The 72,089-nt window shown below is 45.3% G+C and overlaps 2 protein-coding genes across 2 annotated transcripts in view; one reads left to right on the forward strand and one right to left on the reverse strand.

Moving 5' to 3' along the window:
* Window positions 1–6,544: 6,544 nt before the first annotated feature.
* LOC146196253 (uncharacterized) lies at window positions 6,545–25,264 on the reverse strand. The gene is made up of 3 exons (XM_084596959.1): window positions 25,121–25,264; window positions 20,197–20,441; window positions 6,545–7,197 (listed from the first exon to the last, which is right to left on the reverse strand). The coding sequence occupies exons 1-3, from the start codon at window positions 25,262–25,264 to the stop codon at window positions 6,825–6,827; spliced, it is 762 nt and encodes a 253-aa protein (XP_084453085.1). The 3' UTR covers window positions 6,545–6,824.
* Window positions 25,265–71,494: 46,230 nt separating this feature from the next.
* The window catches only part of LOC146196254 (uncharacterized), a 138,686-nt gene continuing 138,091 nt past the window's right edge, over window positions 71,495–72,089 (forward strand). The window contains exon 1 of the mRNA XM_084596354.1: window positions 71,495–71,586. Coding sequence (XP_084452480.1) covers window positions 71,567–71,586 — 20 coding nt within the window. The 5' untranslated portion in view covers window positions 71,495–71,566. The remainder of the gene's footprint in view (window positions 71,587–72,089) is intronic.

A 72,089-nucleotide genomic window follows, 5' to 3' on the forward strand; every position in this document is an offset into this window, starting at 1 on the left:
CTTCTACATTTTGCGTGTCCGCCGGCGTGCTCTTATTTGAGGTGGACAGCAGGAGCATCCTTGATCGTCGATGTATTCGGTGCCAAGAAACTAACTTAAAGATATGTTTGCGTTGCTCAAAAAACTGACGAGATGCCTATTGTTCGTGCGCGTCTTCTAATTTTAATAACAGGCTTTCCGCGGGCCCTTTAAATGCATTTTGTAGGTTTGGTTTCTTGCGAAAGGGAACGCGCAGTGACTGTTTGGTTTCTCAGAGGACACTGCAACTTGCCACTAACGAAACAAAGTTCAAATTCCTATCGTACACAACCCTCCAACTGGACCAGCAGATGGATGCTAAATGGAAAACGAAGCGGTATAACACTACCCAAACGCTGCGCAAAAAAGCAGTCGCATGAAATGTTTGATACGAAATGACGTGTATTCTATATCTGGTACATTACTGAGCACGGCAACGGCAACTCCGACCCATTTCTTGGTCAAACAACACCTATACGGTTCCTTTAAAATGTTCAGGTCGTATTCCATACTTCGCCTCCGTCAATTATTGAATAGCGCAATAATAAGCAACGGAAGAGGCCCACTCCGCCTCACGCGCCAGGCCGCCCCTACCAAAAATAAAAATAAGAATCAAGTTCTCAGCATTGCCCTTCGATCATCACTCCCTCAACCCTTTACCTCTCCTCGGTCAGAAGGACCTGCTACGTCAGCATCACTTTTTGGAGAGCTCAGCGGCTGAGGAAAGCCTTTTATCTCACACAGAAAAGCAAGCTTCAAGAAAGGAGTTTGAGCTGACAGCGGAGTGCTTATTATTACGCGCTTCTTTTGCAGTCAGCGTTCGCTCGCCTTTTTCAGCCTTCTCTTTGGTCTCTCGCAGAAAGCGAAAATCTCTTTTCCCTTCCTATGCCGGGAAACGTCCCGATTTCCAGCTTCGCGAGTTAGAACTCGCATCTGAAGGGGCTCCTCCATGCTCCAAATCCTCGTCCAGTCATGAAGCCGTTAAATAAGGCCATGTGTCAAAATGTGGTGCAGAACACATGTAGCATCCATGTATGCATGCTCTTGTGACAATGGCTACTTGTATCCTGTCTACCTGTAAAATTCATTCATAGATAAATTTTGCAGGCATGGTTAGTATGGTCGGTATTGTGGCAATAAGCTTATGGGGATTCCTTTCTTCCCTAGGAATTAGGAAATGATCGCACGGTTTTTACACAGGCCATATTTCCTTGAACTCTGATTGTAGTCATCCAAGAAGAATCTTGGGGTAGCCGCATGATTACTTGTGATAGCGTTGTGTGATTGACTGACAGCTGCAGGCTAAACCAGTCTCAGGTGTGACAGTCCCAAGATGACGCTCGCTTGAACTCCAACTATTGCTAATGAAATGTTTTGTGTAATATAAAAATAATGAGAGTAATTTAGCAAGTCTTTCTTTATTAACCCAAATAGACAATGGGTCAATACTCTCAAACGTATACTTGTAGCTGGGCGTCTTGATGTGTACGCAGGAAAACCAAGGAGCGCAAAAAAGGTAACCGAATGTAGAAAGGAAAAACGATAGCGCTCGTTCTGTTCCCTTTCTCCGCTCGGGCCCCTTTTTTGCTGCCCGCGATAGTTCTCTGTAAAGTTGATATTTCTGAATATAAAATATTTAAACTACTAAATAAACAATGAACACAACAGACAAAGCAGGAGCAATTCCTGCCTACTAGCATCTGGTCGGTAAATGGTCATATAGACATTTGGCAGATTCCTACCAATGCTTCTAGTATTATGGCAGACCTGGCTGGTAAATCTCATCTTTTGTTTTTCATTCATAGTGATTTCGTAGCGGAAAATGCACTTCTGTAGGTGCCTAGAGGTCCTGTTCGCCGCCCCAAATAGTTATTGGCGTGAAAACCCATACATGCTAACCCTGTGACTAACGACTAATGCCTTCATGGAGGGACTTCTGTCATGTCATTGTCCAATGCTTGTCAGCGTGAAAGATTAATCATGAATAACCTAATCAAGTTATTTCATTAAGTTTGGCTGGGCCGCGAGAGCTGCAAGGGAAAAGAACGTTTCGACAAAATTAAATGTTTGGCGAAAATTTTTCATGTAAGTAGGTTATTCGTTATTCAAGGCAGAGCTTCAAGTTTTGAACGTCAACGGCTTCGCTGGCGAAGCCTCTCACTTCGAGGGTAAAAGGCATAAAAAAAATCGCGGTTTAGGGACATAACATCCACTCTGTATGTGAGAAATATTTGTTTATATTCCTAATAACGATGAGAAATTATCGGCTTTTCAGTGTACAGAGGCCTCCCCAAAGAACACCTTTGGTGTTTGTGAGACTTCACTTCTTGTGAGAGTTGCCATATTTATCTAAATGTAATGTCATTGCTGTAAGAAAAACTTGAAGATTGCTTCATGGTCCTGCTATTCTGAGCTGAGGAGCTTCTCACTTATGGCATATTTGTTAAAACAAGATGTTGAAATGATGTTCGATGAACGTATTTCCCAGCAACAAACGCTACACTGGAAACATAAAAGTGAGGAAGAAGCGAGGAACAAATTGACAAGTTAAGTCTAAGAAAGATAAACGAAGAAGCTTCCGAGTAATTTTTACCCTAGATTCACCTGCCGGCTGCTCTCAAGTTTGTGGCAGATGCGCAGTTTCGGGTCATTTCTTGTACTCAGTAAGTACAAAAATATCGCCTTTAAACAGACTGCAATTTTAGAATTGAGAACCTCTCCCCTATTACGTTTTTAGTTTACTTCAAATAAAAACACTGCTTATGCGCTTGAAAACGGTGCAATGGTAGTTTTCCTTGGTATTTTTATAATATTGTAACGATTCTTTTTACTTGCTCTCCTCTAATAAAAACTGATTCCATCATAGTCTCTTATTAACCTGTTGCGTGTTATCTTAGAGCTTTGCGTTGTTTAGTGGTCAGAAATGTACAACAGAGCGCTTTAAAGGTGTAAGTATAGTACTGAGCACAGTTATTTTCCGTTTCGTAATGGTTAGCGATGTCAAACCACACCTACATTTGATTTTCTTTTGGCTAAACACTTTTTGTTAATGCTCTGCTCTCCCAGCCTATGTTTCAGAAAACACCTAGATCTAAACTAGTGTTCGTAAGAGACTTGCTTCATTAGTTAGGTTTCTATAGGATTGCTTTTTCCTTACCTGAAGCAGTAGACGCCGCACCTACGCCACTTCCAGAGCAGCCAGCCCCTTTCGAACTTTGTATACACTGTGTCTTTTAGATGTATCTATTTTGGACAATATTCTCGCTCAATGTGCATGCTCTGTCCCCCCTTTGCCTCTACTTGAGCATCCTACAAATCCGCACTGGCGCCAAAATAACAGGAACCGCCATCTGTCACGCGATGCCGCGAGCATGAAGTTGGGCCACCGCGCGCCTTAGGACTCACACATTCTGCTGGCACCGCGAAAAGAGCGTGCACGCCGATCGGGCCTGGCGCCAAGTGCGTTTGCACACCCAGCACGCCACCACGCGCATCAGTTGGCACGCTCGTTCTCGTGCCGTGCAGCGTATCGCTGCCGCGCAGCGATGGCCTCTCGGCACCAGCGTCACGTCGCAGAAAACGCAGTTCGGCGCAAAGTCCGCGTGTGAACGGAGTAGTGTGTATTCAGGCCACGGCATGGAGAGGAAGGGGCAGGAAAAAAATGGCTGATGATTACGCCATCTTAAATGCCAATCAGCCAGCGAAAAACTTTTATTTTTATTATTACCTTGGCTAATCTTATCAAATCCGATCTTTCAACGTCGCAGAAAACGCAGTTCGGCGCAAAGTCCGCGTGTGAACGGAATAGTGTGTATTCAGGCCACGGCATGGGGAGGAAGGGGCAAGAAAAAAATGGCTGATGATTACGCCATCTTAAATGCCAATCAGCCAGCAAAAAATTTTTATTTTTATTATTACCTTGGCTAATCTTATCAAGTCCGATCTTTCAACGTCGCAGAAAACGCAGTTCGGCGCAAAGTCCGCGTGTGAACGGAGTAGTGTGTATTCAGGCCACGGCATGGAGAGGAAGGGGCAAGAAAAAAATGGCTGATGATTACGCCATCTTAAATGCCAATCAGCCAGCGAAAAACTTTTATTTTTATTATTACCTTGGCTAATCTTATCAAATCCGATCTTTCAACGTCGCAGAAAACGCAGTTCGGCGCAGTCCGCGTGTGAACGGAGTAGTGTGTATTCAGGCCACGGCATGGAGAGGAAGGGGCAAGAAAAAAATGGCTGATGATTACGCCATCTTAAATGCCAATCAGCCAGCGAAATGCTTTTCTTTTATTATTACCTTAGCTAATCTCATCAAATCCGATCTTTCAAACTACTGAAGTTGGTTATTGAACTTAAGAAATCTCATCAATTTTCACACGAAGGCAACTTAATTTTACAGCTATGCTGACGTGTTTATATTGCACTTCAATCTCTATATCAGCGGCGTCGTTTCCTCCTCTAAGAATCTTGTTAAAAAACCTTATGACACTAACATCATTTCAGATAAGATCACTTTTAACACGATGTTTGGACTGAAAGTGAAATCTTGCCCAAGACCTGATGATATTCCAAATGACTGCGCTTAAAAAAAGCAATCCCCTCTTATAGTACTCGCTTACCGTCCTATCTTCTTGATATACCCGACCAGTACAACGCTTGAACATTGCCTGAGCCCTAAAATCATTGTTTTGTTTTTTTTTTAATCAGCACAATATTCTATCTTCGTTCCAGCATGGATTCAGAAAGAATTTATCGACCAGTACTGGACGACAGTTGTTCATAGACGCCATATTTTTGTGTTTCAGTACAACTTTTGACCGTATTCAACATGATTAAATATTTTTCAAATTAAAGCAACTCGAACTTCTCATTTCCCTGGCTGCCGGCATTTTCACCTATTTCATCTATCGCTCTTACTACTTATTCAACTGTCTTCCAGATATGTGTAGGGTATACCCTACTGGGCATCGCCTAGTTAACCTCCCTGCCCTTTCTGTTATTTTGTATCTCTCTCTCTCTCTCTATTTCGCTACCCTCCCCTCCTCCTACATTTTTGACCATACACTTCCACATTCCCCTGGTCCGTCACTGCCCACTTCACTCTCCAGGTGCCAAAACTAGTACCGTTCACATTGCTTCCAATATCTAGGGTGCCCTATAGCTTCGCCTTTGTCTGCAGTACAAAATAGCGTTAGCGGTTCCTTCACGATTCCAACGCAGCCATTTATTAGACTCCTCGAGACGTTTGTGTTCCGGATTACCAAAGCGGATTGCGGGAGATCGAGCAAAATATTGGGCCCCAGGTTGGCCAGTGCCCACTGCAATAGGGCGACCCCCTGGGCAGCCAACCTATAGCTGCCCACCGGTTACGCAGATACCCACGCCTCTCGTGCCAAGAACGGACGTCGACGAGGCGCGCTGTAAAATATCCTCGCATTCAGCAGCAGTTGCTTGGTAAACAAGAATGAAGCGGGCTAGCTTCGTAAAAACTATTTGCGTCTTCGTAAAGTCATACCAGATCACACAAGGCCACACAGGCAATCGAGAAAGAAGGGGGAAGGGGGGGGGGGGGGAAGAGGGTACGACATTGCAGCCATATTTGCAGCTGTTTAAAATCACTTTCCAGATTAGTTTCCAAAAAACAAGCTGTATGTTTAGTTTGGATGGGCTATGCGGATATGTACGGCGTCAAAAATTGTCATTCTAGTAATGGCTTAAATTTCAACAACGAACTTTTCATTCAATGCAGTTAGCATCATGTTTATATAGAAAAATTGTAGGCAGGAGTTTCTAAGACTATTTCATTTAGCGCAGGAAGAGGATGATGTAATACCTCATGTAATACTCCTTAAATGGAGCCTTTCAGGTATCAATAAATAAAAATAAATAAATAAACTTCTATTGGCCGTGTAGGAAATCTTTGGCAGAGGCTTTCGCTCTAGGTATTTCATTAATCACCATGCCTCCTTAGATTCGCAAGATGTAAAAGTTCAATCCAAAACCGTCTATTTACGCATACGAAACCGCGGAATTCGGCTAGCGAATTTCAATGTTCGGTGTTCCAAGGTTCGGATCCCATCATTTGTTATATTTTACAATAATTTATCTCCACGAAGAAATTGATACCTCGAACTGATAAACACTAAACGAAAAATTGTGCTTTACTTGGCTTTAGTAATTGTTGCTGCCTTAGTTTGTATCTCATAAAGAACCTCGTATTTTCTATATTTGTTGTATTCATACAACATTCACCCACGCAGGCTGTTCGCTCGAAACTAAAAAAGTCGAAGCCCTAACTGTAAACACCTTAGCATATGTCCGATGCTCACGGCCCATCGGGGTAGCTCATTTATTAGGGCACTCGACTGCTTACTCAACCTGGGAATCCAAACTGCAACCCAGTCGCGGCTATCACATTTCAGTGGAGGTGCAACGCAAGACGCCCGTGTCCTTTTTATGTCAGCGCACCTTACAGAAACAGAGGGGATTCGGAGGCCTCTGCCACGGCATTCCTTTTAGCCTTATTCGTTTATTAGGGACGTTAAACAGCATGAACCAAACCACTTCTCATTCCGTCCACTGATACTGAGAATGTAGTAAACTATAGAAAGCAATGTCACAACCGATATCTTTATTCTATTAAACAACTATGTTTTCTCAATCCCTTCACAGTCCCTAGTATGCTTGCAAGAGTTCATCGCAACTATCCGGTGAAAATACCCGCTGAGTGCGGGTAACGTAAAACGAACCATCATTGCTAGATTGACAGTCGTCGGCTTAAATCCATAACTGCGAGGATTGGGCCGTCACCGCTTGCGTACGCAGCGTTGCTCGCACTCGTCGGCCGTGCGGAACCTGTTGGCGCCTCGCAGGCACCGGTAAGGCAGCAGTGATTCGGGTCCCACGCGCGCGCACGCCATGCCCCGGCTAAGGCCAGGCGTCGTTGCGGCTGCGAACACCGGGTAGCGCAGCAATTGCGCGCTGCAGTGCTCCGTAGGTTCGGGCATCCGACAGCGAAAAGAGCGCCCTGGTCCCGACTGCTTGGTGGCGCAACGCGAACGGCAGGCGCTTCGTGACCGGAAGGCCGGGGGATCGGGAACCGGGCAGTGGCCCATTGGGTAAAGCCACTCGAAACAGCCAGTGCCATTGAAGAACCAAAGCGGCCGCTTCATGTCGGCCCTGCGACATTTGCAGATATTTCAAAACGCACTTATGAGCAAAAAATATTCGTGGCCAGACATTTTACAGTGAAATTAATTTTGAATTCTTACAAATGCCAATTTTAATGTCTTGAAAACGTGAACCAGAAAAGAACAGCGAAAGTTCAAATGTAAGGGCGAAAGCCAAAGTGATGTAAAGAACTGAAAATATTAAGTATTGTTTTTGAGGAACAGTTATCTTTCATCCTTCAAGTACCACCTTAAAGTTGACAAAATTCACTTGTAACAATTCTAGCATGACACCTGGACACTTAAGTAAGCTATATGTGAGAGCGTTCGTAAGAATAATTATATATAGTTCTCCCATATGGTGCTCATCACATTCTCATATATTAAGGAAATAAGAGTTATTAAACGCATTCCTCTTTTGAAAATATGTAAAGGTTTTAGAAGAATATCTAATTACTCTATGTGTCTTGTACATTATTCCCCATCTTTATTGAAACATTGAGAAAGAAGGCAGTCTATTCGATATTTTACATAACAACAGCGTCGTCAAATGGGAAGGGGCATTGCAGTAAACGAAAGTGTTACTGATGTGGACTGGTGGACTATTCATCCAGCTAAAAAACTACTATCTCATATAGCAAGAACGTTGTTCACTCTGACTTCCATCTATATGCACATGGATCACAATCTGGAAACATAGTGGAAGCAGCATTTGTAGTCTTCGACAAACGTTAGGTTCTTATCAACGCAGCAAAATTTACACTTCCATCTTATAACAATAGCCTATAACAGAAGCAACAGCAGTTAAGGAAACAATAAACTATATTAATGATCGCAATCAGGAAAAACACTATCAGATATTAACAGACAGTTTATTGACATTATATGGATTTTTTAATCCTCGTGACTGTTATTGTTTCATCCAAAATATTACAAACGAACGGTTAATTCAGGTACCGCTTACAGAATCTCTCTTACCTACATCAAGGCCCATCACGGAATAATAGGAACCGAAACTCGAATGAATCAGCCAATAAAGCAAAGATCTCGCGGCCTATTTATATAACACCCAACAATGCAAAAGTTTTTAAGAGATAATTATATAAAGAATGGAAAAAGTGGAATCTAATCTAGCAGCAACAGATATCAGAATAACTGGATTCTAAATATTTCAAAGATACCTAAATTCATCCCAAGAAACTCTCTCTCTTCACAAGCAATTAGTGGTCACAGACTTTTTCCTTTTAAATATTTAGCATGCAAGAAAGGGAAGAATGCATTTGTAAGAAACCCGCAAAAACATTTGATCATTATCTAAAAGAACGTAGTTGTTTGGTTCGGTTTGCAAGTTTTAAAGACTAAAAGAGACTCAGGCTATGGAGACGCCGTAGTGAAGAACTGCGGAAATTTCGACCACCTAGGGTTCCTTAAGATGCACTAACATCGCACAGCACACAGGCGCCTTACTTTTTGCCTTCATCGAAAGCGGCCGCAGAGGCCGGGATTCGATTCCGCACCTTTGGGCGCAGTAGTCGAGTGCCCTAACCACTCCACCATCCCGGCAGGGTGAATGTAACTGTGTTGAACAAATTCTTGCACTTCCACAGCTAACACAAGAAGATTAGAGAAGATATAATGCCGATTTGGTTAAAAATCCTAACTGATATAAAATTATTAAGCACATTGTCCAGACCATGAAGAAAACATTTTTCTGTGACTGGACGAAAAAAAGCACCCGAAAAAAAATTTTAAACGTAAACCAAAGGCGGTTATTACCAGGCTGCCAACATATCACACGCAAGCTAAGTGGACAACACTGATATCTATTCCTATGGACAATGTGGCCCAACGTTCCCTACGGGTTGAGTGTTTTTATTCTCCTCCTCCCATTTGGTTAAGTCTTTGCAGTATTTTATGCACATTTTTCTGTAACCTTCCCAATAGGATGAGCATAAAACAAAAAGCAAACAACAAAGTCAGTTTACTGATTTTACTTGCTGCCGCCAGGATGACCCCTACAATATTATCAAGTGCTTTGGGGTGTCATGAGAAGGGAGAAGAGGAAGCTGGAGTGTGAAGAGGAGGAAGCAGAACCTGCTGTGCCTTGGGAACTCTAAGTGCCTAAACTAAACGTAGTGAGTTACGTAGTGAGTACGCAACAGTTGTGGTGGAGGTGCGGGGTAGTCAACACGGATCCCCGTTGTCTCCGACAAAGACGCCGATTCGCTGGCTTACCGCTTTTACGATCGAATATGGCTCAAGACGGTGACGCCGGCCGAGCAACACATACGGTGGCAAACTGACAGCACTATCGCGAGCCGTGCACGTTTTCTGCGACATCTGAGGACGACGTCGACAAGTGGTTGACCAACTACGAACGTATGAGCCGGTACAATCGTTGCGATTCGACCGCTAAACTTGCGGAAGTAGTCTTCTTGGAAGGTATGGGGCTAATTTAGTTTGGCAATCACGAGGGCATATGGCAAGATGGGATCGTTTGACAGAAGAAATCAAGAAGTGGTTTGCCGATGAATCCGCCAAAAAGAAACGCGCGGAGCAAACGTTGCTGCAGCGAGCCCAGGTACCGGGCGAGAAGTAGACCACATATATCGAGGACATTGTGAAGTTGTGCACGATTGTAAACCCACGGATGTCCGAGGAATATAAATTGGGGCGCTTATAGAAAGGGATAGCTGAAGACGTATACACGTTCCCTATTAGCAAATATAATTTGAACTCCGCTGCCGACGTCATCAGGCACTGCCGCACTTTATAAAGCGTGAAGCTGTGTCGTATCGCATCTAGATTTAAGCGGCTGGCCAATGTCGCATCCATCGTGAGTGTTGATGTAAGTGCTCCGGAGTCGATGGCTGATCTATTACACCCGATCATTCGAGAAGAACTGCTGCGCAACGAAGATTTTGAGTGTCTGAAGGAACCCCAATATAACAGTTGAGCTCTGCAGGCAGAACTCGCGACTCCTCCGGCTATCTGGACTACGGCTCGAAATACGCCATGCTTTGACGACCGCAGACAATATGCCGACTGAGTCTCTTCCCAGCAGGTGATGGGTCGGAGAACCGCCTACACAGGCGGGGTGGTTCGTCAGCAACGCAGGCCCGACTACAATTGCCAGCCACAACAAGTTCGCGCCCACTTTAACTCTGACCGGTGGCGGCCGCAATATGTGTTACAGCTGTGGCATGATTGGGCACATCTACAAGTACTGTCGTCGACGAGACGTGCTGCCACAAGACCGTCGCCTCTTGCTCAACGCTTCTCATCGGCCTAATACAGGATATTATCCACCGACCAGTGCACCGACTCATGATATCTACCGCCCGGAACAGATACGAAATTCGTCGCCTGCTTCCGACTACAGCTTGACGCCGCCAACCCAAAGAGAGCGACGCTCACCGTCTCCTCGGAGCCGTTTTTCACCGTCGCCGGGGAATCTACTTTACCAATGCATCGGTCTTTATTTATGTTAAAGAACGAACGCGAAGTATTCATTGACGGCACCCACGCTAAGCATTATTTCACACTGGAGCAAAAGTCTCTGTTATGAGTTTCGTATTCAATAATTGTTTGGGACTTAAAGTTATGTTCAGCGTGTATCAAGCTGTGGTATTCCGTGGTGTTGGCGGTTAATCATTGGTGCCTATGGGTGTGCGATTGGGAACCAAACTTTTCGAACCGAATTCTCAGTGTTGCCTCGTTCCACAAATGAAGTAATTCTAGGTATAGACTTTTTGCAACAGCATGGTGCAACGTTAGAGGGCCGGAATGGACAGATCGCACTGAATACTACGTTGACGTGAGCTTTTGTAGAAGCCTCGTCGCCCGATTTGGGAACCTTTTCTATGTCTTAAGATGCAGTTGTACCTGCGATGTCTGGAGAATTCATCCAGGTTATTTAATTTATACATTTGTGCAACCCTTTTGACCCCGTAGTGGAACCTACAACGCTTACCTGTGCAAAGAAGAGTGTCTTGGTGCTCCGTTGCATAGTTCCAGTGACCAGAGACCACACCTTACTGTGGACTGTGAACTGAAATATTCAGACGAGCCAGCCGTGTTACCTCGTGGCATAAAACAGTCTCATTACGAAGAAAGTGTATCTGATTTCGTGGCGGCACTAAGGGAATGTGTTCTTGAAGGTAAAACACACCCTTTTTCAGAGCCTCGAATCCAGGCAATGATAAACACATCTTATGGAAAACTGAGCGCCGAATTTTGACTGACCTGTTTTCGAAGAATTTTTCCGTTTTCGACTTCACTAGGGACCATCCTCCACCGATTCCAACTTCTCGCATTCTTCATTCGCTTGATACTGGAACCTCTCACCCGAGCAGACACAAGCCCTACGGTGTGTCGCCGAGCGAAGGTCAGCTTATTGACGAACACGTTCACAACATGCTCCAACATAGCGTGATCCAGGAATCAAGTCATTGGGCAGCTCCAATTATCCTCGTTAAAAAGAAAGAGCACATGGCAGTTCCTTGTGGACTATCTTCGGCTTAAGGCCGTAACGAAAAAAGGTGTGCATGAGCTTCCACGTATTGACGATGCCGTCGAATGTCTTCACTCAGCGTCATACTTCCCCGCGGTAAACTTGAGATCGGGGAACTGGCTAATACGGACGAAACCGAGCGACAAAGAAAAGACCGCATTTTTGACACCCAACGGTCTTAATGAGTTCAACGCAATGCCCTTCCGATTGTGCAATGTGCCTGCCACGTTTGAATAATTCATGAACACCATTCTGAGCGAACTTAAGAGAAAAATCTGTTTGTGCTATATGGACGACTTTATGATCTTCGGACTCTTCAGGAGCACAATAGCCGCCTCGCCATTCTTCTTGAGAGCATTTAGAGAGCGGGCTTCGTCCTCAACTATATTAAATGCAACTTTGGCGACTGCCAGAAAATTGCCTTTGATCACTTTCTTCATCAGGATAGTATTCGGCCGAATACTCGGAATATTGAGGCTGCAACCACCTTTTTTACAGCATCGAAATTGGAGTAGGAGCGTAGGAACTTTTTAACACTATTTTCCTACTTTCGGTGTTTTGTGCCCAAATTCGCTGACACTGCATGTCCCCTCTTGTGTCTTTTGCACAAAGATGCCCCGTTCATTTGGACTGCTGTCTCTGCTTTCCATGTCATTCAAAGCTAACTAAAATGAGCACTACTAACCTGTGTCCCAGGAACGCATTACAGAAAAGCAGCTTTCATATCATGCAAGATAGCTTTATGCAAGAAGAGGAACGTTTCATAGAATCAAGGTTCTCTATGCACGTAATTCAAGGGATCTCTGAAAAACTGCTGAAGGCAGTAAGGACGAAGCAAATGAAGCCGGCAGATAAAAGGGAAATTAAAGATTGAAGCATGCCTTACGTGCACGCGCTTTCACACGACATACAAAAGGTCGCCAATCATCAAGATGTTCAAGTGATTTTTTCCACCCCACATAAACTGGCTAGTTTGTGCAGGAGAATTAGAAATAAGAATTCACAGTGCAGTTTCAGCCAGAAGACAGTTTATTTCATGTGCTACGCCAGTTGTATAATGCGTTCCATTATCAAGCAGAAAAATCTATGTTGGACAGAAGGGTCGATGTTTAAATGCCTGACTTCGTGAGCATGAAAGATCGTACTTTATTCTTTGCAGCCCGACAAACACACTCTTATGGTCCGTAAATGCATGACTCTTGGTTTGCACGTCACTTACGCATACACGCCCGGCGCAAAGACGCTGGCGCGGTTGCGGGCACAGAGACTGACGCGACGGCGGGCGCGCGCCGCTTCATCCCTGGCATGACGTCACATATCACGTGATGCAGCGATGGTGGCGCCGCCGCCGCGTCGCGCGCGACGGCGCGATATGAGGCCCCATCTGCAGCCGGTGTGACGTCATCACGTGGCGTCACATCATGTGATCTCACTTCAAGGTCAATGGTGGCCACCGCCGGGAGGCGACCGGCGGCGTGATATGAGGCCCCATCTGATTGATTAAAACTTTAATTTCCACCGATTTAGGAGGCCCCCTACTCCCCGCTCCTGGCACGCAGGCCTGAGGAACGGGGACTGGAACCTCCGCGACTAAGGACTGGCGAATATACATTGGTTATTCGCGGCCTCAGCCGCCAGGCGGACGGCTTTCTGCTGGTCAGCGGGGACGTCGCTTCGCAGCAGGGTTACCCAGGCTTCTCTACTTTTAATGTTGTCCCTAGCGCCCGGAGACTTAGGGCATTCCCAAAGTATATGGTCGAGGGTCCCCCTCGCTTCGCAGGCTTTACATTTATCGTTTTTTCTCTCATCTGGGTGTGAAAAAACCAGACAGGGTTCGGGAAATTTCCGGCTTGTAATCGCCGCCAGGTTAGGCCTCTTTATTATTTAAGCTAGGATCCGGTGGCGGCATCAGACGTCTTCCTAATCTATAATTTTCGATTATTTCTTTATAGGTTTGTTCGTCTATCGCCTGGCAGTCGGGCGGCTCCGCGTTTGCCCGGAAGTAGAGATCTCGGGCTAAATCATGGGCCGCCTCGTTGCCAGGGACGGAACTGTGTGCTGGGACCCAAATTAGGGTGATTTTGCGATCGATTTTAGTTGCAGCTTTTAGAATTCGGGCGGCTTCTTGCGAGACCCTGCCTTTTCCGATATTCCAGAGAGCAGTTTTACTGTCGCTAAAGATCAATCTAGCCTTCGTTCCGACGCAAGCGAGCGCTATTGCGACCTCTTCAGCCGTGTCTAAGTTTCTGCTTCGGATGGTGGCGGAGACGACTAGTGCGTCGCTACCATCAACTACCGCGGCGACTGCCGCCCCTGATGGCCGCTTGCAGCGTCTACGTTGGCAACTTCTTTTACTCTGAATTCTTTTGCACTTTTAACCAGTGCTTCTGCTCTCTTCTCCCGTCTCTCCTTGTGGTATTCCGGGCGCATGTTGCGGGGGAGAGGACGGGCAATGATGTTCTCGCGACATTGTGGTGGTAGGGCAACCTTGTCGGCTGTGCCCCTATCTATTTTTCGACCCACCCATTCTAAGATGGTTCGACCCGTGCTCGACCTACTTAATCTTTCATGTTGGACGATTCTCACCGCTTCAGCAAGTTCCGTCCAACTATTATGCACTCCCATTTTTATCAGGCGTTCCGTAGAAAAGGAGATTGGTAGACCCAGCGCCCTCTTGACGCAACGCCTGATGAGTGCGTCTATCTTATCTTTTTCATTGGTCCTGATGTTGAGGAACGGTGTGGCATAGCATATTCGACTTATTATGTACGCCTGCATCAGTCTCAAGAGGCTTCTCTCTTTGAGGCCTCTGCCTTTGAATGCAATCCTCCTAAATATTCCTGTTACTTGCGTCGCGTCGGTAGTAAGTTTTTTTTATCGTTCCGTCGTTATACCCGTCCTCTTGAATAAAAAGTCCGAGGATTCTGATTTGCTGGACTCTTGGTACGGTTTTGCCGTCGACCTTAATTTCTACGTTAAAGTCGCCCTTGCACCTAATTGATTTTGGATTATATATGAAAAGTTCGGATTTTTGCGGAGAGCACGAAAGACCCCTTTCGGCCGCGTAGGACACAATGGTGTCCGCCGCCGCCTGTAGGCGTTCCACTATGCTGCCATCGTTGTCATTGTTCATTCAGAGATTAACGTCGTCCGCGTAAATGCTGAACTTCAGGTCTTTTTAAGCCCCGTCTGCAGCCGGTGTGACGTCATCACGTGACGTCATGTCACGTGACCCCACTTCAGGGTCAATGGTGGCCACCGCCGGGCGTCGCGCGAAGGCCCGAAACCTACTTTAATATGCTTCGCATAATAAACGAAAAAATAAGAAATTACTATTACAGGATACGAACAGATGTTTTAATCACTTATTGCTGAGGTAAGTAGTGTCAATCCATTGCGCCACGGAAGCAACGGTTACGGCCCGCTTTAAACCAGCTATTATTTCTTCTTACAATATTTCCGCTATCTATCGCCAGGTGATGCTGCTCAGACGACACTACCGTTGAGGGAACGGAATCACGCTGCGGCGGGGACTAGCCAGCCACCGAATCTTTATCTGTTGTAGGCCGTCATTGCACCCGCCACCGCTTCGGTGGTGGTGAGCGACGGCGGTTGCGGCGCGCGTCGTTCTCTCCCTCTTCCTTTTTTTTCTCTATATTCTCTTCTGTCCGCACGAGGCAGCGGCGGTGGCTCAGCTACAAAACCAATAGCAGGCCCGTGCATTTTCTTTTCCTTCTTCCTACAGCCACAACAACAACAGCACAAAGAACGGGAGTCTCCCCTGATGGGACTGGGACAGGTGCGTCGCCGCCACTTGCGGCGGGGGCTTGCCTGTCACCGAATTTTTATCTCTTTTCAGTCATTGCACCCACGACAGCTGTTGTTGCGGCGCGCGTCCTTCTCTCCCTCTTCCTTTTCTTTCGTCTCTATTTTCTCTTCTGTCTGCCCCGCCGGGGTGGTGCAGTGGTAAGACGCCCGACTACTGTGCCGGAGTTCCCGGGTTCGAACCCGACCTCGGCGGCTGCGTTTCGATGGAGGCGAAACGAAGAGGCATCGTGTGCTGTGCGATGTCAGCGCACGTTAAAGATCCCCAGGTGGTCGAAATTACTCCGTAGCCCTCCACTACGGCTCCTCTTTCTCTCTTTCCACTTTCACTCCTACCTTCCTCCCTTCCTTACGGCGCAGTTGCGGTGTCCACAGAAAACAAGTGAGACAGTTACTGCGCCTTTCCCTTCCTACAAATAAGTCAGTCAGTCTCTTCTGTCTGCACAAGGGTCGCACCGCCGGGGTGGTGCAGTGGTAAGACGCCCGACTACTGTGCCGGAGTACCCGGGTTCGAACCCGACCTCGGCGGCTGCGTTTCGATGGAGGCGAAACGAAGATGCGTCCGTGTGCTGTGCGATGTCAGCGCACGTTAAAGATCCCCAGGTGGTCGAAGTTACTCCGTAGCCCTCCACTACGGCCCCTCTTTCTCTCTTTCCACTTTCACTCCCATCTTCCTCCCTTCCCTTACGGCGCGGTTGCGGTGTCCGCAGAAAACAAGTGAGACAGTTACCGCGCCTTTCCCTTCCTATAAATAAAATCAGTTTTAAAAAAAATCAGCGGAGGTAGCTCAGCTACAGAGCCAGTAGCAGGCCCGTGCATTTTCGTTTCCTTCTTCCTACAGCCACAACAACAACAACAATATTACTTTTCAGAACACACATCTCCATAGCCTGAACAAGATGTACATGAAGTCATTGTCTAATGTGAACGTCTAATGTCTAATAAAACTTTTTCTAAACACATGAAGTCATATAGGCTAGATTAATGTCTTGAATTATTGTAAAATTTAATACTGTGGCTATTTAAAAAGGGCAAACATGTATAAAATAATTAATGATGTGCATAAATATTGACTGGGGAGAACTTGAACTAGGGCTTCCCATCAATTACCTACGTTGGACCCCTATGAGAATAATGTGGCAAGCCCACGTGCGGCTTGCGGTATAGAACCCGCATCGGTTCTATGTCATTATCTGAGGGACTAACAGAAATAAAAAATAAATGTTCATTCAGAGCGGCTGCCCGAATATGTCCAAAGTAGGACCATCGGGGGGAGTTAGCGGGATGTGCCGTTTTGGCAATGTGGGAAAAATGTGGGCAGCCCCGAAAGGGCTGCCTGCATCGGTCCCTAGTGGGGCCCATCGGGGCTTTGTCGACAGCCCCCCTTCAGGCCTACGTCAGCTCCTTTTGCAGCACCCACATTGAGCCCACCGGGGCTGTCCTGCATTGCCTACATCGGACCCACCGGAGCCCCACCTTCATAGCCCCCTTTGTGCTACCTGGGATATTATCGAACAGAATTTTTACGACGAAAGCGCTTCCTGGCTCGTGGGTGGCGTAGACGGAAGTGTCTGCAAGAAATTGTCGCAAGAAATGGCACTTGAACAAAAAAAGGAAAAGCCTGTCTCCAGGAGGAATCGAACCACTTCGACCTCCTCAGAACGGAAACCACTACCCTAGGCCAGGCTCATTAGAAACAAAACTTAATTGCCTTGTCTAGCGTAAGGATGATAGTAGCAATGACAATGACGATGCAGTTAGTGATCATGATAATTAGGATAGTGACGACAATAATGAAGCGGCAATTAGTGACAACTATAATAATGGTAGCAGCAATGACAATAACGGTGAATTTAGTTGATATTGATTATCGTAGCGATAATAACGAATTTGATGATGGTACCGGTGATAATGACAATGCAGTTAGTACGAACAGCCCTGTAAAGTGACTTTCACCATTTCAGCTCCTAAGCAGACTTAAACGCACTCCTTTAATTTTTCAAAGACTGTTGCACGGAGAAGAGAGAGGAGTGCTAGACAAAGCAGTTGTGTCCCGCAATGTTTACACGAAAAATGAGTGGGGGAGGGGTGTCCAACTTATGCTGCAATATTTACAGCCGTCCATGCAAAAGGCTTGCTTTTGATAAAAAACGCAGATTTCTTTCTTAAATCCACCGACAAAGATGGCAACCGCGACAGAAGCAGTGCCTGGCTCTGCACGCCACTTGTACGTGCAGCTACGCGACAATCACATTACCCACAGCGCATTTTGGCATTACAGTGAAGGGAGGGAAGGAGGGAGGAATTACAGTATGTACTGCTCTACAGGAAAACAATTAGCTGTCGAGGAAATGATTTATTTCCCGGTGGGCTACATTCACTGATGCAGGCAACGGCCAATGCCAAAATACATGAAATAAGCCTCAGGAAAAATAGAGGAAATATTCTATGAAGTGAAAGGGATGTAATCAGAATGCACATATAGAAATTGACTTTATTTTAACGGAGTAAACGTCAAGCTTTGAAATGTTTTCAGTAGACTCTTGCTGTGGAAACTTTGTGAATTGTTTACTTATCTTCTTCTGTAAAATGCAACAATTGAGTGCGAAAATTTGCAACTCAATATTGTCATCGTGAAGTGATTCATGCATTTACCTTCCCTGCTATAAAGTACTTGCGCGGGGTGGCAAAATATATCAAAATGAAACATTATAACCCCTTTTGCCTAAACTTTGTCTTACTCTGCCATTACTGGTTAGCCTATAAACTAGCCGCTTTCCAGAAGCAGACGTCGCATCTCGCAGTTTCGAAAACGAACGTCTCTCACCATAGCCTCATCTCTCAATGAAAACTTCCGGCCTTCCCACAGCTTCGAAACTGCCCCCTCTACAGTTGCACTTACGGAAATTAATTTCTGGATGTCTGGGGGTCGAATTACTCCGCAGCCCTCCACTACGGCTCTTTCTCTCTATCCACTTTCACTCCCATCTTCCTCCCTTCCCTTACGGCGGGGTTTAGGTGTCCACAGAAAAGAAGTGTTACAGATACTGCGCCATTCCCTTCCTGTGAACCACGTAATATTATCTGGATGCCGGGCACGTACGTTAAAAATCCCCAGGTGGTCGAAATTACTCCGCAGCCTTCCACTACGGCTCCTCTTTCTCTCTATCCACTTTCACTCCCATCTTCCTCCCTTCCCTTACGGCGGAGTTTAGGTGTCCACAGAAAACAAGTGTTACAGATACTGCGCCATTCCCTTCCTGTGAACCACGTAATATTATCTGGATGCCGGGCACGTACGTTAAAAATCCCCAGGTGGTCGAAATTACTCCGCAGCCCTCCACTACGGCTCCTCTTTCTCTCTATCCACTTTCACTCCCATCTTCCTCCCTTCCCTTACGGCGGAGTTTAGGTGTCCACAGAAAACAAGTGTTACTGCGCCGTTCCCTTCCTGTGAACCACGTACTATTATCTGGATGCCTGGCACGTACGTTAAAGATCCCCAGGTGGTCGAAATTACTCCGCAGCCCTCCACTACGACTCCTCTTTCTCTCTTTCCACTTTAACTCCCACCTTCCTCCCTTCCCTTACGGCGCGGTTGCGGTGTCCACAGAAAACAAGTGGCACGCCTTTCCCTTCCTATTAATCAATCACTGGATGCCTGGCAGATGGCACATTTGCACCAGGGAGCAGTGCTTTAATGTTTCTCCAGACATATCGCTGTGTTCAGCGAGATATAATTTGTAAATATGTTTTGGAGGAATTTTTTTGCCGAACACTTGCTCAACCGACCTTGATTCATAGGTTTTTCACTTAACCAGGAGCTGGTGGCGATGCTTTTATCTTTTTATAGTTACTCGAACTACGTGCCTACCACTTGTACCAAAATGAAAACGCTTTACGCCGCCAACTAAGAACGCGCATTCATTTCGGGGATTTCTTCATATTTAAGGACTTCTCCCAGATGCCTCCTCTGCACTTGAACTCAGAAATCCTTACGTACACTCAGCCTTCATAACACAAACAAAGCACGAACACATGAGGGTCCAGCTGCTACCTGCTCAAACTTTAACATATTTCAAAGATGACCGCACAACACTCACAGTGTACCGATTAAAGCATTTCTCTTTGTTCTCATTTTACTTACTCATATTGCATCTATGGTGGCAAAGCGGTTTCCATGTGATAACACTAGTCCGTGGTCGTGGGATCGAATTACTGCAGCGGCGGCTATGTTTCGATGAAGGTGAAATGCAAATACGCCAGTATGCATTTCGAATCCAGCGTACTTTAAATACCATCAAGGGATTGAAATCCCCGAGCGCCCGACTGCGGCGTGCGGCAAAAGCGCATGCCTGGCCTGTGGACGTTAAACTACAGAATGTAATCGCTGACCTATTGCGACGAAACATATCGTACTTTATTTTGAGATGAGGTTAAGTTGGACCTACTGCCTGCAGTTCAGTGATATCAGCGAAATTTCGGATTGGTGATAGACAAGACCTTAATTGGCAGTCCAGAGTATCAGATCTAAACGTGGTTCGAGGTAAGAAGCTTCATTTCTACTCTATTCATTTCTAAAGGCTGCGTTGCAGTGCAGAGTGATTGCAGCCAAACGGTTTGTCCAAACCAAAAAAAGCTTAGGCCTCTTGTTCCGCAGTGCACACGAACCTTCCGCATGACCCAAACAGTGGCCTCTGGCTGCAGCCCCGAGCTTGCGCGGTGACGTTCTTCGGCAGACAGGCCCTGCGGCACGCGACAGTAGAGGCGAAGCGGTTGGCACCCTTGGCACAAACGTGCGCACTGTCGTCGGTTGCCGCCGTGCACAGGCCCTCGCTGCGCTTGTAGTAGAAGAACGAGCGACGAGGCCGCGCGCAGTACGTGTACCACACGGCACCGCAGGGGTCCCCGTGAAGCTGCACAGGAAATGCGAGCGGCCATCCTTTATGCAGGAAGTATGAACAAATATGAAATATAACCTAAGGCTGACCAAATCATAGGCAGCTGAAATTACGAGCAGGCAAGCTTGAGTGGTCTGCTTCTCTGAGTTATAATCACTATAGAAACATGCCCTCAATGGCTCTCCGCGTTTACTATGGCCAAGCTAGTAATAGTAAGCTCTGTGACAGTTTTCAGGTTGTTGCCATAGCATTTATTGAGTAAACCTTCACTCAAGTATAAAAGCGGCCTGATTTAAAAAAAAACGCAGTTTCAAGAGTGCTGCATTCTAGAAGGTCATGCCTTCAACTCCTGTTTGTCCAATATATTTTAATTCAATCTGTTAAAATTAAAATACAAGTTAGGCAGTAAAAAATGCAGGCCAGTCAGAACATAGAGGTTTTCACGATATATAGTAAAGAAAACGTATGTTGCGGCCAATGAAACTATAGAAAATCATCTCAAAGATCGATTTCGTAACGTGTGAACGCTTTTGGGATAAAAACATAAATATTGTTGTCAAATAGGCACCATCCGAGGACTATTTTCAGAATAAACCTTAAATATATTTGAGAATGAGAATAAGAATCCCACTTTTGTTTACCCTCGTCACACGTGATTTCAGTGGAAGAAAGAAACATGTTTCCTGCATTTGTATTTGAACACAACTGAAGCGTCTGACTGTGTTCATATAGTGCTAACGCTAACGAAAATATTAGCTTTTTTTTATTGCTTTAGCGCCGCTTTTTACGGGATCACAATAACCTGGAAGCGAAAAGCGGCTGTAGTCGTGTCACCTTGGTAAAGGCACATTGCGGTCAAAAGTCATATCTCTTTCATAAAAGGCTAAATGTCTATCAGTGGAACCATTTTTGGAGCGGAAGCTCCAGTTCACGCACGGAAAGCACAAGGGCATGTGCTTCCACATCACTGACATTAAAAGCATGCGCCTAACCGCCTGACTCGCTGGCTGGCAGGTGCGCCTGAATAAGTGACTAGTCATTCAAGAACCGGTCGCAGGTACTGGTAGGTGGAATGGGAATCGAAGACGCCAGGCCGATTCTGACCATCCTATAGATGATGGGCGCCGTTTAATAATTCGACATATTAAAAAAATCGCGAAATAAAACGGCAGTGAGTCACCTTGACAAAATTAATTGTAGGTGCCCGCCTAAAGCAGCAAGTGTTGCAGCGATAGCCTCGTAACATCGCATTTTCAGTCCGCGGTTTTTATTTATTTTTTTGTGGGGGTTGGAGAAAGGAATGCGCCTTATACATTTGGGTGGACACCTTCACCTAACCAGGTCAAGGTAATGCTTTCATATTTTAACCTGATACCGTTAAAAACCCCGTGTCGCAGAGAAGCTGCTTTCGGCATTCTGGTGGCAACAAGAAAATCTGAAGAAAGTAAAGAAGCCATAAATGTTCGGAGAAAACACGCGGAGTCGAACATGGTTCCTTCGCACCGCACTGCGAGACGAGCACGCAACCACTGCGTCGCAGAGCCTTTTTTTTTTTCTTTATTGCCTGACTTCGGCACAATACACAAAACCACTTACAGGGCACAATGAGCATTCATTAATACGAAAATCGTCCAGGTGGGTTGTGGCGTCGTCATGCTAAAATTCTCTTAGGGTCACTAATGGCTCCAATCTTCCGAGCCACTCGGGAGCTTCAGGAGCACGTTTCTCAATTTCAATATATCTATTCATGCCTTCCCGAAAATAGATCCATGCTGGCCGTGCGTCAGGATCGCAATGGTATCCTGCCATTCTCGACAGCCAAATACAGTGGAGGGCCATTAGCATAATAAGGTCAAAAGGCACCCCATCCTCATTCTCTACTGGCAAGTACCTAATACCATGCGAATCTCAGAGCCTAATTGCTTCTCTTCGAATACAGGTGGTCCGAACGTATGCATTGCCTTATGACTTTCAGCTAATACTTATAGGTGCATCATTAGAAAGAAACTCATTAGTAATATTTAAGCGAGTAACAAATAACATTTCCGCTTTGCTTACCTGCCAAGCGGCACTCACTTGAAAATTCCTTCGACCGCACAACGCTGCCGTAACAGATGGCGTGAACCACCACCCGATTTGAAGCCTTATATATCCATCCATCGTCTTCAAAGCATTGCAGTTTAAATGCTGCCGCGTTGAACTGCTGCCGCGATGGAGGCGAAACGAAGAGGCGTCCATGTGCTGTGCGATGTCAGCGCACGTTAACGATCCCCAGGTGGTCGAAATTACTCCGTAGCCCTCCACTACTGATCCTCTTCCTCTCTTTCCACTTTCACTCCCATCTTCCTCTCTTCCTTTACGGCGCGATTGTGGTGTCCACAGAAAACAAGTGAGACAGTTACCGCGCCTTCCCGTTCCTATAAATAAATCAGTCTCGTGCAGACAGAAGAGAAAATAGAGAAGAAAGAAAAGGATGAGGGAGAGAAAGACGCGTGCCGCAACAACAGCCGTCGTCCACCACTGAAACGGTGGAGGGTGCAATGACGGCCTACAACAGAAAAACTTTCTTGACAGGCTAGCCCCCGCAGCAAGCGGCGGTGACCTTCCTGTCCCAGCCCCATCAGGGAAGTACAGCTCTTTTAACGTGCGCTGGCTGATTTATTTATAAGAAGGGAAAAGCGCGGTAACTGACTCACTTGTTTTCTATGGACCCCTCAACCGCGCCGTAAGGGAAGGGAGGAAGGTGAGCGAGAAGGGGAAAAGAGAGAAAGAGGAGCACTAGTGGAGGGCTACGGAGTAATTTCGACCATCTGGGGATCTTTAACGTGCGCTGACATCGCACAGCACACGACGCCTCTTTGTTTCGCCTCCATAGAAACGCAGCCGTCGAGGTCGGTTTCGAACCCGGGTACTCCGCAACGCGCGCTGACCTCATCTGTCTCTCTTTGTACTTTCGTGCGCTGATTAACTGATTGATTTATCCTGATTTATTGATTTATTTTGATTGATTTATAGGAAGGGAAAGGTGCGGTAACTGTCTCACTTCTTTTCTGTGGACACCTTAACCGCGCCGCAAGGTAAGAGAGGAAGGTGGGAGTGAAAGTGGAAAGAGAGAAAGAGGAGCCGTAGTGGAGGGGAGTAATTTCGACCACCTGGGGATCTTTAATGTGCGCTGACATCGCACAGCACACGGACGCCTCTTCGTTTCGCCTCCATCGAAACGCAGCCACCGAGTGATTTATTCTTATTCGCACCGTAAGGAAGGGAAGAGACAAAGGAGGAGTGAAAGTACAAAGAGAGACAGATGAGCCGTAATGGAGGGCTACGGAGTAATTTCAACCGCCTGGGGATCTTTGATGTGAACTAATGTGAACTGACACCGACCCGGGAGGTATTGTACTCCCCTGATTGGGCTGGGGCAGGTAGGTCAGCGCCGCTTGCGGCGGGGGCTAGCCTGCCACAGAATGTTTATCTGCTGTAGGCCGTCATTGTACCTGCCACCATTTCGGTGGTGGACGACGGCTGTTGTTGCGGCGCGCGTCTTTCTCTCCCTCTTCCTGTTCTTTATTTTCTTTTCTGTCTGCACAAGGCAGCGGAGGTATGGAGGCGAAACGAAGAGGCGTCGTGGGCTGTGCGATGTCAGAGCACGTTAAAGATCCCCAGGTGGTCGAAATTACTCCGTAGCCCTCCACTACGGCTCCTCTTCCTCTTTCCACTTTCACTCCCATCTTCCTCCCTTCCCTTACGGCGCGGTTGCGGTGTCCACAGAAAAACAAGTGAGACAGTTACCGCGCCTTTCCCTTCCTATAAATAAATCAGTTAATCAGGCAGCGGAGGTGGCTCAGCTACAGAGCTAGTAGCAGGCCCGTGCATTTTCTTTTTCTTTTCCCTACAGCCACAACAAGAACTGAAACCGTAAGGCTGGCCCTGATGGGGCTGGGACAGGTAGGTCACCGCCGCTTGCGGTCCCGGGAGCTAGCCTGCCAGTGAAGTTTTATCTGTTGTAGGCAATCATTGCACCCGCCACCGCTTCGGTGGTGGTGGACGACGGATATAGTTGCGGTGCGCGTCTTTCTTTCACTCTTCTTTTTTCTTTCTTGTCTATTTTCTCTTCTGTCTGCACGAAGCAGCGGAGGTGGCTCAGCTACAGAGTCAGTAGCAGGCCCGTAAATTCTTTTTTCTTACCTCCTACAGACACAACCACAACACCGCTCAGAACGCGGACGTCGCTTCGTTTCGCCTCCATCAAAACGCATCCGCCTGCGGTCGGTTTTGAACCAGGGTACTTCGGCACAGTAGTACGGCATTTTAACCACTGCCGTGGTGGGGCACGACAATTTTCTTCCTGTCCTGAACAGTGCAGCTGGAAATCGCAAACAGGTCTGTCTACCTGGTGTGACCAGAATTTACCGCTCTTCTTTCTTTGGCACTGATCATCTTTATACTCCAGCGATATGCCTCTTTTTCTAAAACGTCAACCAACCATAAAACGTCACTGCATGTCCATTTCACTGCCAATGGTTCGCTTTAAACAGGTGCACCAATCCCCCCCCCCCCCCCCCCAGCTTAAGAAACAAGCTTCTACTGAGACCGTAGCTATACCAGTACCGGTATAAAGCTCTCTGCGCACTTACTGGATTTCGGTGTAATCGTGGTGCATGGCGAATACCCGATGTCTGTGCAGAGGACTCTACGGAGACCACCCTCGTGTGTTCCGCCCGGTTCTCTTCGCTGGGACCGGCCTCGCCCAATAAGGGCCGGCCGTATCTGTAGCAGAGCTCGAGAACAACCGCCGTGACACTGAGCGTGAAGCCCACCGCGAGGATGCAGAGAAACATTCTGAGGCTCCATGGGTCCACATGTACGCCGCGCGACGCTCCGATGTCCACGCTAGTCCGGCGTTCGTGACAGCAGCGCGGCAAAAGAGTGTTGGATAAATGCGATGAGCGGCTGTGCCTTGTGGCTGTTTTTGGCGTTGGAAAGAACGTATCCGATGAGCCGCCTAGCATCACTGGCTCTTCTTCTTCTGTCTTCTTCTTCGCCCTCGTTACAATGGCACATACCCACAGTGAGGGATTGGCCAAAATTCGTTGTAGGGAACATATTATAATTGATAATGTCGATTTGACTGTATGATAGATAACCTAATAATTAGGAGTTAGTATTGCTGAAATAATTTGAAATATTTAGGCGATAGTAATAGAAAACAATGAAAAAGGATTAAAATTGTCAAATAATAAAAATAATAATAAAAAGAAATAAGTACAATTCAGACAGATCAGCGCTAACACACAAATCTTCAAGTAGCAATATTATAATTATGAATAATTATAATCCGGTTATATGGCATGCCCTTTGACGGTTGCACCAAAGGAGAGGAGGACGAGAACTGTAAATGGCAATCCTAGGCGAGCATGAGGTATTTCTAAATAATTTCTTCTCTGAGTAGCATACCTGCCGCAGGAGAGGCTGTTTTGTTCAATTGTTTGCACGTCATCACGTGACACACAAAGATTCGACGGCGTGAATTCAGAGCGACATTAATAAAAACTGAGGGAAGTAACTCTACAACGCATGAGCGTCATGGAGGCCTCACATTGTTTCGAGGTACAACATAGGACATTCCAATGGAAATTTAAATGGTTCAAGTCCGTAGTCGCAAGGAGTGGCTCATGGCTCAAGGAGTTTAACGTTTGAAATCGTTCAAGACGGGATATATTTAGCAAGATAATATTGGGTACAACATCGGCAACCGGCACATTGAGAGCTGAATATGCTAAATAATCCACCATTCTATTAGAAGCGATGCCGCAGTGTCCCGGAACCCACTGAAAACGTACTTCCTGTAAATGTATTGGAAGGAAAAACATCCAGGTTTGTTTCAAAAGACGCATTTTCGGGCTTTCTAATGCTGCTAAGACTGACAAACAGTCAGACAGTATGATTACGTGAGTAACGTTACCGGGAACTTTTTTAAGGGCCAAACCAATTGCAAGCAATTCAGCAGTAAATATTGGTGTGTAATCAGGGATGCGTACAGAAAAACTCCAGTCAAGTGCTTGGGAATAAATTCCTATTGCTCCTTTTTTATTCCGTTGTGAGGCATCTGTGAAAATAGCTACGTGTCGTGGATACTGTAATAGATAATGTTCAAGGTGTCCCTTTATTACCGTGGTAGTCAAGTGTTTTGCATTAGATGGCAACGACCGGTCAAAGCATAGTGCGGAAGTAGCTTGAACATTGTCAACACCTTCTCTCTTTCTTCTTGTCGTTCTCTTTTACTGGGATAGTTACACACAAATGTTCTTCCGCATGTATGGCGTATTAGCAAACAGCACTGCGGATGTTGCGTCATGCATATGGTGAATAAAATTAGAGGCGTTCAACGCCGCTGAACCGGATGTGGAGCGAAAGCTTTCGGTGCGGGCAACTCGCTTTTGTCGTTCGCCTCTGCCAGGGTGGTAAATGCGAGTTGTTTTGATCACCAGCAGTTTCTTCTTCTCTTCTTCCTCTTCTTTTTCTTCTTGGTTCAAGGTCATTCGTGGAGTCGGTTCTACGGCGGAGGTGCGACCAAGCTGAAGAGGCGAAGATGCCTGCGTAGTGCTCCTTTCGCAAAAAAAAACCATTCGAACGCATTCTATTTCAGTATACACGAAAGGCATTCGAATTAACTTGGCATATGGCTATTCGGCCTTCCATTAAGGCTTGTAGAATTAGATGTGGTTGTATGTTACGCAAATATCTTACCTGGGCAACTGATGAAAGTGCGTATCGGCGACATAATCACTAAATACCCTTCTGAAGAGTCCTGTGGTCTACGAAGGCGCTTTCTCAGCGCTCCTCTTGTACTGTGCATTTGCCATCCTAACTGGCATATTTCCACCAGGCCACTTGGAAGTTGGGATAGTGACATAAGCAGACCAGATGGCTTTATCGATCACCAGTTCATCGCTTATCGATTAAGTAAGTTTAATAAGGCTTTGGCTTTCTGTCGCTGATAAAATGTGACACTATCAAGTGAAAGAAGGTTTTGAACGGGAACCTACTTTTACTAAACTGTTTTCCCCAATATGTAAAATTACAGCTACTTTCGTAAACAAGTGAAAACAATGCGTAGTAGCCAACGATTAATGAAGCCAATAATAATAGAAAACATAGTTCATTGACCTTCCATGTTAAACCATTTAGTGCATCTTCATAGAGAAGACAATAACATGTTTTTAACTGCAGGCAACGAAACTGAAATGCACTGTGAGGCAAAATTAGGATTAAAATGTTTCGCAGTAGTTAAAAATAGGCGAAGTTTCCAAGAACGTTATTAAAAACTTGCCATTGCATTTGAATCAAAATACATTCATAGTATATAAAATTTCGGCATAATAACAGAAAAGATTGTAATTTGTGTTTACAAAACGTTTCTCACTCTACACTTTCATTTTCTGCTTCTATGACGTCCATTCGTTGCAAAGTAAAACATAAAATACGCAAAAAAATTTATCCATCTTCACCTGCTTCAGTACTTATTGCCATTATCGATATACTAACATTATGTCACGCCTTCATATGCTTTCACAGTACAATCTCTAAGTAGTGCAATCTCGTAATCACCCATTAGAAGAAAGCGGCGTCCATCGTTTTTTCTATTCATATAATTTGTTCTCGTTTCTGCCTGCTTAATGGACTGTTTCTTTAAAGCTTCAGATGCAGCCGGTTTCTATATTAAACATGAAATGATTTCAACTCCTGTTGTCGACGCCCTTGACGTAGCATCGAGCCACACCAAGAGCGTAAAATCTGAACACCGATTTTCTTTCATACTGGTGTCGATTTTTGTTCATCTGAGCATCAAAACGTGAACATCCTGGCGCCGAAAGAGATTTATCGATACTTCTTCGCTCTGTGAATCTCCCGCTTCATCATCATAACACGTTCGATAAACAGCACCGTGTTTGCCCCCAGACCAGTAATGGTGCGCTGTGAACCGCGGTGGTGGTGCTCTGGGGAGGGTCAACATCGAACACAAATCGCACTTCGCGGGTGCGTACATACAGCGCCACCTCGCTTCGGGCGCGCAAAGCGTGTGGCGCGCGCCTTTGATCGCTGGTACGCGCCTTTCCTTCGAGGCAACAGCAACAGCAACATGTCTTCCGAGGTGACTGCTCTGACCGCGCTATACTGTATACTCCGACTGCCTTTCTTTTCGAAAAACACAATCGACATTATAATTAATGGAAGAAAGCATCACATGGCGATGTCTGAGGAGGAAATAAACGCCGTTATAGCAAGTGAGTATAGTAACAAAGTCCGCGATCGCACCTGCAATAGCCCGCAAAATAATTCTGAAGGTTGGTCTTTGATGATTTACAGATCCGCCAAAGCTGCATGCGTTAGTCGCGTCCAGCAGCGGTGAGACTAACCTTTCTGGGAAGGTCAACGGTGGAGGTTCCAGTGCAGTCCCAGGGCCCTCGGGGATCGCGAGCACAGCCTCGTCTTCTGGCCCTGGCAAGTACTCGACTGTTTTATTGTTTTGTTATGTTTTTTTAGTAGACAAACTGTCCCCAAACGAATTGACTAAAAACCTTTTGAGGACGTCTAAGGTCGCAGAAATTGAGCTCATGAAATACACATCGCAGAAAGCTAGTAACCATGTTCAGTGTGGACTTCTTTTATATGAGTCTTTCATTGTTAGTTTTGTGCAAATACCAGCTTGTGTGAATTATTTGTTGGCGATAAATTGCTTGAAAACATTAATTGAGCTGTATTCTATTTTCTCATCAGCAGATGGCGACAGAACAAATGACCACAGCCCAAAGGTTTCACAGACTCCGAGTGAATGGAGCGATGGAGAAACCACCAGAATTCTCCCGGACAAATACCTTGACTATCTGAGCCAAGTAGGCCCAATGAAGAAATTTAGGAACAAGAAGGCCATGTGGGCTGCAATTGCTCTCGACATTCAAGAAGAGACTGGGTACTCTAAAACTGGAGAACAGTGCCAGAACCGATTTAAGACTGTGAAAAAAAGGCGATCTGAAGGAAAAAAACAAAATTCCATTTCTGGTTCTGAGCCTACAGAAATACCATTTGATGATGAAATGGCTAAAATCAAATCTATAGACGACAGTATTGAATCTGAGCTTTTGCGGGGACCAGGAAGATTAGAATATCGCACAGAAAAACCCAGTCAAACAGCTCCAGCAAAGCGATCAAAACTAAGTATACCAGAAATTATGTTGAAAATTCATGAATATAGAGAAGAGCGTCGAGAACGACGTCACAAAAAAAAACTGGAAAAAACTGGAAAAAAACTGGAAGTGCTGCGACAACTGCTGGGAGGACGAAATGAGCCTGCAGTAGAAGAGCCCTGGAGCCCATAGTGCCAAAATAGAGCTGTGTTCGTTTGTTCCCTCATCTTTTGTGCTTGTCTCTGTGTTCGTGGTTGATAAAACAAAGTGCAATTCAATAAATATTTTGCAACACCTTGTCAGTGTTCATGACTGGTTAATTAATTAATTATACCTCTATTGCTGCTTAAAACAATAGACTAGCAGAAGACACAAGCTCAGGCAGGTACAGGAACTGAATGAATTTTATTGCACGATTACAAATGCACATATCACATAACAATCAAATATATTGGTTACAACAGTGAAAATAGATGCTGTGCAACCTTCTTCCTCTTTTGTTCGCCTAATTGCCGCAACAACCTATCTCTCTTCGAGCAGTTCGTCTCCAGTGTTTGCTCAGAGCAGACCTCCACATTCTTTGTGACCTCACTGTCATCAATTATATCTGTGTCGCCTGCTTCAATACACAGATTGTGCAGCACACAGCATGCGAGTATGAATAACGTTGCTTTCGTTACTGTGTGAAACTCGAGGTATAGAAGTTGTCTAAACCAGCCTTTTAATAACCCAAAAGCATTCTCGACACGGACACGCGTCTGGCTCAACCTGATGTTATAATTTGTCTGTTCAGGGGTAAGATTTCCATAGTCTCTGTACGGAGTTAGCAAATATTCCCTGACGGGGTATGCTGCATCCCCTAGAATATGATATTTCCCTGCAGTGATGCTATGGCAAGCCATCCAAAATAAATGAGCGCCTGAAAGCCTTACCGTCATTTGACTTGCCTGTGTGGCCAAGGAAGACATGAAGAAATCTGCGGTCACTGTCACAGATAGCTTGAACATTGAAAGATTTTTTGTCATGGCGGTTGACATAGGTAGACACTATCTTGTGTTCCGGGTACCTGGTCTCGAAGTAGGTTCCATCTATGCAACCAAGGGCAGCAGGGAAGCCAGAAATCTGAAGCAAGAAAATCGTTCCATAGATCACTTATGCCTGAAGGAAGACTGAAAAAGTATGTCATAATATGAAGAAAAAAAAAATACGCAAATGGGTTTCTTGACATGAGCGTCATATAATATTTATTCGTAAAGCAAACGCTGAACTAAAAAAAAAAGACTAGTTCACAAAAGCAGTGACCAAACAGCAAGGCATTACTTTACCTTCTCAAATTTTTGACTGCAATGTGCCTTTGCCTCCTCCGATAGTGGAAATCTGATAACATCGGTGCTGATGCTATCAAGGAAGCCAGCGACGCTATCAATGATGTGCAGTAACGTGCTATCTGCCATGCTCAAAACAAGTGCAGTGGCTTGGATGCTTGTCTTGTTTCCAGCAAACCTGAACAACAAAAAAAAAAGATCATGTACACAGTTATACATTCGCAGGAAATTCCAACCTCGCAACTCACCAAAGGAATGAAAGAACATGTTCTTCTGCTGTTTTTCTTGCGTATGGTCCCCGACTGCTGCTGTTACCCTAGAAACAGGATTTCTCGTAGTCCGAGATAACTTTGTAGCAGACGGCCTTTCCTATCCGAAAGTGCTTTCGGAACTGAAAAAGAGCATTTCACCCACATCATCTGTTCTATCAGCGAACGTTTTCTGTGTCGCGAGTGTTACGACATGACATGCTTGTCCAGCTAAGTACTTGCACGCCTAAATGGCCACTTGCTATCAACGATCTAATGTTTTCGTCTACAAGCGGCATCAAACACGAGAGGCAAAGAATTAACGAGACGGACACTTACTGTTTAACGCTGTGTGCCTCCTTCATTTTTTTGTCCCTTATCTTTGATGCACTAACACTTAGAAACGTGAATTTTGACGTAACAAGTATTTTCTATGGCGTGTGGGCTACGATACGAATGATTACTTTGCTGCAGACATATGCTTCTCCAGACAAATATTTGCACGCCTAATTGACAAGCAAGAATAAAAATTTAACCCTATTCAGCAACATCGCGTAGGCACTCACATGTACATCATAATGCGTCGAAACATCTGACCAGAGTAATGGGTACGTGTAACAAAGCGTCATAAAAGCAGTTGCCTACCAAGGCGAGCAGTGGGATATGGTAGCTTACCTTGTTTTCATTAAACCGTCTCACTACCCCATCCACAAAGTTCACAACCTTCGGGCTTTCACACTTTTTATTTTCCTTTATTACAGAAATCAATTCTTCATCACTGTCGGACGAACTCGAGAGCAAATCTTCAACGATCGCGGAAAGCAGCGTAGCATTTGGTGCCGACGCCATGTTGACGTCTGCTCTTCGCAGTGCTTGCTGGGATTGCACTCCGTCGCACCGCCGACTCCGCGGGTGCGCGGCGGGGCAACTGAAAAGTGCTCCCAGACGGTGCGCCCCGTTTATCGAAGACATCCAGTGCGCACCGGTGCGGTTTATCGAACGCAAAATCACGCACCCGTGCGCACTGGTGCGTTTATCGAACGTGCTATTAAGGATCGCGCCACGGTGTCAAACACTCGCGCGTGAGACACCGCCTGGCGCCGTTCAAAACGCGTTCAGATATTAGCTATATTAGGCGTCAGCCCAAGGCGTTTCCTTTTTTAGAAAACGTTTGTATACACGCTCATGGAGCACTCGAAAGCGCTGCTTCCCCAACATTCTTGTCAGGATAGCGTGTCTTAGTGACTGCATACGTTCCTGCATCGACCTGGATTTCAATGCCGCCGTCGTCAAAGCTTCTAAAACGAAGCAGTGAAGCCTGATGAAATGCGAGGTAGCAAGCCTCTTGCGGAAAGCGGTCGCTTTGCGAGTTATACGTCTCAGCTGTAGACAGCTAACCCCTGCCTACAACATTATATGCCCGTAGCCATTTCATGATTACATCTACATTGGTTTACGAGAGAGGCAGTTTTTGTTTCTATATATTATGATGTAGAAGAAGGTTACATGGTTTTGAAGACATCGCCGATTGTTGGAAAGAAGCTCATTTTTGGCATTGGATGCCTTTAACCACACTGCCATTCAAGGAAATTTAAAAACGAGGTTTACCTGTGACGTTCAGGAAGTTCTCTTTTGCAATATAATATGGCTTCTTGAAGAGAGAAATAAAAACGTGTAATTTGTTTTTACTATTTATCTAATCGGCAAGCTCTATCATGTACAGGGTCATCCACTTCTACCTATAACACGGTCACTGCTTTAAAAGAAACATTACGTCCAACCTAGGTGCATATCGATGCAAAGCGATGCAAGCACAGAGGGACCCGGAAGTGCTGCTTCATATGGACTGTGCGGACAGTTCGGACGTAATGGAGCTTTGAAAGCAGTGACTATGTTATAGCTAGATGTGGATGAGGCTGTACCTGATGTCCGCCTTGTTTTGTTTTGTTTATGTGGATGCTCTACCACCCAACTACACGAACCGCTTCGACAAGCATCTCGTAGTTTTTAAAATACAAGCTTTTAAGTGCCAAAACAAACACCCGATAGTCTAAAACTTTGCAACTACACAGTGGTTGCACACTTGTTTCTTTCATTAAGCAGCGAGAAGACCAAACTCTGCAGAAATAGCCTCAAACTGGCACAACTTTTTATTCTGTTCAGATATTAAATCATAATCCTGCTCATCTCATTTATCAACGAAAACGTCAATCTCTAACTCCAAACACTGCTGCCATATCCGTTGTCCTTTACCGTTCGCTGTCATGACTACGATACTTCACCGCATCCGCAACGCTGCATTGTACTGTGCTGCGTTGTTTTGTCGCCAGGTTTTCATTTCGTGTACTCTTATTTCACTGTGCAGTTTTGACTTGTGCTATTTATTTGTCTTCTGTGTTGTGTTCATGCTGTTTTGTCGCTGCACTTGTTTTTCTTGCTCTTTCGGCGCATGCGGTTTTCTCGTCTGCTATTCTTTCATGGCGCCGAACCCGCGACATTAGAGAGATTTAGCTTACCGTGATCCGCGATCCGCCACCGTGGCTCTCTACCGCGCGTGGGCGGGGCGGTCAAGCTGATTGGTTCCGACGCGGCAGGTCTGTAGAGAGTTTTAGTTTACCGTGATCCGCGATTCGCTACTGGGATCCGCCACCGTGCGTTCCACTGCGCATGCCCAGACCCCCCTTGACGCCAACAGATGGCGCCACATACTGGATGTCCAACACAGACCTGCCGCGTCGGAACCAATCAGCTTCACCGCCCCGCCCACGCGCGGTAGAGAGCCACGGTGGTGGATCGCGGATCACGGTAAGCTAAATCTCTCTATTAGGATACCGATTCAGCGGCGCAACCCTTAGATCACGGAGGGACTTTCAGACGGATTTGTTAAATCGGAGATTTATATCCATGTCGAGTGGCCTTTCTGATAATGACAGCTTACGGCTGCGTGCTATGTGTGTTTCAAATAGCGTAATATGAAAAGGGCGCGTATTAACAGACCACTAATTCAGAGACCTGCAGAGTGCATACAGTGTAATGTAAGTAGGAATGGGATCCGCCGACAGGAGCCATTCGAGCCTCGCATAATGCCATTAAAGCTGAGCTTAATGAATTTCCAAATTTTAATGTGTTTATATAGAAGAGAAACGCGCCCACGTGACCCACGCGCCGCTCGTGGCGAGGTCGTCGTAAATTGACAGAGGAACCACCAATCACCGTGAAAGCAATCAAGAACTCGGAAAACATTTGGTACAAGTCGAAGGATGGTTATGAGGGACAAGGTAGAATACGCTCAAACTGCATATATTTTAAACATGAGTTATGTTTCGAAGCCGCTCTCCACGCTGTCACCCGCCGTGCTCGTCCAGAGGGCGACGGTCTGTTCAGCTGCTGGCATTCGAAAGGGTTCTCCTCTCACCCGCCGTGCTAGGTTGCGCTGACCGGCGGTCTGTTGAGTTGTACCTGCTGGGCACCTTGAAGTACTATCCAGAGTCGAACCAGGTTTACAGTATCTTTATTGTAACTGGTCTCTCCTCTTTTTAAATTACCCGGGCCCCTGACAGCTCGTTAAATAGACTCCCTAAACAAAGACCCTATCATTGCGCCAATAGGGACGCAGTAACCTCTCTGGGCGGGGCCAATAGGCTCCAGCACAGTTCCTCCTCACTCCCGTCATCCTGTACGCACAACATCACGCGTGCACATTCCAGAGTTCAAATCCGGCGCCGTGGTCACGTACGTCCTTGCCGGACAGCCCGAGTGCCGTGGGAATGAGCTTCCTGGCCTCCGCGGCTCCTTTACACAAGAGCCCAGCGCTCGCACACACACAAACACACACCTCCACACACCGTGGATGATCTGTGGTTCGGAATAATGCTTCTCGTCTTGCCGACGCGGGACATCCGGAGTCGTCTTGCGGGCGGCGTTGCGTTGGCGACTTGAAATCCGCGCCAGCCAGGCAATCCGCGATCTAGGGTCACGGGAAATGAACGAAAAGTCACGCACCGCGCTCCGGCTCTCAAGTGCACGCCCCGCAGCTGCACTCTCGACGAGCAGGCGCCAGTCCAGAAGCCGACGGTGTGGTATGTCGCGTTGATGAGCACAACAACATGCCTCTCAAAATATTTACCTCAACACATTGGAATGACTAAATCACTAGTAGAGTTGTGCGACATTTTCTCATTTGCGAGTAACGTAATCGTCGTCCTCTTTTTTTCATCTTTAACCTAGAGAATGACAAGCTCTTCTAAATAGTTTTAGCTCAAGAACCCTTCCATAATATTTGTAGGAATATATTAGTGTCATCAAATATGGATATCAGAATTTTAAGGGTTGAACTAGAGAATGACTGCCGATCTCTGCATTGTTTGTTCATTTTCATCGCATTACTTCTAAAGTTCCGCACCTCTTCTCACATGTTGGCCAGGCTCGCTCCACCATTTCTTTCTTGGCTCATTTTTAGCCTTTCAGTAGACGTCTATAGGCGGCCTTCGATAGAAGCATTATTTCCGGCAGCCCCTCTGTCGCCGCCGCTGTGCATGAGTGGCAGGCTGCTCACCGACTAAAGACACCAGCTGCCGGGAGGACAAAGGAGGCTACGAACAGGGCCACGATGGGACTGACAGGTTGTCGATGGACACCTCATAATCTCCGGTGACACCCACAAAAGGGCCCGGAACAGGCTTAGTCACGCACGTATGCGTCTCTTCGCTGACATACTCTCGACGGCGTTCGCTAAGGCGCCCCTCATGCATTTTATTCGCTTAAACTTTCCGTTTGGCCTTTCTCCTCTCTTTTCTCATTTTCCTTATATTCTTTTTGACGGAAGCAAATGGACAGTCCTGAAGCTTTTATTGAGCCAACCAGTTTCTCGCTCGTGCCCATCAATGAACGTTCGATCAATCGACGAAAGTGCTCCTTTGCGCGGAAAAGGTAGTGGGAGGAAGTGCTTAGCATTGGAAGGAGCGCATCCTTCGCAGAATGTGTCGAAGAGTAAGTTGAGTGGAGTACGTTGTGCATGGTGTCAACATCAATATTTCAAGTATTGGCGGATCGCCAATACTCACAATATTCTTTTTATCATGCCACACCAAAGGTGCTATTTAAACCAAGGCCAACTTAGCGTAATCTTAAAACAGGCCTTTTAACGTCCTCAATTTGTAACACCGTTGCGACTTATAAATCTTATGAACTATACTTAATTTATTTTTTGAAGCTTATGGGTTCGCAATATTACGTCATGTTCTATATACAAAAATCATAGTTTGTAAATAATTTTCATATTGTTAGCAGTCTCTGTATAGTACAGTACCACTGAAAAACTTTCCACCTTACTGTACAATTCACCTGTCCAGATCGCACTTCTGCAAGTCCCACAGCTTTTCAACGAAACATTTGTATTGTAGAATTTTAAACACAACCTCTTTAACCCATCTTTCTCTTTTTAGAAGCAGCCCCGCTGCGGTGACACAGTGGTTAGAGCGTTCGACTACGGAGCCCTACTACGGGGATTAAATACCGGCTGTGCCGGCCGCCTATCAATGAAGGCGAAAATCAAGTGCACGTTAATGAACACGATATAGTTGAAAGTTCAAGACCCCTCCACCAACGCGTCTCTCAGAGCCTCAGTCGCCATGAGACGTTGAACCCAACAGTCCAAGCTATCTTTTTGCTTGTATTTTGCTATTGGGCTCCAGCTTAGCATGAAATGAGGAAGGGCTTTGATTTCCAATCAAGCCCGATAGTCTACGTATTTCATTGAAAAAAAAATGATTTTTGGTGGCCTGATTCCTGGCTTGTGCGGTGTGAAATAGACGAAGCAGCTGTTATAAGGGCGCAAGTATGTCATCAGTGGAGCTCTTATAGACCTTTGCATCGGGCGAGGAGGTTGTCGAAATACCTCCTCTCTGGACTGTTGTAAACCGGTTCTGCTGCCGCCTCCACCGTGTTGACGTCAGGCGCACACAACAGCCCAGCCAGCAATATGGTGGCGCCTAGGAAGACCTCGTTGCAGAGGTCTGTAGACCAAGCTGTGCCTATGCAATGGAAGTATGGTGTTCATCATTACATTTTAAAATATCACCATAATGTAACCAACTGCAAAAATATCCATGAAAACTTTACTTCTTGAGGATACAACACTGCGGCATGCAACAACCTCTTTGCCTTTTTCTCTCGACATCATTTCTTTTAGTTAGTGTTCAGTTTTAAGCAGCATCCATGATGACATTTAGGTGTACTTGCGCATCCACTTATTTCAACCCCTATGCACGCTTCGACACTGTGGTACCATCGATGATATTGTACAGGGATAAAATCTGAGCTAATTGCCAGCACACAATATAAATTTACGACCTAAAATACTAACTACATCATTGCAGTACAGTATGCAAATAAAAGGGCCTGAGATGTTCACTTGCGTAGCTAGGAGAAATATTTTTGCTCAATGCGAAAATTCTCAACATCATCATCAGTTTAATTTAACCAATGGCAGAGCATTGATCTCTTCCACGTGTCACCAATAACCAAATTCATATGCCAGTTGTCGGATATATCTCCGCAAATGTCCTAATTTTATAAGTGTTCTTGGCATTACATTCTCTTAAAGTGACACTAAAGACACCCAAATATACTATCAAAATATAATAAACGGCATTTGGTGACACTGTCATCGCATATCCGGCAGCAAAAAATCTAATTTTCGCTGAAATATTGCGATAAGAAGTTGACGTTTTTTTTTTTTTTTTTTTGTTGTTGTTCCCGCCGGTCGGATTCGAACTGTTTTCTTCTACTACGTAGTAGAAAAGGATGACGCACACTATAACGCAAGAGGAGATTCCGTGATTGCTGGTGCGCGGGGAGCAGAGAATAATTCACAGGTGCGTGCCGTGTCATGATCTTCATTCGATACGCACTGATTGCCCTAAAAGCTGTTTCCTGTCATTTGTGTTATCCCTTGTACTTTTTCTTTTTTTCTGCATGCAGAGTTTTGTACTCTTTCATACCCAATGTGTTTTCTTGATGGATCCTCCCACCCTTTGTAATGCCATTGAGGACCCTTAGGGTATCCAAAATAAATAAATAAATAAAAACCTTGGACATTTGTGATCACTCCCATTTCCATATGTAAGTATTGATCAGATGCAATTGTGATAGATTTTAATCTTAGAAACACTATTAAACTACCACTCTTGATCCCAGGTCCCCCGCCGAAATCACTACATGCCATTCTTATTCTAGTGATTTCACTTGCGTGATCAGGATTTGCGGTTACTGTGCGCTCCAGTAGATCCATTTCTCTTACAGCTTGCAAAGCTTTGTTATCAATATTGAATTAAAAAGATGGAGCAAGCGTGCTAGAGTCTGAAGTTTTGCAAACTGTTTGTGTCGCCTATCCAGAGTGATAAAATTTTCTTTGTAATTCTTTATCTGCACCTGCCGTATTTTAGGTGTGGCGGTGTTTTAGTAGGTGTGTGGTTGGTTGGTGTACTTCGTTTTTCTTTGCTCCACGTGCAATATATCCGCGATTAAAAACGCTCATGTCATGTCCGTTTCTTTTGTCCGGTTCTGTGTGCGATTTTCAGTTATGCTCATGACTCATAAAAGACATTGCTTACGAAGCTTGATATACAAAGAAAGTTGCCTTATTTTCATCATCTCATGTTTTCACACTTTTGTATTTTTGGTAAGGCAGAAAACAAGGATGATAACGCTGAGCGACAAAGTAAATCAGAAACAGAAGGTACCATATTTGCCTAGAGTAGACGTTGTTAGCACCCTCATTTCCGCTTCATTTATCTGCTTGTGGCCGACATGGTGTGATTTTTCACTCGTGTATCTGATGCCTTACGACTTCGTCAAAAGTGAAAAACTTTACAGAGATGGGGACAGGGTCGCTCTTTGCCTTGCAGATATTTACAACTTTCTGAGTGGCATACGGGCTTCAATATGTGCTTCGCAAGGAAACCATGTAGCCCCAGTTACATTCAACGTAGAGGGTGCATGTTCCCACATTTTTAATTCTATAAACACTTAATTATGCGAGCTGGGTATCGTTTTCAACTTCACTACAGACAAAAACTCCACCTTATTTATTAGCCTTGACAACGGTTATAAATATAGCGCCCTATTTTCCTGGGTTCAAAAAGTCAGATTTAGGCGCGTGGCGTATCGATAGGTGAAGCCATGAAGGCCTTTTTGAGAGCGTTATATGCTTTCGCGTTCTTATTAAAGCAAAATGTTGAACAAAGAATTTTCTCTTTAATGTGGATAACTCCTGTTGCTGATTTGCGTAGACTTCATAAAACATTAAAAATTGACAACAGGGCTAATTGAAGGCAAACGTCGTTTTGTCGCGTGCTCATTAATTTTCATCCAACCTTGCATCTTATATTTTTGCCAATCATTTGCTTACCGGCACAATAGCCCGAAATGCGAGTACAATTCTTGTGCGTAAAGTTATTCAAAATGGGAACGTTAGCTGCATTAATAGCTAAATCCACAGGCGTCAGCGCTATTTTGCTGCAGACGTTGTTATTATGGTAAATGGAAGCGTCGCTAAACCAGCACAGTTGAACCGACGCGTCTTGCCTCCTTTCCAACTCATTATTATTCCCTTCCGAAAGATCGACTGAGCGAGGTTTATGCCGGTTCTTCCAATGCCTTCACAGGTCTGACGTAATACTCGTAGTGGTAATGCAGACCTATTCCCGGCTGTCACCTGCTTCATACTGTGACCTGAGCGTGGTACATGATATTGACGAGAAAAACAGTGGCACTCTATATTTTTCACAAGCGCAGACATAAACTTACAAGCATTAACACGTTTTGTATTCGCTTTCGTGGCGTATAGGACTTTCGTCCAAAACAATTATAATCTTAGGTACTGAGTAAAACGGAGTTTGTTATAATGTTCTATATTCGCAAGCAAGCTATTTCAACATGAGGTACTGTGGGAGCGGAGCAAAATGTCACACCTTCTCTGTTGCTATTTTAGAGTGCCATTTTGCCGCGGAATCCGCTTCCTCTGCAGTAGCCTCCTTAGGAGACAGGAGCCAATCATCGCGGCTCTTAGTCCCTAGCTCCAGAAGCAGCGCGTTGCCTTGGCAAGCTAAAAATAATCGATTACACTACAGGTTAGTGCGGAGAATTCACCAGGCCGCTGTCCTGCCTTGCACATGTGTTTTCTCCGCGACACGCCTGCCACTTCTCTTTGTTCTCCATTGCTGCAATTTTCGCCCACGCCAACCCTTTGTGATTGGCAGCCGGTGCTTATGGCTCGTGGGTGATGTATGTCGAAGGGTCATCTTGTTGCTACGCCTTTGTTGTTCAAATGCGGCTCTCCTTTTCAACCTCTTCCCATTCCTACCACTCTCGTGGGAGAGCGGTGACGTCATTACGAATTGACCGTAACAAACGCACCATCTCTGTTCCCATTTTAGAGTGAACGATGTCAAAGCCTTTGTTCAGTCAGCATTTTGCCGCGACTGACCTGAACATAGCGATCGACTGACCCAGAAGTACCGAAATCGGGGAAGAGGAGGAAGCGGAAGAAGACGAAAGGCAGGGAGGTTGACCAATAGATTAAAGTGGTTTGCTACCCTGCACTGTGAGGGGGGGGGGGGGGGTGGGGAGGGTGTGAGTGGATATAAAAGTAATGGGTACGAGAGATGAGTGAAGTCAGTACACTCACATCACAGCCATAGCTTCCCACACACAGCTATGCGTGCAAAATGTTGATCCACATTTAAAACTGGGCCCATGCTCATTTTAGCGACGTAATATTTGTACGGTTTTTCTCCCTCCCATAGGCGCAACTCTTTGCTTTCGTATGTCAGACATGCTCGCATTTGATTGCGCCTTCGCTATGGCTCACCTGAGATTGCTGAGCATTCAAACACTTTTTGATATGAAAAATCTATTTGGTTATTTATCCGGCCACCGAGGGGGAGAACAGTGGCACATACGTAAAACCTGGCAGCCCCTAAAACAGGCTCTATGGCACTGTGAGATGTTTCTCGAAACTTTCCTCTAACATCCCCGTGCTCGCAGGCTTAGGCGCTCACAGAATACATAGAAGTCGTTTCGTATCGCTCGCTGGCAAGTCTCAACTTAGACGCCGCTAATGATCCCGCACCCTTGAAAATGCGCTCCTTACCTTGGGCATTTATTTCTTTTAATCCGTTTCCGTTTCACTTGCTGCATTTCTCACGCATTCCTCTTATGTACGTGATGCACGCCCTTCACAGATCTTCTTAAGCCGCTTGCTCCCCTTGACCGCACCAGCCTGAAGGCTGAAACATTTGTACCAACTGCTATTTATATTGATGAACGCAATAATATGCCAGGTTGCAGCCTCTCCCAGATTCCAAGGAATGACTTGTGGCCGGTTGCCATATTCAGCTGCTTAGGCGCAGCCGTTGCCTCCTACGCTTTCGTGATAATGATTGACGCTTGATAAAGGTAAAGCTGACAACATCGCACACGTTCCTGAAATAATTGCAATCGACTCTGCTTGGTAGCTAGGCACTTCCGCTAGAGTATTCAAGGGTATTAGCGGCTGTAGCGAGGCGTGGCTACAACCAGGCCGCCCGCAGGCTCCCTGGAGGGTGCTGTAACTAGGGGAGAAGGACTTATAGATTTCATTGTACTCCAAGTCTAGGTCTCATGGACATCACTCTACGGGTGGATCAACTAGGATATTGTTAGATAACGATATTAACGTACTGATGGGAATGGTCTAACAGTCACAATTCTTGCAAAATTTTGATTTTGATGTAATTTCTACGATTGCGTTCAGTGGTTAAGGATTTCACAAAGAACCGATGGGGCGCGTCTTAAAAATAAACAGCAGTAAATTACAAGCCTCTCCAGGGCTGCTTTGTGGGTATGTTAATTGTGTCGATGAAATGTCATTGTTTCTGTAGATTTTTAGGCACTTCGAACAAAGCCAGAAAAATTTTTCAATAATTAACAGCTTCGCTGACATTAGGAAGAGCTTCCTGATATAAATGAATCGGTTAGGCTGAGAAATATTGCTTTTCATTCCATGGGGCCCTACGCTTACCATTGTTTCGGGCCCCTATTTGTTGTGCATCAAAGCAATCTGTAAAAATAATAAAAAGCGCCATCACCTTCGTGGTTCAAGCTTCGCGAAACACTCGACCAAGTGAGGCACTAAGGGTTCCTGCTGCATAAAAAATATGCAGCTCGCCGCTAGGTTACCACACCTGGACGTCCTGCATGATGATGTTCGCACGTTTCACCTCCTCACCTAAGATGCCCATCATTTGCGCCGAGTTACAATGAAGACCGGACAAGGCTGGGAAGCAGAATTCTGTAACCTCCAACGTCGTGATTCTAGGTGTATATAAGTGAAGATTGTGCGTCGGTTTGATTTCCCATTCGCCGACCCAGGCCCAGAGAGAAACGACTCAGCCAGATATTTTGGAGGAGGGCGTTTTCGGTGGCCTTCAAGAGACCTGATGATCAATGTTCCGGTGTTGATCTATGTCGTCCTCCCCGAACCTGCAGAATTTGGTCTTTTTTCTGAGCTGAACAAATTCTCACAGAGCTACTATTGAGGCTCAGTGTCTAGGTATATTAAGACGATACTCATTATAAGGAGGGGAGAGTGATAATAACATGATACCTTCCTCATCTTCGCTCCATGCTGCTGATCTCGAGCAAGCGTCTCACCGAGGGGACGAAGCTGAAGTGGAACATCTGGGTGGTTGAAATTCAGCCGTTCACCTCTCCACACTCCCACCGCCCTGTGATCTTGCTTTCCTTTGGATCTCGAGCAGGATCATTCATTCACCTCTAACAGCATCATGTAAAGGCAAACAAATCTTCTGCGCAAATAACTATTCATTTTAAAAAACGCTCGTCCGCAGCCTCGGTCACGCAGCCACTCATGCAGCCGCCAGCAGTTAGCCATGGCAGCCATGACGTTTTAACTGGGATGTACTCCAGCACTCTTGTGACTGGCAGATGGCACGAGCTCTACAGTGTTTCACTCATGGCCGTTCACAGAAGTTCGCGATCGATTGTGGACCGCTTCAGATGCATCAAGGCACTTGGAATTTTTCTGTATACCGGTATCCTGCGAAGCGCATGACCTTCACCTTGCACAGTTACCACGGGCAGTGGCACGAGAGAAACCTAAATGATGCCAAAAGCTGTAACATGTCGGATGGAAGTTAGTAAGAGTGATTATTTTGGAAACTTCTATGTGATATGTAGTAATGGCTAAAAAGAAGTTGCGTGAAACAGGTGCATATACCAGCCAAGCAACATGTATGAAAATGTTTAGGCCGGGGCTCCTTTCACCTACAGGACACATGCAAGAATGAGGCGACTTTGGTCGCATTCCGCTCCTATTTTCAAATATTCTCCTTCTTGGGACTTATGTGACTGACAGAACAGTAAGTCCAGAGCCTATGTTATAAATATATATGTATACATATTTATAACATAGTCTCAAGACTTACTGTGTATAAATAATTATATATATATATATATATATATATATATATATATATATATATATATATATATATATATATATATATATATATATATATATATATGAATATATATATATATATATGGTTGACGGTGGCGCTGGTGAACCCTCTCAAGGTTCGTATACAGACAGCATAAATACCCAAGCAAGTAACAGGGGGGACAGCGGCTGATGTAGCTCAGTTGGAAGAGCACCGGACGCGATATTCGGAGGTCGTGGGTTCGGTTCCCACCGTCGTCACGTTGTTTTTTCTTCTACTTTGTGTTTAATTATCTTTCCCCTAAACAGATTACATTACTAATTTCTGTGATTATCGAAGTAAACATTAACAAAAAGAAAAGGCAAAGTACCATCCCCAACGCTTTCCTTGGCCTCGCCGACTGTTGGCTGCTTTCCTTCATATATATATATATATATATATATATATATATATATATATATATATATATATATATATATATATATATATATATATATATATATATGTGCGTGTGTGCGTAGTGAACTACATGTTGTAGTGAACTCTGCGAAGATATTATGAAGACGAGGATGAACTAGGCGAGGATATCACAAAGACGAGGAGAAGAACGACGAAGTGCCGCTGCGCTGCTCGAGCTCGCTTGTGGAGGCCTAGACTGGCTGTGCTCTTGTGTGGTTCTCTGTAAGTTGGAGAGGGCTATTATCCCTGTGAAAAGACAGTAAACACCCCCTTTCACTTGGTGGAGGTCAGGATTTCCTGCCGTCCTGGAGCTTCGAAGCCGCACACTCCCGACAACAGTCATGACCGACGCCAGCACCCCTAGTCATACCGGGCCCTCGTCCGCCGTCTTCTGCGCTGGAGCTTTGCGCCAGCGGGATCCTCCTATATTCAGCGGAACCGGCGACCATGACGTGGAAGACTGGCTGGCTTCATATGAGCGGGTTAGTACTCACAATCAATGGGACGACGCCCGAAAATTCAATAATGTAATATTCTACCTAACGGACGTGGCCAACCTATGGTTCCGCAACCACGGGGCCGACATCACTTCGTGGTCTGCTTTCAAGACTAGTTTTGCCGATATCTTCGGCCGACCTGCCATGCGCAAGCTGCGTGCTGAGCAACGCCTGCGCGGCCGTGCACAGCTTCATGGCGAAAATTTTACCAGTTATATTGAAGATGTTGTAGACCTTTGCAAGCGCGTGGACGCTTCAATGCCAGACCATGCCAAGATTGGTCACATTATGCAAGGGATTGATGATGACGCGTTCCAGATTCTTCTGGCCAAAAATCCAGCAACCATCGTCGATGTTATCAATGCATGCCAAAACGTTGATGAATTACGCTAGCGCCGAAACATCACTCGGTCTTCGCTTTCACCTCTTGCAGCTTTAACACCTGACACAGACCAGTCGTCCTTGCTGCCACAAATAAAACAGTTTGTTCGAGAAGAAGTTGCCCGTCGACTATCACTCGTTCACCAACGTCCTGACGCTCCATCTCCTTTGGTGCCGAAGTTTCAACAAGTCATCCACGAACAAGTCGCAGAAGCACTTCCCACGCTTCCTGAAGCTCCTTCTGTTGCTCCTTTGACATACGTCGGAGCGCCAGTACAGTATAGTCAACCTGGTGTTCCAGCCCCTTTGACCTACGCGGCTGTGGCTGCGCGGCCACGGCCTGAGCCGTCACTACCCATGCAGCCTCTCATGCGCCCTGCACCGCTTCCTCAAACGGCTCCGCTTCATCCTCGTCTTCATATCTTCGCAGAGTTCACTACAATATATATATATATATATATATATATATATATATATATATATATATATATATATATATATATATATATATATATATATATATATATATATTGCGTCTCTCATAGCCTGAGTTGCTTTGGGACGTTAAACCCCACAAACCATATATATATATATATATATATATATATATATATATATATATATATATATATATATATATATATATATATATATATATATATATAAATTTTTTCATGTTTCTGTGATAAAAATGTGATTTCGTGACTGAATGGTTGTTTGTATTTAACAAATCAAATCTCGGCATTTTGATGCTACTTCAATTTTTTAGTACTTTGCAGAACATTGTATATATCATTTTTAACAAAACCTACTTATGCTTTTACTGGAATCATTTTGCCCTTAAAGCCTCAGTAATTGACTTCCGTGTGCCTTCTATAGACTTCTTTAGCGGACAATGTTTTTTTTTTTTTTTCGTTTCTAGAACAGAATGGCGAGTAACGTTTCAAAAACGTTTTTAACCAGGCCGTGAGAATTCAGCTGCATCTGTTACGTTTCCCGCGCCTTCTGGGTTCTGTTGAGAGATCCCTGCTTCATCTTGATGGCCTCCAATCGCTTAATGCACAAAGCAGTAATCGCTGTCCGTTCCCCAGCCGCGCACTCTCGGCGCCTTCTTCGGTGGCGGGACCGTCGATGGCTTCCTTTTGAGTTTTCACAGAGCAACAGAAGGTCCCAATAACGTCGCTGTCCCCTATCGATCGTCTGCGCTAAGTACGGCAACTGCTACAACAATAAACAGACTCATCGACGTCGCACTGTTTCTCCATCGCTTATTGTTCCGCCGACCGCATTGTTCTCTGGCGGTATTAGGCAGCACAGTTTTCTCGCCAAGGCGCACTCAAACGCTTCGCTATAGTATGCTCAGGCAGCGTCCATATACGAGTTCTCCGTGTTGCCATGAATGACATGACGAGCCCCCGAGGTTACTGAAGTGAATTAAGTACATGACGAAAACTCGACACGATAGTGGCTCTGATTAGTATTTCTATAGTTTTTTCTCATTACTCAAAAGCATCATGATCTACTCTGCTTTATTATAAACACACAGTGGCATTGAATAAGCTGTGAAATTGCTATCAGATTCGTCAACACATAGTTTACAATTCAGTACCACAACACGCGCTGAGTTGGCGAGTATTTCGTTTCGTTTACTCTAAGCGGTGGTCAGGGCCTTTCTTTTTTTTTTCGTCGTTTGAAGCAAACTTCGTTAGGCCGAATACAACTGCTCGGCACACACATGTGCGCATAGCTGTGAGATGTGAAGCCCTAGAAAACGCCACCTAGGCAAGAAATGAAAGCATATACGCTACTTGAGATTGCTTCTTCAGAAGGAATACGAGTAATAACATAGGGAAGATACTGGCACAAACAGAACGTTTTTTTTTTTTTTTTGCGTGTGTGGGCTAGTTCGGTTTTTACCAATAAAGGCTATAAATGCTCTGAGGCTATGAGGAGACAAAGATGTGAAACAGTACCACGGATGCTATATATTGCATTCAAAAAGAACGTACGCACATAATGTCAGTCACTGTGCGAGCGGAAATGCTGGGAAAGAAAGACATCCTTTATAGGTTTTATAGGCTAATTAAGGCTAATTATAGAGCATTTCTAGAGATCAAAGCTTTCGGAGTCTACTTGAATATTCATTTATTTTATTTTATTTTCTTGAATGTCCAACGTTAAGGCGCCGTTCGATTTCGTACACCTGCCTAAACTAATAGGGCTCGCTATCTCTCTACGTACTCCGAAGAGAATATCAGGAAGTTATTAAATTATGTGACTTTGTGAAGATCAAAAAGAAAATATGCATCTTTAAGCTCGCCTCTTTTAATCACCGCTTTCGATCTGCGGCACTGTATTCGTGAAGGCTCGAAATGCGCAAGCGTGAAACAAACTAGCATTGACCACTTCACACAACCTTCCCGAAATCCACCGCCATCTATCGTCACCTGTCACTAGCACAACCCCGAGCGGTAATCTAAGGGCCGCAAATGAAGTGCTAAGAAAATGCGCGCCTCTGAAGCGCATTGCTAACTAAACATGATAAACCAAATATGCATTATACTGGAACTCTTCTTCGTGACAATATACCTCCACCTAGCCTCTTTCCCCCTTTTCTAAGGGTCCGCGGATGTTGTGACCCTTTGGCTTACTGCATTTGGCGTGCCAAAGCGACGTCGGCTATGGGGCACCATAGTGGGGGGTATATATGTATACGACAATATTTGACCTATTGGGTTACTTTAGGCGGAATAGACATTGCATAGTAAATACAGCCGCCTTTCCTTTTGGCTCTATCGAAATGCGGCCGCAATGACCAAGATCGAACCCGTGTGTTTGGGCAGCAGGCGAGCGCTTTACCCATTCAGTCATCGCGGCGTACGCTCAGTGGTTGCAGCTAATCGGCTTGTCGATAAGCGGTATGTCTTATCACCACCTTTATTTAGTATATGTTTTCCCCCAATGCCGCAGACCTTCATTTAGTTCCAAGCACTACGGGCGCGATAACATTATCAGTTAATATACAGACAGCAAAAATATCAGTAAAACAACCAAAGAAAATAAAATTCGCCAATATTTCAACTGCATAATCTAAAATATCTCATGAGTTTCCTTACCAGTACAGTCAGTCAATATCACTTGTAAAGATAGGGCAATCCGTTACTTAACCGCTCTCGGAAACAAAAAACTTACAAGCGTTAGTATGCGTCAAATGTGATGTTAAGGTATATATGATCTATTCCAGATGTTGGTAAAAACTGTACATAGGGGGCCGAAGAACTTCCTTGTTGCCAAGAATTAGTTCGCGAAAGAAGGCTAGGCGGGTGGCGCTACGTCTTAAATGAAGTGGTGTGTTATCCTTTGTTGCAATTAAAAAAAGAGAGAGTGAATTCTATTTCACTTAATAAATAAAATGTGTACCATACATCTATGCATTTTTTTAGTTCCGTTGTCTCCCTTTTTTGTACGGAGGTCTGAAATGATGACCTGATATTCTAGGTTTGACCTAATCAGTCTATTGTAAGATAACAATTTGTAGATGCTATAGGAGCACTCCTGCGTTTATGCTGCAGAAAAGGAAGTTTACGTAAAGCTGATACTTTTAACAGGATATCTGCGGTCGTTTCATTTCGGTTGCGAGGTTAGCAAATATACCGATATGTTTATACTTCGGCACTTCTTTAAGCGAAACGCCACAAATGAAATCTTTTTTCTCTGTATCTCATTATTTTTCGTGAGCATATAAAACGGCTATAAATAAACCGCCTGGGATTGATACGGGCTCATTGACGTAATGTGTGTCTGTAAAACAATAGCGTTAAAAGGTGCGTTCTGTTAAGAACCCAGCGTTGTTGGTGTTTTAAGGGAACATTTCCAAACATGAACCTGGTAGGTGGTGGTAGTTCGTTGATGGCATGGCCTTGCACTGACTGGTCGTCAAGTTGTGCAATGTCACAAGACAGCACTACCCGGCCAAATTGGCCAGGGTTGCCACCTCGGACCTTACCTTTAGATGGGATGGTATGGTCTAGCTTTACAGGTCCCTTCGATCCGGAGTTAGATCCGCTGCTCCTGGGCCATGACGTCACGTTCGTACTGCTTAGTCGAAGCGGAGCTTTACACTACTGTCACCTGGTGGTGACAATACCGAAAGCAAAGAATGAAGACACAAGCGTGACACTGAAAAGAACTCTTTCATCGCGTGACTTGCGCCCACAGAAGAGTTAAGCGGCTCGAAGCCGGCGATGCCAGCAAACGTACTTGACGGTAGTCGAACGACGAATACCGCAACACTAGGCGGTGCTCAATTCAATGTCTGCAAAGATGCGTCTAGATAAACCGGCCAAAGGTAGCTAGAAAAGCCTGGAACATTGTGGAAGCAGGCCCTGCTTCGCTGAAGTCGCTCGAGATAAATTTTGGCGCGTCTTGTGCTACAAACTGATAAAGACGCGTCTCGGCGACACTGGGCATGAATTATGCAATAGCAGTAGATTGTTCTGCCGCGCAACAATATGTGATAAGCACGCATGCCAGCAGTTCTTGGCAGTGACAAATGAAGATTGCTGCCCTTCACAACAATATCTGCCGAATGCTCTTGCACACAATGTGCTTGTTTTCCAACTCCATGCTGATGATTTCATGCTGATGACTTTCTGAAGAGCAACAGAGACAGATATTAAAATATTAGGAATTAGGACGGCAGCGAACTCCGTGCACGCGAAATATAATCCGCAAAAGGAGCCTGCAGACTAGGACCATTAACACAACCGCGTTACAACCTTAAACGCAGAACCTCCTCATAATTTTGTTTCTGACATTTGGTACAATATTTAGCATAAAACACAGCAGTTAGCAAAATGGGGCACAAAGAACAAAACGACTTGACGACCATGAACGCGATTAGGAATCACGAATTAGAAAATTTCGTTCCTGCAGTTGAGTGTGCGCTTTCTCCTCAAAGTGAATGACTTAGAAACAAAGGGCGACAAGCGTGAGAGCTTAAGTTCAAAATAAACTGAAATGTTAGTTTAAACTCAAGAATTCATTGTAATGGCGCGGGGCTCACATAATTCACTTAACTCACGCCTCACGTCGTATTTTGGACTCGCGTATATTATGTCCCGTCTTTAATGACCAAGTAAACGCTCGTCGGAAGCGGAGTCTTACTTTCTAACCGTTGCTAGCAGATTTCACACTTGTCTAGTTTATTGTTCTCGCTATACAACCCTGTCGGTTGCCACGGCTCATGATTCATGTGGTGCTACACTTACCAACAAATCCTCCGTAACCGAAATTTTAGTTTAATACTGAAAGTACAGCAGCTTTTCACCATAAAAATAATAAAAGCTAAGCAGAGACCGGTGTTTTCATTTATAGTAAATAATCTCGTACTCTATGCCAAGCTAATACAATGGAGTTCCCTCTTCGTTTCATTGTGCTGGTCACATCAGAAGCTATAATGACTTGGCCGAGCTCTATTACACTAGTTGTTCGGTGGATCAGTAAGTCTGCAAATTACCCCTTCATTTCGTTGTCCGGTAACTGTCTCCAATTTCGAACAACTTCCAGCGTACAGAGGCTGATGCCCAGTTTAGTGGGAGCAGGATTCGGAAGACTGCCTGTGTAAACAATTAAGCGCCAGTTTGCTGCCCATGAAAAATCCGCGCTGCTACCAGCATTACTCGTTCCGACTTGAATGCAGCGCCGACATTTTCTTGCTAGACGGGCGCAAGTCGCAGCCACCTGACCACTTAGAGAACGACACATATTAATAGCGCAACTTTTCGCATCACCTATAACTTTTACAAGTACCAGGTATTGACAAACTTCACATGAACCGACGGGAAGTTCAAAAGGTTGTGTTCTTTTAGTCACCAGCTGCTCATCTGAGTCTCTTCTACTCCAAAGCATGGATCCGATCAGTTTGTGAGGAAAACAGAAATGGGCGCCAGTTCGATCGCCTTAAAGAAGGGCCCTTGCGAATAAAGAAAACAGGCCAAGAGGGCTCAGGTGAAGAGCTGATGTGTACCCAGCTGGAGACCCGTGCTTGTGCTAATGTCGGGTGCGGTACAGCGGCAAGGGGAGAAACTGCGCAAAGCCCCTTGGGGCCGTAAACACCGTAACTTCATAGAAATGCAACCAAAAGATACCCCGATCCTGTTCAGATTTAGCTGCGGTATCTCCAGGTGCGGACCGAGGGGACATGTGTCAATGACGACTGCTGCTGAGGTGATGTTTGCATCGAATGGTTTATTACTGACAGCGGTCATCCTTGCGAAATGCAACCATGCGCGGGAAGACATGTATGCACAGATATTAGAACGAAGAACTGAAAAGACATCCTCAGGAAGGAGCAAAATCTAAAAAGGGGAAAATTTACGGCAGCAAGGTTTGCTAACGAATCCCGAGGCATGCGAAACGGCCGAGAAAAGTGAGACAGAGAAAACAAAGGAAGCTCTGCCCAGGTATAGCGCGATCGCGTGACTGCAAAGCGAGAAACGCTCATGGCTACAGAAAGCGGCATCGTAATGCACCACAGGTTTTGTTTATTTGCTAAATCATCTACGAGGACCGAAGGAGCTAGAAAACAATGCGAATAAGGAAAAAAAAATGAAAGAGGAAGCGAAAAACCACGCTAATCGCCCGCAACACAATAGGCGTGTCTTTCATTCCTTCAAGCGTGTGTTATTAGCTCCAGAAAAGTATGGCAGATGGGCGGTGTGCAAACACCTGCCATTGATCGCGTTCTGGCCAACTGCTCTCTGCACTGCAATGATGCACCATTCCTAACGTTCGGCCCCATGACCATCACTGTGTACATTTATTTGTAACCGCGCAAGGACTGTGTGTCAATCTGTACAGCTTACCGCTAAGTGTCATTGTAGTGGAGCAGGTGTTTAAGAATTGATCAGGGTGGATCTTCGGGTGAGTCGGTTCATTATCATGGAAATATAGCGCTTTGAAGACAGCAGCTAAGTTCATTAGGCAACGACAGCTCATTAATGATCGTAAAAATGCAGTTTTAAAAGAGCGCCGGTTGCAGGCTCGGCCCTCTTCATGTCATAGTGTCACGCCCGTAACGTGACTACGGAGAGCTTCTGAAGAGGTTGACAAGCGAGGTTCAGACAGCCAGCGGACAGTGGCGCAGGCACCACAAGCCAAGGTACAAAGGAACATGCACACATCGATCTCCTCTTCCTTCCTTTTTCTCGCCCTGCTTGAGTCTTCATCTCTGTAACACTACCTCGTCGCAGACGAAGCCGCCGGGTAGGTCAGTCGTCAGGCTGGTGATGGCAAGGTTTCAGTCTGGCGACGTGGGTTACTTCAGTGCGTGCCGAATGTCGGCCACTTTTAATGAGGCGCGCAATTCAATAGATAAGATTACTAATTTTCTCCAAAATCACGTACGGGCCGATATAGTGCGCGAGCATTTTCTGGCTTCTGCTTCCGCGTTGGACACCAAAGCCACACCAACTCGCCAGGCAGATAGGCGACCTAACGATGATGGTCGTCGTAGCGAGATTTGGAACGCTGTTGTGAGGCGAGAGTTCTCGGGCGTACTTTCAAGCGGGCTTCTTCAGCCCGGCAGAGGATCTCGGAAACCACAAGGTCGAAATCAGTGAAGAATAAGAGGATGCTGTTGAGGGTGCATCGGGGAGAGCGGGCATAAAGAAGAGAAAACTGACTATAACGTGTTGTTTCTTGCCGAGCGATATTGTACACGTAAGTTGTAAGTGGTAGCACAGAGTCCCAATTCTTATGGCCGGCGGCGATGTATACATGAAAAGCATGTTGGTGATTGTTCGGTTCGTTCACTCGGTCAATCCATTTGCTTGAGGATGGTAAGGATTAGAGTGCCGAAAATGCGTTGTGCACGATCGTAGGAGTTCTTCCACGATATCCCCGGTGAACTTCGGATCTAGGGGCCTGATCACCACTCGTGGTGGCCCATGGCGAAGTGTCATCATCATCATCAGCCTGATTATACCCACTGCAGGGCGAAGGCCACTCCCATATTTCTCCACTTAACCCGGTTCTGTGCTAGCTGCATCCAACTGACCCCTGCCGAAGTATAACGAAGTAATGGCGAAGTATAACAAAGTGCAACTAGAAGAGGGAGACCTATAGTGTTCAGTAGTCAACGGAAGAACTGCCGTTTCACAATTCGCGTGTGATAATCAGTGCAGATAACGATCCAGTGGCTGCAGTCATGAGACTTGGGAAAGGGCCCCAAGGTCTAACTCGACCTGCTCGAAAGGAGATCTGGGCGGCTTCAAGGGATACAGGAGACCAGGAATAGACTCAGTGGGACATTTGTGACTCGCGCACAGCTAGCCACATACTTCTCGGGGGTTTCCCGCACCCGCGGCCAATAGAAACGTTCTTGGGTGCGAAGCAGTGTCGTCGTAGATCCAAGGTGTCCCGATGTGGGATCGTCATGCATGGCGCGCAGAAAAGATAATCGTAAGCTGACAGGTATCACCAGAAGGCAGCGCAGGCCAGCGGTACAATAGTCCTTTTTGAACAAAAATTCGTCACGTACACAAAAAGGACGAGAAGCTGTAAAGTCCTGTGCAGCAGTCAAAAATGGCTTCATTTTCTTGTCCTGCCTCTACTCAGTACAGAATGTACGGGCATCAGGGAACGGATGTAATACCGCGGCAATGTAGCCGTCAAAGTTGTCGGCGTCGCATTGGGTCGTCGCAAGCGACATACGTGAGAGGCAGTCCACGTCAGCGTGCCGATGCCCGCTCTTGTATGAAACTGTATAATAAAACTCTTGCAGACGGATTGCCCACCACGCAAGACGGCCAGACGGATCGCGGAGGTTGATCAGCCAACAAAGGGAAGGATGGTCAGTGATCACTGCGAAGGGGCGCCCGTACAAATAGCAGCGGAACCGCTGAATGGCGAAGACTACGGTGATGTACTTTTGCTCAGAAGGTGTGTAATTGCACTCAGGTTTGCTTAAGGAGCGACTGGCACAAGCAATAACATGTTCCTTGCCGTCACAACGGTGGATAGGCATAGCAACGATTCCAATACCACTGGTGTCAGTGTACACTTCCGTAAGGGCAGAAGGGCTGAAATGCCGGAGAATCGAATGCGATGTTAGCAAAACTTAAGTTGGAGAAAAGAAGAGTCTTAATCGGATGACCAATCGTAGGTTTTTGCGGAGACGGTACGTGGGTAGGTGAGCGATGTCTGCAAAACGTGCAAAACGGGGAATGAAGCGGCGAGAATATGAACAAAGTCCGAGAAAACTTCGTAGTTACTTTACATTATGAGGAGTTTGAAATGACGCAACGGCCGCGGTTTTTTTTTTGAGGGTCGAAGGTCGGATTCCTTCACGATCAACGAAGTGCCCTAGGACCAAAGACTGTCGTTCACCGAAACGGCACTTTTTTTTCATTCAGTATCAGGCCCGCGTTTTGTAAGCAGTCCATTAAAAGCGCGAGGCGTTAATTATGCTCATGAAATGTCCGGCAAAAAATGACGTCATTGAGGTAGCACATACACATATGCCATTTTAAACCACGTAGGATGGCATCCATAAATCTATCGAAAGTGGCGGGAGCGTTTCACAACCCGAACGGCATTACACTAAATTCGAACAGGCCGTCAGGCGCGATAATGGAGGTCTTCTCCTTGTCCTGGGGGGTGCATAGGTATCTGCCAATATCCCGACCGCAGATCGACGGATGAAAGGTATTAAACAGATTACAGGCAATCTATGGTGTCATCGATCCGGGGAAGAATATAAATGTATTTCATAGTTGCCGCATTCAGGCGGCGATTGTCCACGCGAAAGCGCCATGTGCCATATCTCTTCGTAACCAGAATGACAGGAGCAGTCCAAGGAGTTCATGACTCTTGAATAGTACCTTTGCCCAGCATATCCCGAACCTGTTCACTGCTGATCTGCCGTTCTATTGGCGACACTCTAAATGGCTTCTGTCGAACTGGGTATGCGAAGCCGCTGTCAGTGCGATGGCGGCTACGTGTCTGGGGAATACACCTCGAACCACTTGTATACAAAACGCCAAAGATGGATGAGTATTTGAGCAGTAAAGTTTCCAACGCCTCACGTTTTTCACTGATTTCAGATTTATTAATCATTCGGCACAGTTATGAGTCAGTTTTCTAGCAGCAGTAACTCCGTTAAGCGCGTCCGTTATCAAAGCTACCGACGGAGCAGAATCATACTGGCTACATGTGACAATCTTCATATTTACGGGCAAAACCACCCGTTGCGAAGAACAGTTGATGGCCCATAGGCGCAGCATGCAGTGAAGACCGAGAATGAGTTTCTTGGCACAGTTATAATGCAGCGGTGTCACCGTAGCATCGAAGGTGTCTGAAGCACATTGGGGCACAAAACTTGGACGCCCACCAGAAAGTGCTGGTACCGCGGTATCCTCGGATACGCAAAACACATCTTCCTGCTCTAATAGCCCAGTCGGAAGGGAACCGTCGGTGCAGATTTCTCCGGAGCGACAGCCTACCGTCGCACCAAGCATTCGCAAAAAATCTCCGTGACAATCCGTAACTCCGTAACAATATTACCAACCAAAATGCAATTGTGAGATGGCTGCGAGCTGTGACATCGTGGTACGAGCCGTGCCGTCTGCCAGTAACCTTGGCCTCACCACCTGCGCTGAACGGCGACTGGAGATGACGGTTTACGAGCTGCGCTCCGGCACTGGATTGCCTACGCATGAAATTTTCTGTAAAGCACTATGTTCTGTAAATGTCTATAAGCACTCGCCATCTATAATAGAAGCTCCCGCTATTAGACGCAAATGAGAGCCTGGAAATATGAAAAAGAACCTGCCCTGTTTTCTTTATTGGCGTCGCTTGTAAACCTCCCGAGCGCATGTTTTATACAAATATCATAAAGCAACTGAATTATTACTCGTTACTTATACCTCAACAACGCAGTTTTCGTAGTCGTTGCTCTGGTATTAATGTACAGTACACCGTAACTCATATTATTCCAGGTTTTTCTCCATCAGGGAGTTGTGTAAACTTAATTTTCTGGGTGAAAAAACGTTACGTTATTGTGCATTCACCTCTGGCTAAGAAATTACATTCGCATAGAATAAAAGCAGCAGCTCTTGATGCGAAAAAAAAAGAGCTTCTAAATTAAGAACGTCACGGATTCTCAGCAAGAAAGAACAGCCGAAAGGCCTGGATGCGTCTTCAGGAGTACGATAAAGGGCTGTTCTGAGCCCACTTCTTTTATTCATGCAAACGATATTTCTGACGGTATTTCATCTCGTATACGACCATTCGCGGACATCTGTGTGTTGTACAGGTGCATTGGCAATCTGAATGATCGCATACAATCACACAAACACATAGAAGTTTTCCGCGTGCTGCGGTACATGATACGTGCATACAAAGTTTAACGAAGTTTTGGATATGCATCACACGAAAAATGGCATCGCGTCATATCCGTGTAATATTGATGGAACAACCTTAGCATCTGTAACTGTGCACAAATATCCACGCAGTACAATATGACAGCCTGCTTGTCATGCAATTCCCAAGTTGATTTGTTGCTCCTCGAACCAATGCATTTCAACAGAAGAAACCAGTGATGTGCCATGTCGTACACTAAAACTCCTTACCCGATCCGAAAGAAAAACACATTTTTAACCATTGTTAGAATAAGATTGAAATATTACGGCATTTGTTTTGCACTATTCTTTTCATTCATGCCATGTACTTCCTCTAATTTAGACAGTAAAACCGCGCATGACCTGCCGTGCCCCTATTACGTTCCATCTCGTCTGGATAATGTAAACAAGGCGAATTAAACGTACTGAATAACAAATTAGCAAAGATGAGTTTTATTTTTCCTGTAATTACCAAGTATCGGAACAGGCCACACCATGCTCCTGCTACTGTCATATCGAATGGTTCAGGTCATTTTACGTTGAAGAGGTTTCAGATATTCGGTTTCACCTTTTATCACCCATTTGTATCTGTAATGCCTTGCTAGTCTCTTCTTCACTTCCTCATCTGCTACAACAACAGTGTCATAACGCGGCGCTGTTTCTACTGTCAAATAAATCATAAGCAAACAGCAGATCTCGCCTTAATCCCCCACCCGTCGCTCAGACGGTAAAGCACCAAACGCGACCTGAGGAAGTCGAGGGTTTCGACGCCCCTATCGATTATGTGTCGGTCATTTATTCTCAGTTCTGTTAACATTCCGTGATAAAATTCTTCCCCTACTTGTTTGCTGGTTTAAGCAGCACATGTTTCCCCGCATCTTCCTTTGCTAAAACGAGCATTACTCGATTCTCTTAAGAAAATGATACATTACTGCCAAAACTGAACACAAATAACTAAAACCAAATCGCTTTTATTTCTGCCATTAGAATCTGGAATTCTCTACTGCTAGCTTGAAAAACAGCACGTTCGTAGTCCTCATTTTACAACTTACTAAAGAACAACCTCTCATCAACTTATTCTGTTTTTGTTTTGTTTTTCTTTTTTTTTTTAGTCGATATTTATTTCCTCAGGGCATCAGTAGGTTATGAGATGAGGGACGAATAAATGATTAAATGAATGGAAAAAGGTTGGCTGATTTTATGAAGTCCAGAAGTGAGCGATGATGAGGTCCCTGCGTCCAAGTGACGTATGAGGCAGGATTGGTTGCTGAAAGGCCAGCTATGCTCAGGTGGCGGATTCGTGTTGGCTTGAGTGCTGGGCTATTCTGTTTAATGCTATACCTAAGGTAGCCTACCTTCATCTTTTTCAAAATGCCTCACTGCGAGTTTTCATGAGCATTTTCATCTTTCTCCTCATGCACTTTTATTATCTCTCATTCCCATCAGCATTTGATGTCGACTATCTTTTATTTTTCTTCTGCTTTTTATCTCCTTGATTTTGTGTAAATATTTCTGCCACAATTAACTACTGTATAAAGTATTTATTGCCGCTAATTGCACCTATAGGATTTAATTTGGTCTATATTTTTTCCAGCTTAGCCTCATAGGTACCACGTCCCATAAATGGTTGGCTCAGTAATGACGGCTGTGCGGATTTCTTCAGCTCATGCAACCAACGTCTCGCTAGCCACCGCTCCTCTACCACAAAGGATAAAGGATTGAGCATCATGATGGGGCATGATTTGAACTAGAGGCCCTTTTCTAAAAGTGTCCCTATTTCTGCTTCCTAAATGGACAAAACTTTTTTACATTGACTAGGCTTGTTCTTGGGAACAAACATTGGGAAATGGCTCTTTTTTTCATAGAGCAAGACTGTTTCTACTAAAGATAGTGGTTGATACCACATTCACTTTGTGTTATATGTCGATTAATGGCTAATAGGCGAATTTTTGCAAATAATGTATAATATGCATGACATACATATGACCAAACTTTTATATTTGTTAACGATTACAAGCATTTCTACTCTGCGCTGATTAAAAAAATAAAATAATAAACTAACGCACGTTGCCGCAAACCATTCAATTCTTTATTTGTTCCGTTTTTCGACAGCCGCCGGCATACAGCCTTATCACTCTGATTCTGGCATGCCTATCAGTTCTGTGTTCTTTGTTTCAGCATGGCCGTTGTTGCCAGACGCAGCTTTATCAGTTTCTTTGTCGTGCAAGATGCTCTGAGATGTATCTTGAAGATTCCGACCACTCGCGTATGTTTCTGCAATGTTCCAGGTTGTGCTAGTAACTATTTGCGGCTTTATCTAGATGTTTCCTCGCCACCTAGAAATTGAGCGATTGTCGGTATGACGGAGTTAGTAGATCAACGAACGCTGAGCACAGTTGTTGCTATCGTCGCCGCTGAGTTGTTCAGTTCTTTTTTGCAGGCGCAATTCAGTCAATTCTTCATACACTTAACGCAATAAAAAACTACTAAGGAACATTAATACTCAGTGTTTAAGGGTTTGAAGCGATAGCATTAATTACGCCCATAAGGGGCTTCCCCTACAGTTCCTTTTCCGCATGCATGTAGTTTTTGCTCACTTAATTACCAATCTCTTAAGCTGTGAATCTAATACCTAATACATTCATATCTCCTACCCTGCCCCATCATCCAACTACCCATTGTAAGCGAGCACCAGACATAAGTACCCGCTTTAATGAAGACGTACATTTTTAACAGGAATAAGCCTATAAGGGAGTAAAAAAGGAGTAGATTGTCCTCTAGTGCACTCCCCCAATAAAGCAGAGCAAGTTGCTCGAGCCCAGGGGCAGATTCTTATCACTAGAAATAGTTGGAAGCCAATTCTCACTTCCATATATGCGAAATTCTAGCAATTACGAAAATTTTATACAGAGGCTCTATGTCCTGTAATTGCTTGCATCATAAGCCATGGCGCGACGCTTAAAAAGCTGATTTCATTGCTGGTTAAATCAAGTAAATACTATTTAGGGATATAATGGTATATTATCCAAGTATATCATTTCGTGCATTGAGTGCTGAAAATCTACCTATGGGCTTGAAGAAAATAGCGCCGCCCTACAACAGAGAGCGTTAGATGACATGAAATTCTATTTTACTCCCCTATATGGTTATTCGTGTTTAGAGTGTATGGTCGCATGGCCTATGCGTAGTGTGCCTGACAAGGCATACAAGAGCAATGGAAGGTTGGTTCTTGTTCCACCTTCCCCCCCTCAAATGAGATACCCGAGTTGACAGCTCCTTCATACTATCTAACGTCCTGTGATATTGTTACGTCACATAACCCATCAAAAAATTAATGCTGAGACATGTCCCCTGGGAACTACCGCCTGCCGGAGCCGTGCCCTAATTTTTGTTCACAGCACCCACAGCGCCGCCAACGCCAACGCCGGATGTTCTGGAAAGCGAACAATTCAACGCTATTGCGTTGAATGCTCTTGAGCAGAATGATCAGAGGTGAACAAATAAGCAGAGTACATCAAACGTCATATGCATGCTGCAGTCATTACTTGAACAAAATGAAAAAGGCAGGGAATGGCAGTACTCCATTAACAGTGATAGCGTGCATTCTTTGCCGCCACCTTACTTGGAAATCCCTGCATTTTCTTTTCCAGTTTTCCATAAACCGCTCTTTCTGCCGGCTACTGCCCGAGGCATCTTCTAATTGCTGCACATTCATATAGTGCCTACGGAGATTTCGGCGCTCAAGATACAGACTCAAGAAGGTGCAATCGCAATAATGAAGACAGTGCGATGTTGAAAGCCGTGCTATTCTAATCCTTTTCGCGCTTTTATCTTTACTGGAAGCTCCTAATTATTTCCACACGCTTCGTTACGGCGAGGCTGGAAGCCTGGTCTTGCTCTGTCTCGTGAGAAGCATAAAAATCGAACCTCAGCACTTTCCTGGGTCTGCATTAGGAGCCTCGTTATAAGGACGACGGCCACCTTCCAAGAGCAGCTTTTCTATCTATAGACTTTCAAGCTCTTGCCAGCCAGGTGATCGCAAGACTTCTTCATATCCTGCTGAAAGTGCCAGATTGCAATTCCTTTTTTGAGTAATTGCTTACGCTAAAATCAAAAGAAAGAAGGCAGTTCGTCTTCGTGTTCTGTACAGCCAACAAGCGCGGGCAGATATAAACAGAGGTCATACATCCGGAAGTCAGAGCAGGATTTCTGGAGCCCAAGCGTGAAATTTCTATGACTGGATATGCTGGAGAGAACAACCTAAAGAAAATCTCGCTATCCTTATGTTCCTTGTGCGGCGGCAGACATTTGAGTCACCCATATGTGCTTGGTTCTATACAACAAAAGAATTAAAAGAATTCGCTATTTTGTCTCTAGTCATACGGAGCTCAAAAGAGTTTTAAAAAATGGGTTGCGATCTCGTGCATGCAAAAATAAAAATAGGTGCGGGGACACAAGCTCTACCTTTCAATGTATCACGCGACAATGTTGATGGCTCCCACCTGCGGTCTCCTCCCGGATCCTCGCTCGTGTACATGAATTTTCCTGTTCGCCTCATTCACCCCCGATCGGTCCAATGTTAGCTCTATTATCTTGATATTATTCTGCAACTCTATCGGAACGCTTCTGAAAACTTCTCCGGCCTCGGCCTTAGGCTTGTTTGTGGTGAAAGCGGGATGAAAGCTAGCACGTCGTTGAGCCTTTTCTTGTTCGGTAGGTTAAACAGTGGCGCTTACTTGGTTTGGCCGCGCATGATGCGAAACCAGAACCACCTTCGATGAGCATGATAGAGCGACAGATGCCAACGCCCATTTTCTGGTGAAGGGCACAATGGCGCCATCTAGCACCACTACGAAAACGCGGCGTGCTTGCCCTGACGCTTTAGAATCGTACTGCTTACCTCCAGTTACGCCAGATGACGCCACCCCAGCCGTTAACCGGAAACGCGGCATTGGCGCTTTTGCTTTTTCACTCTCTTCGCAGACAGCTCTGCTTTCTCATGAATGGCCAAACTAGGCAACCACCATTGTCGAATTTATTACGTAACAAAAGAGTTTCCGATCGACGCGAGACTTTTTCAAAACTGTTCAGATAAAGTTGCAGATACAAGCTTGAATAAACTTCAAAGTCCCGTTACACCAACGTGCCTGCGTGGCCTAGCGTGGTTTTATATGACTCGGAATGCAAATGTCCTGGAGGCTTCGATTTCCCAGACGCTCCCTTTTCATTGGAGAAACCTGATTTGACAGCTTCTGTCAAAAACGACGAAGTCACATTGTCGCGTAGCCCCGGCAACCCCACGGCCAACCAATATTCGACCATGAAAGCGGCTATCTTACACCTTCCAAAGGAATGTCCGTGATTTTTCGCTCACGGCACCGACGTTCCATTTTCTGGGAACCGCCTTGAACGCTGCCGCGTTAATATTGCGCTCTAACCTGACAAACGGGATATTCGCTATGCAAATAAGTGTGGCTTCCTTGCAGAGTTTTTAATTGTCAGGCAGCTGAGAAATGTTTTGAGATAATGTTATAAGCGCAATGAAGGAGATGGTTTTACCTTCAGAGGCGTAGAGAAGCCTTGCTTCTCAAGGTTGTCCTGCGCTCACAAAAAAAAATCTGGGTGCATTTTTGAAAATAAACGGCAGCTACCTGCAAGCGTCCCAACAAACCACCTGGTGACATACCGATTGTTATGGTGCGCCCTTATAAGAAAAAATTGCGCTCATAGATAACTCCCGAGCAAACAATGGCGTTTGTCCAAACTTTATGGATTTCGAACGGCTCGCAAATGGAGTACCCAAAGGACCTCCTTGTGTTTCGGACGAATCCAGCTTCAAAACGTATCCGGCCCTACGTTAGCTACACAACGACAAAAAAAAAAAAAAAAAAAAAAAGGAGGACATTCGTCGTGTTGCCGTAAGGCGTAAAATTCTTCGTATGTTAAATATTAAGAGGAGGCTTACACATCGCCTCAAGAGTAGGCTTGATGGTGATTTTAACACCGTCTTTTCATTTCACAAAAATTTGCCATTGTGAAACTGACGCAGAGTTTGGCAGTACTAAACGCCTTTAGTTGGCTTGGAGTTTGGAGAAAGTAGAGGCTCAGACAGCTTCACTTCCCGTTGGACACCGACACTTATAGTTAACCGTAGGCAATTGAAGGCGCATATGTCGTCACTTGTGATCTGAATCACAAACTATTCTTGAACTTGATTAGGCAGACGTATGCTAAATTTGTAGGGAAGCGATGTGACGCCACCTTGAATGCTATACAAAGACTGATTGCGTCACAATTTTTATGCGAGATCAATTGTCGTTTCTTGCTCACGGAAGGTACGTAAGGTTATTCCCGAAAACAGATTTTGTCCAGACCTTCAAAATGAAGTCCGATTGAATTAAAGTTTGTGTCAGCGTTCCTTCTGCTGTACTGAGCAAGGAGGAAAAAACTTCCAGAACAATAAGTGCTACAGATAATTTTTGTGGACGCGTGCGAAGAACTAGTTGCATGCGATCTTTCATACGCAACACCAGCAAGTGTTTAACCTCCGGGACTACCGTAGGAAACCTATACAAAATCAAGAAATTCAAAACCTCACAAAAGAGCGTGTGCAATATTACGTTCCATCTCCCAGACGCACACAATTACATGGACACCTGGACACGAAGGCCTAGAAGGAAATGAGTTAGCGAATGATCTAGCCCGAGCTCTCACAAACCGGGCGGATCCCCATCCCTACCTCACCCCTCTCCTAGGACCCTACGGCGACAGGCTGGAACACCTACGGTTAGAAAGAAGAATTTTCTCACCACCACACAAACAACTTCCTACCTCGGACGCTATAGACTGGAGAAAAATACAAACAAACACATTCCCTAATCTTCAAATTTTAAATAAGATAAGCCCAACAAAATACACGAGTTACTGTCCTTGGTGCGGTGCAAGCCCCACACTCTATCACATCTCTTGGGAATGCCAGGACAAACCTGACCCAACGTTAATAGTGCCATGCCCGACACACGAGCAGTGGGAGGCGGCCCTCACCAGCGACAACCTGGACCAGCAAGCCTGGATTATCCAGCTAGTCCGCAAGTCAGCTGCTGCCAGCGGAGCCCTGGACTAGGGGCACCGACCACCCAGCTCCTGCGAATTTTTACTGATTATTATGCTCGTTAAAAGTTTTCTCTCTCTCTCTCTCTCTCTCTCTCTCTCTCTCTCTCTCTCTCTCTCTCTCTCTCTCTCTCTCTCTCTCTCAAAATTCAGATGGTGACAACTAGTCTTCTAATCAGTATTATGCAACATTTCATACTCACCTCTATTTATTCAATAATTTGCTCTCAAAGTTTTTGCATTCATACTATCACTTATCAGTGCTGCGCATTCGCTTTTATTTTGTTTCTTTTTGCTTCTTGTTCACTTTATTTTTCAAGTGAACAACAAGCATCAGTTGGTAGTGTGCACTTAATGATCCAGTTTGCCTTTCCGTGTATCCTCTTAACCTGTGTCTAGTGTAAATTGGTGTGGTTTATGGAGCTTAATATATCGAAGTGACTCAGGCTATGAGGTTCGCCGCAGAGGACGGCTTCACAAATTTCCACCACCCGAGTGCACTGTATACTGTGCACTGACATCACACAGCACATGGGCGCCTTGCTTTTCGCCTCCATTGAAAAGCGGTGGCCGGGATCGAACCCATATCCTTGCGTTCAACTGTCGAGTACCCTAACCACTCAGCCAACGCGGCTAGACAACCTGCGTCTGGCGTCCTGTCATCTCTGTGCAGCGCCTGCAGACCCTTCGCGCAGAATGAAGGAGGGTTTGCATCTCGCCAGCCAAGATATCAACCCGCTACCTATACTTGCGCAAAAAAATGGCCAACGAGATATGCAGACGGGCTCCGTTCGTTTTGAATCCTGAACCAAACATTGCACGCAAAATGTTATCCGTATCGAATTATTCAGACTCTGGTTAACACAAACACGTCCGAAACTTTTGGTATTTCCAAGAGAGAAAGAAATGAAAATTTGAACCTGACTACGGGTTCATTCACATTTGTTTCTCTCTTCGCTCGCTCATGTTTAGCATTTACTTCACATGGCGACATTTTAGTAGGTTCCCTCTACTACTGCGTCATGTAGGTTATATCACATGAATCTTTTAGCAAGCAGCAAGAGCGATACAATTTTTCAAGTACTAGCCCTGTCAACATTTGTGCTGGCAACCCCTCCTGAATTTCACCTCTGACGACCCGTTGCTGGCAACCCGTTGCAAAGGGTGCAGCCACCATCACCATCGCCATCACCATGCAATGTTTGCAACGATACCAAGCAATAAATAAAAACAGCCAATTTCCTGCGGCCCTGCAACTATAAAACCTTTTGAACGCCTTCAATAAATAGTAAGAGGGCATTAAGCTCCTTTGCGCAGTAACTGTTGCAGCAAAACAAGCTCATCCAATTTAAACGAATCGAAGTGCAAGATTCTTTTGAACACGCACCAAAAACTAAAACTTGAAGACCGTGAAGACCCGTAAATAATTTCGGCAATGCTACGTATGGTTCCACATTTAGCACTTGTGGGGCCCCACAGCCCCTTTTAGTGTTTCAAATCGCCCACGCTTTTCCTTTTTTTTTTTTTTTTTTGTTGGTGTTTGCTCGGGCAGAGCGAGTACACATGAGCGAGCTGCCAGGTTTCTCTAGAAGACGGAGCCTTCAGACTGATAACATTCACTATCTTCTGCACGCTCCACAAGTGGCGCAGCATTCACCAAGGGAAATGAAAATTTATGTTTTAAATATCAGATATGATTTGAATGCCGTAACGTCGCGCTTTTTATAACGTAACCGCTGGCCCCCTCCCCCTGGTTGCCAAACGTTTTCCTAATGACTCTTTCAGCTACAAGAACCAGAATCACTACACTGACAATTAGTCAAATTCGCAAATGCCGATCGATAGCAGTATCGCATTTCGTTATTTCTTGTTTCATTTCCTTCCGATCTGCAACTTATCTCGAATAATCTTATAGATAATAAACCTTATTCAAGATTCATACGCTTCCAAGCCACATGCCTGTGATCCGTTTATCGCTTGTCTGTTCGTAAATATTTAAAATTGCTTTCCCAGCGACATTGTTGATCGCAGCAGCCGTTTCGTCATAGATAAATTAATACAGAAAGTTTATTAGAGCAAGGGGCTTCTTTACGTAACTAAATTCACCTTTCCGCAGCGAAACGAACTTACGACGACACTAATTGTTAGAGTACGCTTCATCAACACTGGCCAAAATCTTGGGCTGACTAAATGACTGCAAAACTTTATTGAGAGATAAGCGAGGGGCATGTGTGAGTGGGGTTCCTATTCCGGGACTCCAGCGGCTGCCGCTGCTATATATGCGCGCCTCACTAGGTCTATTTAGGCCTCGATCACGGCAATCAGCAATCCGTCTAGCGGCAGTCTGAATGCCACAGTAGACAGACAAATGGAAAAAAAACAGTAAAAATAAAATCTGCCAATTTGATTCATTCTGTATGCAATATTAACGTGGTGAGTGCTTAACACGTGTAACAGAAACACTGACGAAATTCACGCGCATCGTTTGCGTGGCCTGAAGTGACGAATTAAAAGAAAGCGCATGTTCTCAAAGAGCATCATGGCGAGGAGCAGCGCGAAGAAACACGGACACATGAAGACCGTGTTTTCCCGTGTCTTGTTGTGCCCGTGTTTCATTGCACTGCTCCTCCCCATAATGTCTCACCGACTGGCCGACACGAAACCGACATCAAAATCCGAACCTTAATTATGATCAAAACTTCTTCTTGCCAAAGAATATCACGATGTTCTGCTGCCTGTGTTCCCGTTCAGTTACTGCCAATTTTTTTTTTTATGGAAAAAGAGACAACAAGTAGCAAATGAATAAATAAATGCAATCTTGCACGGCCCATCAAGAAATAAGGAAGAAGCCATTAAGACGTTCCAACGCACCTATATATGATATACTTGCCTAAAATGCGTTAAATCAAATTTCCAGGATCATTAAACAATCTTCTGTTACAGCGGAAGCTTTACTGGGCTAGCAAGAGCCAAGGTTATCGGAGTGCCAGATTTTACCTCACGTATGACGAGAGAAGCCATCACCGGGCTCCTTTTTCGCTTCTGCTGCTTGTACTTTTTCTTCACAGACCTGGCGAACCTTATTTGCACCCGCACATATATCCTAAAACATGCGACATATCCTGAAACAATGCCACACAGCCTACCCTTTCCCTCCGCCGCCACCACTGCCCATCGGGTCCCCTCCTGGGTCTTCCCCGTTCAAAATGCTCTCGACACCATCGTGTCGTCAGGCCATGTTGTGGTGTTATTGAACTTCACAGGCAGCCTTGTAGAAGTTTAAACATAGCGAACCGTGTCTAACTGTGCTTAATAAAGCTCTCACTCATTAAATTATGTTGTTTATATGCGTCTAACCTCACTTAGCAACACAACATAACTAAGCATAACAAAGCTTTCGCTTATATAACCGAGCTTAGTAGAACTAAGTCGGTGCCATTTCTTTATTTGGCTTATATAAATAAAGTACATAAATAAGTAAATAAAGCTAAAAATAAAGTTGGTACCATTTCTTCGGTTTTCCTGTCGATCACAACACGACTTGCAACAAAGCTCTGATGTATATTCTGTCCGCAAAGCTCGAACAGCCGCTGCTGCTATCTGTGTGCAGGATGGGCAGTGTGCAAACATTGTGACAAAATATACGCAATAGCTATTCCCTAAACTGCATCTTATATAACAAAAACAAATTGGCTCTATCTAAGCGCCAAGTGGACACTGAAGGAACCCTTAACCAAGTCATGCAGGCATGGCCCGCCATAGCCTTCATGACAGCAGTTCGCCATTAGCCTTGACTGCAGCATCAGCCATGCTCTATGCTTCCTGCCAGAATTTTTGGTAACTGGTTTCAAGCGTGACCTACTTCAATGTACCCAAGTTCATCGTGAATAAATGTAGACGGTAGATTTTACTTTCTCATTAAACTAAAATTACTGCGTAACCTTATCAACACTGGTAAACATTATACGGGCACCGTTCTAACTCGCGACATGTATTTAACCTCCTTCCATCCAATTACTAATGTTTTCGAAACTTTGAACGCGCTCGGAAAGACAAACACGACAAAGCCGTATTGGACCAAAGTGTAATTCCAGTGAAATTCACTTGTCCTTGTCTTCTCGAGCTCTTTCAAATTTTATCATGCTCTGGCAACTATCACAACAGACAACTTTGTTAAATAATAATGTTTTTCACTGAGTCTTCCTCAAGCGGGGCCTCTTGGCGTGTTCTCCTTTCCTCCTCCTTCCGAACTAGTTGAAAACTTATCGTCCGCATCTGCTACACAGTTGCGGTTCATTTTAGCGAAATACGCCGCCACGGCGGTATTTACGTACTAGCGTATATATTCTAGGACACGTCCTTCATACTCAAGAAAATTCTTCTGTCCAATCTGGTATCGTTAGAGCTGCAACAGGCACATACAATATTACCTATAGTTAATATGACCACTGTTATTATTGACGACATCATTACTTGGCAGAACGTTAGGTGGGCGGGGGAGGTTAAGAAGTTCGCAGGGGTCAAGTGGATGAAGTTAGCACAGGACCGGGTTAAGTGGAAAGTTTGGGAGAGGCCTCCGCCCTGCAGTGGGTATAGTCCGGCTATTTGTGATGATGATGATAATGATGGACATCTTAGAAGCAATTTTTTAGGAAAAAATTCTAATTTGTTTGCGCCTCGTTAATGTGAAACCACTGACAAAGCGAAAGTTCAGATAGCCCATTGAGTCTCATACAGTTTTTCTTTTTTTTTTTAAAGCTATTTGTTCAAATTGTAAACCTCAAACCTTTTAAGCTATATTCATTGACACCGAACATATGGGTTATCGCAAATGATGCTTCTTCATTCCCCTCCTAAACTTAGAGCACGCCGGTGCACAAAAAAATGTCGCAATGGCGCCCCACCACGGCCCGACCTGCCCGAGTACCTTGGGATTTTCCAATGAGCGGAAGAAACCAGAAAACCCTGATGACGTCTTTGGGGAGGTTTGTGCGTGGTACCTTAGGATATTCCAATGAGCGGAAGAAACCAGAAAACCCTGATGACGTCTTTGGGGAGGTTTGTGCGCGGTACCTTAGGATATTCCAATGAGCGGAAGAAACCAGAAAACCCTGATGATATCTTTGGGGAGGTTTGTGCGCGGTACCTTAGGATATTCCAATGAGCGGAAGAAACCAGGAAACCCTGATGATGTCTTTGGGGAGGTTTGTGCGCGGTACCTTGGGATATTCCAAGGAGCGGAAGAAACCAGAAAACCCTGATGACGTCTTTGGGGAGGTTTGTGCGCGGTACCTTAGGATATTCCAATGAGCGGAAGAAACCAGAAAACCCTGATGACGTCTTTGGGGAGGTTTGTGCGCGGTACCTTGGGATATTCCAAGGAGCGGAAGAAACCAGAAAACCCTGATGACGTCTTTGGGGAGGTTTGTGCGCGGTACCTTGGGATATTCCAATGAGCGGAAGAACCTAGAAAACCCTGATGACGTCTTTGGGGAGGTTTGTGCGCGGTACCTTAGGATATTACAATGAGCGGAAGAAACCAGAAAACCCTGATGACGTCTTTGGGGAGGTTTGTGCGCGGTACCTTAGGATATTCCAATGAGCGGAAGAAACCAGAAAACCCTGATGACGTCTTTGGGGAGGTTTGTGCGCTGTACCTTGGGATATTCCAATGAGCGGAAGAAACCAGAAAACCCTGATGACGTCTTTGGGGAGGTTTGTGCGCGGTACCTTAGGATATTCCAATGAGCGGAAGAAACCAGAAAACCCTGATGACGTCTTTGGGGAGGTTTGTGCACGGTACCTTAGGATATTCCAATGAGCGGAAGAAACCAGAAAGCCCTGATGACGTCTTTGGGGAGGTTTGTGCGCGGTACCTTAGGATATTCCAATGAGCGGAAGAAACCAGAAAACCCTGATGACGTCTTTGGGAGGTTTGTGCGCGGTATCTTAGGATATTCCAATGAGCGGAAGAAACCAGAAAACCCTGATGATGTCTTTGGGGAGGTTTGTGCGCGGTACCTTAGGATATTCCAATGAGCGGAAGAAACCAGAAAACCCTGATGACGTCTTTGGGGAGGTTTGTGCGCGGTACCTTAGGATATTCCAATGAGCGGAAGAAACCAGAAAACCCTGATGACGTCTTTGGGGAGGTTCGTGCGCGGTACCTTAGGATATTCCAATGAGTGGAAGAAACCAGAAAACCCTGATGACGTCTTTGAGGAGGTTTGTGCGCGGTACCTTAGAATATTCCAATGAGCGGAAGAAACCAGAAAACCTTGATGACGTCTTTGGGAAGGTTTGTGCGCGGTACCTTAGGATATTCTAATGAGCGGAAGAAACCAGAAAACCCCGATGACGTCATTGGGGAAGTTAGTGCGCGGTACGCGCCGAGATGTGTCGCCCAGATCGCTTTCTAAAGGTCGCCAGGGGCAGCTGCTGAAATTATTTGTGAATTTCTTTTATTAGGATATTACCACCAGAAGCATTTGATGGGACCTTAAGCGGAGAGGAAGGACGCAAGATAAATGCAGCTGAAAAGAACATAATGGCATTTCTCTTAGCTCGTTATTGATGTCCAGAGAAAAGTTGCTAAGTCGATTCCCCTTCTCATCAACAGCATTGCATAAATGGCTGTTAAGAGAATGGCTCTCTGCCTTATGTGCTTTGTAGAAAGCCTAATTCAGCAGTTGTCATCCGAGTCGGTCCGTGGGGTCATGGGATGTGAAGAGCCGTGGTAACAGCTAGATTTTCTGTCATTATCATTATTATCATGGTAATTACGAGTCATAATCACCAAGGCGCGTAACGCCGCACCATGTTAGTACAAGCGTTACGGAAGTCGAGCTAACGAGCTTGACGCTGCCAAAATGTTACGTAATTTCCGCTTTATTGTGCACGACTATTCAGACTCTTTACAGAGAAGATTTTAATCATGACGGGATGTATTTTTTTTACGGAAGATATCTTTTTCCGCAGTTGGTTATTACATACGACTCGCTTTAATAGCAAATCAACTCAGTAATCATATTGCTCACGTGAACGAATCCCGACTGTATTTATTACATATGAACTATTTTATATCCACTGAAGCATGAGTCTTTCTGTCGAAAGATTTAGGGGGAAATTTAAATGAAACTTAATAGCAACCTGGTGCTGAGTGTACGATGATATTTCTGAGCTCCACTTTGCCTGCATCTACTCTGCCAGACATGTTCGCTTGGACACTCAGCCTTCAGCAACATTCTTACGCGGTCTCCGCTTTCGGAGATTTTCCACTGCGGTACAGACAAGCGAGGTTCATTCCAGCCTGACATTCGGAACGGTGTAGAAACACCTGCCTCAAACAAACGCTCTTGCTTGCTACCTACTGGCTGAACCTGGTGGCGATTCCATCACTAGGTTGAGTCATATGTCACGTTATGTAGTATCCTGGCGTCACTCTCCCCGTTGTCCAATAAAAGAAATTTTATCGTAGAGGCCGGACACTGCATGGTTCTTCCTGCGATTAGGCTGTTAATGCTATCACATTAAAGCACTCCTCAAATATGGATAGTTGAATTACTGTTTTCCACTTTCCGTCCTCGTCGTTCATAAACCCCAGACAAATGGTTTCCTAATTCGTGCCGATCCCACTGTTGCCATTTGTAGCCATCGGTGAAGCGGAGGCACGGAGTCGGTGACGCGCATAATTTTTCCCGCCTTTCAGACCGTTTCTCTCCTCTACCGGCGCAGCTATGAGACGGAAACCAAACCGTAGACAGATATCCCGCTCAAACCGCGCGGCGTCGAACCCAGGAGCCTTGTGCTGTCGGCCACCGTGAGCTGAGCGCGGGTTCATCGACGGGCGGCGCGCAAGAAAAGAACGCCCATCGATCGCGCATGCGCCGATCTTTTCATGCTGCGCGTTGTTTACGCCCTCCTCCTCCTCCTCCTCGCGGCTCACTCTTACTCTCGAGAAAAAAATCGTTACGGAGTTTGGGGGAGGCGCGTTCTGGCTGCTGGGCCAGTGTGCACAGTTGGATCACGCCATGCCAGCCGCAGACAGCATGTGAGTGTTTCGCTCTTCCACATGGACCGCGCTTCACTGCCACGCGCGCAACCGCTCGCTCCCTGCGCCCGCTGCGTCCGCCGCACCGCGACCACCCGCGCACGAGTTGCGAACAGTTCTCTGGTTCCGGTAGCTCACTGGTAGCCCCGAGAACACTTGTATTCTCCTAGACTCGTGCGGACCTACAAATTCGGGGACAAATGTGTCCGGGACAGGCCAGAACAAGGTGAAGAGCATATATGTTATACGTCTGCCAGAGACCTTAGGCGAAAACCTGTAGAACTAACAGTCGCACTCGCCTTCAATAGTGTGTAGAAAGTAAATCAAGCGTCCGTTGACACGCATCGCACCTTTGCGCCTAGATCACCAACTTTGCCTCCCGAAAACTTTTGTCCCCAATTTTACGTTCATTAATTCGCTGTGAAGCATGACCGTGATGACTAAATTTATTTTGTTGCGTCTCTTTATACCTTTATGAGTAGTTAGTTATTTGCTACGGCTCG

This window comes from Amblyomma maculatum, chromosome 3 (genome assembly GCF_055883805.1).
Source record: "Amblyomma maculatum isolate TAMU_Amacu chromosome 3, ASM5588380v1, whole genome shotgun sequence".
Lineage (NCBI taxonomy): Eukaryota > Metazoa > Arthropoda > Arachnida > Ixodida > Ixodidae > Amblyomma > Amblyomma maculatum.

Bases quoted from the DNA above. Each gene is read 5' to 3' on its own strand.
- LOC146196253 (XM_084596959.1), bottom strand. From the start codon at position 25,264: ATGTTTCTCTGCATCCTCGCGGTGGGCTTCACGCTCAGTGTCACGGCG. The intron at 20,442-25,120 runs GTAGAGTCCTCT...TTTCCTGTGCAG, and splicing joins AACACACGAGGGTGGTCTCC to CTTCACGGGGACCCCTGCGG. The intron at 7,198-20,196 runs GTTCGTGTGCAC...CAAATGTCGCAG, and splicing joins CTGTTTGGGTCATGCGGAAG to GGCCGACATGAAGCGGCCGC.